Raw genomic sequence first — 59,601 nt, 5'->3', positions numbered from 1 at the left:
CTCCAAAACCCCAAACAACACATAAAAAACCCTATCGCGATTACTGTAATAATAAAAATTAGGGTTTCGACAACATACTTTTCGATTCGACTGCAGCAACAAACAAACAAACTTCGCTTTAGAAACGCCTTCTGAAATGCAGCAACAATTACTCTTCGATTTCAAAACTCGTCCGTTCTATCTATTTTCAGAGGATATTTAGCTTATATTTTCATCGGATATGTTATTTATATTTAATCGATACAAATACAAAAGTGTCGATACTTTTATGTCAGGTGTCGATACTTTCGAAAGGATAATTACCTATTTCTTTGAAAGTGTCGATAATTTATTACACGTACTTACGAAAGTATCGACACTTTCAATATATCCGGTATCATTTTACCGTTTTTTATCATTTTGATACCGGTTTTATCATATTTTTACCTGTTATATCGTTGTGGATCGATATTTTTTTTAAAGTATCGACACATTATAGGCGCTATAACTGCTTCTCTTTTAAATTCACAAAGTGTCGATCCTTATATAACGTATCGACACTTTTAATTTTACCGGTTTTATCATTTTGTTACCGGTTTTATCATATTTTTACCTGGTATATCGTTTTGGATCGATATATTTCTTAAAAGTATCGACACTTTTTAGGATTTAAAACTGCTTTTAAAGTTATGTAATTTATGTTTCAATTTATTTAATAGTGTTTTATGTTTTCCACCTACAATATTAATTTAATAATTTAATTTACACAAAATTTTATTTGATTGTTTTGATATTTTATAAAATATTATTTAGAATTTAAATTTAACAATATTAACCAAATATAATAATAAATATGTTTTCAACAGTGAAATAAGTATGGACACTTTTATAAAAATGATATATACTTTTTTGAAAGTTATGTAATTTATGTTTCAATTTTTTTAATAGTGTTTCATGTTTTCCACCTACAATATTAATTTAATAATTTCATTTACACAAAAAATTATTTGATTGTTTTGATATTTATAAAATATTATTTAGATTTTAAATTTAACAATATTAAAGATAATAATAAATATATTTTCACAGTGAAATAAGTATGGACACTTTTATAAAAAGGATAGATAATTTACAATATAACAGGTAAAAATATGACAAAACCAGATTCATTATGACAAAACCGGTAAAATTTACTTGATATGTTAAAAGTATGGACACTTTTATAAAAAGGATAGATACTTACCGATAACCAAAGTTTACCGGTTACCAAATTTTTTAATAGTTTTTCATATTTTCTACCTAAAACATTATTAGTTGTCAACATAATAGGTACCGCTAAACCGAATTTATTAAATACATTTTAATGTATCCGGTAATGCTGTATATTAGCCGTATATTAACCCGCCTTTCCTGAGACATTCCCGTGTGCTTTACTTTTTTTTTTTTTTTGAGTTTGCTCGTTGTTTGGTTGCGTTTGCTAGGGCAACTTTCTTGTAACGACCAAGGAATTATGTAATAAGAAAATCTGATTAACCCTTTGTGTTTATAGCTGCAGGGTAATTTGATAAGAGATCTAGTAATATATTTTATTATTTAAATAAAAGATATATGATTATACTTTATCTTTTTAGTAAAAGATTTAAAATAAGTTATGAAAGGCTCAAATGTATAAAAGATTTAAATTAAAGGATTATTAAAATAAATATTTAAATTATATCGTTTTTATTAATAGGTGCTTAAAATATTTTTACATATCTTAGTACTTAACTTATAAATGTTATTATTTTAAGTGTTGAGATCATCAGTGACATTAATTTCTTTCGTTAAATGATATATGTCACAATTTATTAATTTTAAAATTATTTTTAAAAAACTATTAAAATTATTATTATATTATAAAAAATACTATATTTTATTAAATTATAAAAGAAGATCTCAAAATCTTTAAAATTTTAAATCTTAACCTTAATCTGTTGTCATTGTTTTTTTCGACCATGATCACCACTGCCAATGAAGTTTCTGTCATCCTCTTAATTATATATAGTCGTAGTTGTCGTCTATTAGTCTTCAGAATCGTTTGAGATCGTGATTTTTATCTTAGGGTTTGTCGCATATAAAACATCGATTCGTCGTTAATCGATCACGAGTTCATAGGAATTTTGGTCACCGAAAAGAGGTGAGGTCGAACGAAGTTTCGTCGACGGCAAAAAACGACGATCGGCGTGGGACGTGGGTTTAATGGTTGAAATGAATATTTTTAAAGTTTTTGGGTTACTTTAAATATTTATATTTTTTAAAATATATATAAATTTAATTTTTTAATTTTAAATAAAATTTTAAAATTATCAGATTGTGACACGTGTTATTTACTGGGGAAAATTAACATCATTGACGATCTTGACATCTAAAATAATAACGTTTGTAATTTTAAGCAATAGAATGAGTCCAAAAAATACTTTAGACATTTATTCGTAAAAAATAATATAATTTAAATACTTATTTTATATTTGAGCCTAAATTAAATTATGGAAGGTTCAAAAGATGAAACATATTTTAATTTTTTTTATGTATTAAGGTGAATTCAATAAAATTTATTGTGAAAAAGAATGATTTCAAGTGTTTGTGTTCCCTGATTTTGAGAAATTTTGTTTCTCATCAATCTTTTCAGAATAAAATAAATAAATTTTTGTTTGAGTAAAACTAATGAATATTTTTTTAGATTTATAATAACTTTTAGAATAAACTATATATATAGTATCAAATTTTAGACGTTATATCATTTATATTATTGAATTTTTAATTTTATCAATTATAACTTTAAAATTTTATTTTTTAATTATATTATTGGGGTGTTAAATTGTTAATAGGTTGATCAAAGCGATGTCGCTTGGTGAGATGTGTATGACAGTAACTGCCAGTCATGTCAACAGTCGTTAGTCAAGTTATTGTGTCGTTAATAATTTAGCTATTTAGTGATATAATTGAAAAGAAAATTAAAATTTAATATTATAATTGATAAACTTAAAAGTTCAATGGTATAAAAAGATATGACGTTAACGTTCAGTTGTATATGATATAATTACTTTAAATTTTAATAATCTAAATTTTATGTTCAAATCTCGTATGAAGGGTTCGCTTTTTTTAAAAAATATATTGTTTTATTTAATGCATTTTTATTATAAAATAAAAAGTTACATTTTAAAAATTTGATTTTATTTTTATATATTTTTTATTAATTTAATATCACTATTCAATTCAATATTAATTCGATTCAAAAGATACCAACAAGTTGTGAAAAATTTTACCTATGGGACAACAAATATTGTTTTATGAGTGTTATTATCTTTTAGATTTAGCGGTTGGTATAGTTATTTTTTTTGTTTCAATTTTGTTTATCTTTTGTTATTAATTTTAAAAAAAGAGTTGTGTTTCAGTTGTTTTAAAAAAATATTATGTTAGTAATTTATATTATCTATTTATTAAATTTTGTTCACTAACTTTATTAATTATTACATTTTAATTATTGAATTGTTAACCTTTATTAGTTTGATGATATGTTAATAAAAAAAGATTAAATATTAATTTATCATTCACCATTGTTATTATTGTTTGGTATCATCGATCACCTCTGGATCTTAACATTATTAGTTTATTCCGTTTTTTAAATCTTAAACACCAATCTGATTTATGTTTCATCGAAAAAAATTCAAACGTAACAAATTCAATATAGAATCTTTTAAAATCGAATTATGATAATAAATTTATTATTAATTATAAAATTTTAATATATAAATGAAGACATCAGATTTTATCCTGCCAACCGAGGAGTCTTCACGTAACCAACAAAGAAGAGTTGGATTAGGACTTAAATATTAGTATAAAATAGGATTTTTAGTACTATAAATAAGCCTTGTAATTACCACACCAGAAGACACACGAGTTACACAAAAGGAACGCCAGAAAAATACGAGCAAAGAAAAAGTGATTTCGAGGCTATTGTAAACAATTCGAAGTAATAAAGGTGAAAGCTTTTTACCTTTCGTTTGTTTCTCTTTACTCTTCACTTGCATGCGTTGTTAATCGCGTTTTCTTTGCTTGAGAATCCCAAAGACAAATGTTTTAGCCGATGACCCGGAGGGAGTTTTTCGAAACTTTGATTTCAGATCTACGCTCCCTAGAGGCTATTTCACAAAAACAAATTACATTTTTGGAATGAAGGTACGAAAATCTATTAACAAAATGAAAACTTTTTTATTTTTGTCGGTTTTAATCTTAAATGTTCTTTGATATTTGTCCACTGATTTAGCTTTTATTTAATCCCTTACTAATATCATATATTATTACTTATATTTCCATTATTATTATTTTTTATTTCATTTATACTTTATATATATATATATATATATATATATATATATATATATATTACTTTGATTTTCATATTCTTTATAATTTCTTTTATTTTTGGTTTTTTATTCATTACTATTATTATTATTTTTTATTTTAATACTTATTATTATTATTATTATTATATTTTATACCTTCTTATAAGTTATTACATATATATATATATATTCATATAACTAGTATTATTATTATTATTTATTTTTGCTATTAACGTATATATTTATATTTTTATGATTATCATTATAATTGTTATTACTATTTTACTTTTAACTTACATTTTTTTATTTTTTTCTTTATTTTATGTGATTGTATTTTCATTCATTTATTTTCTATTTTCTTTGTATTTTTCTTCATTATTTTTATTGTTGTTTTATTATTATTAGATTCGTTACTTCATTCTTTTTTCTTGTTTATTTTTATTTTTATTTTTACTTCTTTTATTTTCTTATTTTTTATCTCATTTTGTTTATTCGTGTTATTTATGTGTTTTCTTTATTTTATTTATTTACTTTCATTGTCTTTTTCCTCTAAAGTGTTTCTCGTCTTTTTTTAAAAGGGATATTTTCAAATCGAATTAGGGTAAGTAATTTTGGATCGTAATTTTACCTTTTGAGTTAAACTTTCAATTTTCTTACTTAATGACAACTGGAAATTACGTAGTACCGAAAGGGCATTTCAAGGGTGCTAACCCTTCCTTGACTGTAACTGACTCCCAAATCTGACATATCTCTGGTAAGACGCAGATCAGATAAGAAATAAGGTATCCGATCAACCCACTTTTCGTAAAGTAAATGATCGGTGGCGACTCCCAATTCATTTAGTCCACGTCGAAGCCCAATTTCGGGGCCCAATCGAAAGACGGTTACGACAACTTGGTGACTCCGCTGGGGACAGGTAAGTGAGTCAGGCTAAAGTAATTTTCAATTGTATTTTAACGAAAATGGTAAGTTTAAATTTTAAGGTAATATTTCGATCCTTTTTTACTTACTTTTGATTATATTTTCGGGTAAATAGTTGTACTAATCATTTTCTCATGATTTCAGCCCTTAAAGATTTTTTCATCTAAGGCTCTAAACCCGAGCTTCAAACCCATTTTAAGTGGGGGTGAAAGCGACGGCTTCGTGTGAATTTATTCACCGTATGGGCCTAGCAAGTAGCCTTCGGGATTCATATACCTTATGCATTCGTGTGAATTTATTCTCCGTATAAGCATAAGGAAATGTGTCCTCTCGAGTTTAACTTAGTCCACACAAGCCTATGATGGGTTTAGGACTAAGGGTCTGGCAAGCCCAAGGGGGCACCGGCAATGAGAACTCGGGTACTATTTTTAGAACCTAAACGGGAGACTATGGAGAAATAGAACTTACCCCGAAACCCTATTTTAAACCCTAAGACATTTTTACCCTAACCATGTTTTTTTCCTTCTTACTCTTCTTATTTTTCTTTCCTCATTTCTTATTTATTTATGTATTTTCATTTTACTGACCTGTTTGCCTTTGTGTTTGTTTTCTTAGCATTTGCATCATAACAAGAGGCCATTGATCCCTAAAAATGTGTTTGTTATATACAAAATAATCTGAACAAATGGACAAAGGTGTTGTAATGCAAGAGATTAAAAACCCTGAGGTACGACTATGGTCCGAAAAGACTCAGAAGGAAAATGGAGACAGTCTTCAAGGGAGCTATGTGTCAGAGTTGGTTAGCTACGCCTCTATCAGCCTAAAACAGAACAATTTGCAAGAGCTTCAAGACATCTGGGACAGTTGGAAGAATGATCGGAAACAAAAGTCCAGCCAACGGTATGGTGACATTGCGCTTTTACTCCAAGTTAATACTGATGAGCCTTTAATCAGAGCCCTGGTTCAATTCTGGAACCCAAGATATAATTGCTTCACTTTTAATCTGGAGGACATGGTGCCCACCATTGAAGAATACACTACACTGTTGCACTGTGAAAGTATCAGACTAGAGAAGGATTACCTTAAACACATCAAGAGCCAACCTTTCAAGAATGCACTAGCCAAGGTTGCCGGGGTTGACGAAAAATGGGTAATTGACCAGACTCAGCGCAGAGGCAGTGGGGAAGGAATTGAGTGAATCCACATACGACAATTAATGAAGAACCACCATGATGAGTGGAAGACTATAGACCTTTTTGCACTAGGTCTGTACGGGTTGATTATCATTCCAAAGGCTTTGGGTTGCATTGACGCAGCCATGGTGGAATTGTTCGAGCAACTTCCGAAACGGGTTAACCTAGCACCGGCCATCTTAGCCGAAACCTTTCGATCTCTCAACCATTGTCGAAGATCTAGCGGAGGAAGGTTCATTGGGTGTGTTCAGCTCCTTCAAGTTTGGATTCACAACCACTTCTGGAAGACTCACGGGGTTGCCTACCACCGATTTAGCACCACATATTCACCTTTGGGAGAGTTCATCATAATGAAATGGCATGAAGGTGCTTCAAAGGAAAAGTGGATGAAAGTTTTTACACATCTTTAGGATAAGGATATTACCTGGAGAGCCCCCTGGTTGTTCCTCGTTGACATTTTTTTTCGGTGTGGGGATTCTGATACTATGACCTTGCTTGGACTTTGGGGTGCAGTTAAGTATGCTCTGTTGTTGGCACTGAGACAGTATGGGGCATGTCAGTTTTCCCCACAACATACGAAATAATTAAATCAGAGTTTGTGTATAGCGGTGACAGTTATAAGAAGATGATCAAAGATGTAGCCGAGTCATGGAAGAAAGTATCCCGGATGGATGTCGTGGCTGCTAGAGATATGCTTACTCCGGATTATATGGAGTGGTGAAGATTGAGAAAGAATGATAACATCCAGGTGCCAGACTGTGAAGACACCCGGACCATGGAGGAACATCTCAGGCTTGTCCCTTCTGAACTTGAGATAGTCAAGACAGAGTTTGAAGCTGTGAATAACGAGCTGAAGCAGAGGATTAAGGAACTTAAAGCTGAATGTTATCAATGGAAGCTAGATGCCAACTCTCAGAAAGATGGAGCAGACAAACTGGAAAGAGAACATAAAAGAGTTCGTTTTAAGCTCGAAGATTTGAGAAAGGGGTATCAAGATAAAGTCAAGGATAACTCCAAGTTGAAAGTAACCTCTGAATACTGGAAAGACGAAGTTCATAGCCTGAAAAAAAAGTTTGAGGGGTCTAATGAAAGAGCTTGGAAGGAACAGTTGAAAACTGCTCAGAGAAGCTTAGCAGACAGTCAACATCAAAACCAATGCTTGAGAATCCAGATGGCTGACCTAGAAAAACATCATGAGAGAGATGGAAAAGCAATAGCCGAGTTAGAAGTTATTGTGGATGGATTCAAGAAGCAAGTAGCCGAGCTTCAGATAGTGCCATTTGATGGGGGTTTACAGTGGCGTTTCCGTTGGGAGCAAGCACAACAAAGGGTAAAAGCTAGAGACGCAGTCATCCGAGATTTCCTAGATCAAGTACAGAAGGCATCACGTCATCTTCATGGCCTAGAAAGGGAAGCCAGAGTCGTTCGACAAGGCATTCAACCAGTGACAGATGAAGGCAAAAGACTTGTTAATCTACTAGAAGCTATTCGGGGTCTAGAGGATTTAGTCCACACATATATTTGATTGTTTTTATGTCTCTTACAAGATAAAACATTTTTGTCTAAAATAAGGATTATTTATAGTAATGGACACTTTTCTGGATCAATGCATCTAAATTGCATACATCATGCACTCTATACTTTGCATTTTATATTTCATGTTTGTTTTTTATATTTTCCATGTTTTTACATTCGTATTAACAAACATAAAATGTCTCAGAAAGAGAAAGAGCAAACACCAAGTCTACCACCGCAAGCATTAAATACGCATCACCCGCATAATACTCGAGCAAAGAAAAGACAAATGGAGGCAGAATGGAAAAACTCGAGGAGAACATGGCAGGACTGCAAAAAGAACTGGAAGATAAGATGGCTCAAAATAGTCAGAGCACTCTGGAGTCCATCAAGAAAAACCAGGAGTCCTTGGTCGATCAAATCGTGGCCAAGTTATCGGGTTTACAGTAAGCTAGTGCAGTAGGGGGAAGTCCCTCCGAAGGGGTAATCATGTCACCAACCCCACAGGTGGTTATTTCACCCGGGATCTTACCCAAGCCACGAGAAAATTCTTCTGTTGTCAAAGGAAAATCATTATCTGCTATGAAGGTGCAAACTTCCACAACTAATCCTGATAACCATCCAGATGATTACAACATCCCATATTTCAATCAAGATGACAAAGTAATAAAGATAGAAGAGAAAATCAGGATGTTAGAAGATCAAATGAAGATGGTCTAGGGAGACCATGATTATTATGGAGTGGACGCAAGGGAGCTAAACCCGGTTCCAGATTTGGTGCTTCCACCAAAGTTTAAACCTCATGAGTTTGAGAAGTTCGATGGGAACAGCTGCCCATCAGCCCATATTATTATGTTCTGTCGGAAGATGACAGGATATGGGGAGAATGACCAACTCTTGATCCACTCTTTCAGGAGAGCCTGTCCGGTTCAGCTATCCGGTGGTATAACCAGCTCAGCCGAACTCATATCAAGACATGGAAAGACTTAGCTAAGTCTTTCCTGGTGCAATACAAGCATATCAACGATATGAGACCAGACCTGATTATGTTACAAAGCCTGGAGAAGAAGAACAACGAGAGTTTCCGACAATACGCACATCGTTGGAGGGATTTTTCTGTGCAGGTTCATCCACCCTTGGATGAAAATGAGACTAGAAAGTTATTTGTACAAACCCTGAAGATACCTTACTTCAGGCACCTGGTGGCAAATACGTCGGGAGGTTTTTCAGATCTAGTCATGGCCGGTGAAATGATCGAGTTGGCCATTAAACAAGGAAAAATCGAGGGAGGAGACTCTAGTAAAAAGCCTCCCACGAAGAACAAAGACCGAGAGATCAACAATGTCAACACTTACAACGTCAACAAGGGTGTTACAGTCTCAAGCTCAAAAACCACTGCAGCTGTACCATCTGGTACTTCAAACCAGGCTTAGAGAGAACCAAGGAAAGAAAGGTAAAGGGAGCAGATCGATCCCATTCCCATGACATATAAAGAGTTATATCAACAACTCTTCGACACTCATGTAGTGTCGTTTTACCAATGGATCTGATGAAGCCCCCGTATCTGAGATGGTATGATGAGAACGCTCACTGCGAATATCATGGTGGTGTGTAGGGGCATTCAATCGAAGGTTGTCTCGCATTCAAGAGGCTTGTACAAAAAATACGGAACAAGAATTGGATCACTTTTTACTCTGAAACACCAAACGTCGCCCAAAATCCCTTGCGTAATCATCCGGAGATCGGAATTAATGCAATCACCACCGAAAATGATAGGAGAATTAAAACTAGTGTTTTAAAAGTCAAAGCTCCTTTGGCTTGGGTATGGAGCCAAATGGTAAAAGCAGGGCTTCTTACACCGTAATAAGCTGCAGCAAAGAGTGAAGGGGGTAACTATTGTTGTTATCACAACGAAGAGGGGCATAAAGTGCAAGAATGCTCTGAATTTAGGACATTAGTCCAGCTCATGATGGACCAGAAAGAGTTGGAGTTTTACGAAGAAGTTCAGGATTCCCTGGAAGCAGATGTTTACGCTACCAGAGAATCATCAGACAAAAGACTCAGTAGGGGTAGTCCTTTGGTTATTACCCCTAAAGCAAAGATGATAACAGCAACTCTGCAAGCAAAAGTGGTGATCACGGAACCTCGACCTTTTCAATATAAGGATAGTCGGCAAGTGCCTTGGAAGTACGAATGCCAGGTGAGCACTTCCAAAGAATGTGACAACAAGGTGGGGCAAAGATCACTAGAGCCCTTCAAGGAAGATGTGTTGGCTATCAATCAACCTATAAAAGAGGAAGAAGCTAAAAAATTCTTTAAATTTTTGAAGCATAGCAAGTACAATATTGTAGAATAGCTCCACAGCTTACCAACGCGCACTTCAATGTTGGCACTTTTACTAAGCTTCGAAGCATATAGGGAGGCACTGTTGAAGGTCCTGAATCAAACGTTCGTGCCACAAGACATACCAGTCAGCAAGATGGATCGACTGGTAAATAATACTGATAATCTCATCTCATTCTCAAATGATGAGATTCCATCCAGAGGAAGAGGCCGAACTAAGTCATTACACATCACTACCTATTGTAAGGGGCATGCTCTACCGAGTGTGTTGATCGATAACGGATCAGCCTTGAATGTGATACCTTTGGTGAAATTGAAGAGGTTGCCAATAGATACCTCTCATATGAGAGCCTGTCAGAATATGGTCTGAGCATTTGATGGGACCAAGAGAGAGGTTATTGGCAAGATCGAGGTGCCCTTAACCATCGGACCTGCCATCTATGATATCGAGTTTCTGGTGATGGATATCATGCCTTCTTATAATTGTCTTTTGGGAAGGCCATGGATTCATCAAGCTGGTGCAATACCATCCACACTGCACCAAAAAGTTAAATTTGTTATTTACGGGGCCTTAATAATTATCAATACTGATGAAGATATTGTGGTAAGTGTGACCACGAAGGCCCTATACATCAAAGTGGACGAGGAAGCAGTGGAGTGTTCATTCCGTTCCCTAGAATTTGTGAATGCCACCTTTGTGGTAGAATGAAGAACGATCCCCATACCCCGGCTTTCCAAGTGTACTAGAATAGAGATCATGCAAACATTAGGACGAGGTGCCAAGATTGGAAGATGGTTCGAGAGATTTCTGCAAGGAAGGATTGCTCCAGTCCTTCATATTTCAAAGCCAGACCGATTTGGGCTCGGCTTTCAGCCCAATTACCATGAAAAGAGAAAGGAAGTTCAGAATAACCGAGAGAAAAGACTGGCCAGACTGATTGGAAGTGAACTTCAATGGGAACTCATGACATTCCCGCCTCTTTGCCACACATTCAAATTGGGTGGTTACGTGTTTGAGACCACCTCATCCGATTTAAGAGCGTCTCTGGAAGATCTGAGCATCAATTCCATAACCACTAGAAATGCTGACGACACAGTTAGATCTGGGATATACCCTCTACCACCTGGGTTCGTGCCTAGCCGTTGGTCGGTCTAAGAACTACCTGTGGTTTACAAGAGTCTTTCAGAGTAATATTCAAACTATCCCTATTTGCCTATACCTAGGCCAATAGGTGATCTTTTGTAAGGGTTAATAAACATTATGTTTAAGTTCAATAAAAGATGCACCTTCTTTTCTCTTCTCATGGCAAATAAATTTTTCCTTTATTTCCTTTTTGAATTCATTGTCTATCTTCTACATTTCGGTACTTCATTTCCACTTTCTCTAGAATTTAATTCTTGACTATTTCATGTGGGATATATTCCTCTCACACATGCACATTTTACCTTCTTTCAGATCCCCAGATAACAATAATATAGGCACTAATGATCCTGATTCGGAGGTGGATTTTTGAATCAGCCATTTATCTCGGGGAATTTGATGAATGCGACACTGAAGAGGAGTGCAACTTGCCTACCGAATTATTGAGAATGGTAAAAAGAGAAGATAAACAAATACTGCCCCATAAAGAGACGATCAAAATCTTGAATCTGGGTACTGAGGAAGATCGAAAGGAGGTTAAAATTGGCGTAACTCTTTCGACTGAAGCAAGACAAAACCTGATAGCCTTACTTCAGGAGTACAGATAGGTGTTCGTCTGGTCGTATCAAGATATGCCAGGATTAGACACAGATATGGTAGTCCACAAACTGTCTATCAAACTAGAATGCAAACCCGTGCAGCAGAAACTAAGAAGAATGCGACCAGAAATGCTCCTTAAGATCAAGGAAGAAGTCAAGAAATAATTTGATGTCGGTTTTCTTCAAGTGGCCAAATATTCGGAGTGGGTGGCCAACATAATGCCTGTGCTGAAGAAGGACAGGAAAGTAAGCATGTGTGTCGATTACCTGGACCTTAACAAGGCAAGTCCTAAAGACAACTTTACTCTGCCACACATAGACACTCTGGTGGACAATACAATTGGGAACAACTATTTTTTCATTAATGGATGGATTTTTGGGGTACAATCAGATCAATATGCATACTAAAGACATGAAGAAGACCACTTTTGTCACAATGTGGGGAACTTTCTGTTATAAAGTGATGCCTTTCGGATTAAAGAATGCTGGGGCAACATACCAGAGAGCTATGGTGACCATGTTCCACTACATGATGCACAAAGAAATCGAGGTTTATGTCGACGATATGATTGTCAAGGCACTGACCGAGAATGAAGATATTGAACATTTGAGAAAGCTCTTCCAGAGATTGAAGAAGTTCCAGCTACGACTGAACCCTAGCAAGTGCAATTTTGGGGTGACATCCAGGAAACTGTTAGGCTTCGTGGTTAGCCAAAAAGGCATTGAGGTTGATCCTGACAAAGTTAAGGCTATCCAGAATCTACCTCCACCTCGAACACAAAAAGAAGTCCGAGGTTTTCTGGGCAGATTGAATTACATAGCTCATTTCATATCTCAGTTAACCGACAAGTGTGATCCAATCTTTCGCCTTCTCCGAAAGAATAGCCTTGGAGCGTGGGATGAAAACTGTCAGATTGCATTTGAGAAGGTGAAAGAGTACATGTCTCATACTCCTATCTTAATGTCCCCCATCCCGGGAAAACCTCTGTTCTTGTATCTATCCATATTTGAGAACTCAATGGGGTGTGTCCTGGGTCAACATGACGAATCTGGAAGAAAAGAAAGAGCCATCTACTATTTGAGCAAGAAGTTCATCGATTGCGAGGCCAGATATCCTCCTATTGAGAAGGTTTGTTGTGCTTTAGTCTGGGCTACAAAAAGACTCCAATAATATATGTTGTATCATACCACTTGGCTGATTTCCAAGCTAGATCCACTAAATGGGGCATCCAATGCATTAGGACATGGTATCGGGGCAATACTGATCTCTCCAGAAGGGAGTCACTACCCATTTACCAGAAGACTGAACTTCGATTGTACTAATAACATGGCAGAATATGAAGCCTGTGTCTTGGGAATTCGAGCTGCACTGGGGCAAAATATAAAGACCTTGTGGATATACAGAGATTCAACATTAGTAATCTATCAGCTCCGTGGAGAATGGGAAACCAAAGATACAAAACTGATAGAATACTGGAAGTTAATATTGAACCTGCTCGAAGAATTCGACGAAGTTACCTTCCACTATATGCCAAGAGAAGAAAATCAAATGGCTGATGCTTTGGCTACCTTGGCAACCACATTCAAATTTGGCACAGAGTCTGAAATGATGTCAATTGACATGCAGTCGTATGAGTACCCGGCTCATTGCTACCAAATTGAAGAAGTAAAAGACACTAAGCCTTGGTACTACGACATTTTGCAGTATATCAAGCATCGAAGTTATCTATAGAAAACCACTGAAACTGATAAAAGAACCATTAGAATGATGTCAGCTGGATACGTCCTTGATGGGGAGGTCTTGTACAAGAAAATCCATAATCAAGTTCTGTTAAGGTGCGTCGATATTGAAGAGACAAAAATGATAATGGAAGAAGTACATGATGGAGTTTGTGGAGCACATGCAAATGGACATATAATGTCGAGACAAATAATGAGATGCAGATATTTCTGGTCCACACTAGAAAGTGATTGCATAAACTATGCTAGAAAATCTCATAAATGTCAGATTTACGGAGATAAAATAAATGTTCCACCTCATCCACTTCATGTCATGACGTCACCATGGCCTTTCTCTATGTGGGGCATGGATGTTATTAGGCAAATCCATCCAAAGGCTTCGAATGGTCATCGTTTCATCCTTGTAGCCATCGATTATTTCACCAAGTGGGTAGAGGTTGATTCCTATGTCAGTGTCACTCAATCCGTTATTTGTAAGTTTTTGAAAAAAGAGATCATATGTCGGTATGGTTTACCTGAAAGGATCATTACCGATAATGCTACAAACTTGAACAATAAAATGATGAAAGCTGCTTGTGAGCAATTCAACATTGTTGAGTTAATCGATTGATTGAATCGGCCAAGTGGGGGGTGAATTGGCAATAAAAATTTTGGTGGAAGCTTTTGTAAAAAATTGAAACAAATTGCACAGCGATTTAGAGTGGTTCGACTTTATCAACCAAAGTCTACGTCCACTACCTTAGCTATCCATACTAAGGATTTTCCAACAAATTCACTCATTTGTTCTTTCTTTTGAGGCCAAAGAGATAACCTTACAACTCCCTCAAGAATATACCCCAATTCTTGAGAAAACTCTTTTCTCAAAGAGAAATACAAATTTGCAAACTTACAAGAAAAATCTCACAAGGCAAATATGTTTGCACAATTCTAGAACAAAGAAAGAACACTCAAGAATAAATTCAATTGAGCACAATAAGTGTTCTTGAAAGCAAAATGAATATTGAATGAAAAATAGGCTTGAAATGCTCAAACTTGAGGTTTGATGCTTTCTCTTTTGTTTCTCTATGATTTCTTTGTTGATCAAGGGCTTCAGAACTTGTTTAAATACACCTTGAATCACTTCTGAACGTTGGGGATGATTAGTGAAGATCATATAGCCGTTTTAGTGTGAAAACAATTAATAAAACAGTTTGGAGCGTGGGGGGAATCGGTACCCCCTATGGGGAATCGGTTTCCTAAGTGTAAAATTCAAATATCGACCGTTTCGGTACCCCGATCGGTTCCCTCCGAGCATTCTGGAAATCTCAGGGGGGAATCGGTACCCCCTTGGGGGGGAATCGGTTCCCTCTGAGCAATCTGGAATTTTTGCCTTTGAAATGGTTCGAAATACTTTGAAAGATTATTTTGAAATTGTTTTAAGATTAAAACTTAATTTTACACTTAAGTAAGGATTAAAAATGTTTTTTGAAATATTTTGAGTAATGTTTTGATATTCGAATAATTATATCGAATATACTTAGAAAATCATTTTGGAAAATCTTAAAATTAATTTAACTTAATTTGTTATATCGAAATATCAAAAAGTTTTCAACAATCTCCCCCTTTTTGATATAACAAAACATTTTAGTAATTTTAAGATTTTGAAATCAAGTTTTGAAATTGCTCCCCCTTACTTTAACACTTCTCCCATTTATCATTTAAAAACGCTTTAAAACTTCTCCCCCTTTTTGTTAAATCAAAAAGACATTTTAAAGAATTTAAACAAGGTTTTGAAATCAGTTAGCCAATTGATTATATATAATATAAGCTGCTAAGATCACTAGCAAGAGAAACGTTAGCCATTAGTTTCATAATCAATATTCATAATTAATGTGAAATGACAAAAATTGGTCATAATGCAACTAATATGTAAATGATGCAAAAATACACATTAAGCTTAAAATGAAAGTGATAATCAAACCAAATATATAAGCATATAAGTTCAAATATCCATTTATCCAACAAATTCAAACACGCAAAATAAAACAATCCATGAACATCAAAATGTTTCACAATTAAAAGTCCTGAGTTCGGGACGATAAACCCATTGACCCAAAGACCGAGTTTGATAAACAAATTACTAAGGAGACAACCATAAACCAAGATTTCTATATTCTTGGAAGGATCAATGTTTATGGAAACTCACTAAAAATGATCTGTGGCAGATAAATCTTCTTTTTATGTTGGATACAATATATCCACCATATATCTATGTTCCTAAGGGAGGAGTACCTACCTCCGGATGGTCTAAACCACCAAGAGATCAAATAATGAAGGAATCTATCACGATGAGTTCTTAGGGTACTCTCACTATCCTTAGACTTATAGGGTGAATCCACAGTCCCTTTTTCATTAAACTGAGGTATCTAGTCCAAAATGGGTAGCGATTGTGCCGGAGTCAATAAAAATGAATTGTCCTAAAAGATAGGATCAAATTCCTATAGTTTCAGATCGGAGCTCGTTTTGGACACATACCACATTGGAATAGAAAAATACGGACTAATTGATGATAAACCAAAGGATTGAGTTAAAAGAGTTTATAAAACTTCTAGGATTTAAGAGTAGGAAGATATTGGAAGTCCATATCTTCTATAGCTTGGATCGTAGGGATACACTCTTCCCAGATTTTATATGACTCAAAACAAGTATGGTACATATGGTATAGATCTTGTCCATAACCAGGTACATTGAAACAAGAGTTCATAATGGTCATATTTGGGTTATTTGGATTGGGTGGAGGAATAAGAGGTCGGTTTTGACTTGAGCGACTAGACAATGTCCTAGGTCGTTTAAGATTTGACAAGGTTTAAGAATCGGAATAGAATATGTAACCTGCAAATTTAAAAAAAAACATGTATGTAATTCAATCAATCCCAAAACTCAATTGAGTCCTCAATATTTCAAGGTTCTCTAAATCAATCCTAATGGGCAAAGTTTTTGAAAACTTTTTAAAAAATACGGTTTTGAGAAACAATATAGTTTTCATAACAACAACATAATTCAATCAAAACACAATTAATGCCCGATCTAAAGTTCATCCTAGAACTAATTAAAACTAGTTCTATGTTTATAAATTGATGAAATAGAAGTTTTGGAAAAAATACCTTGAAGGATTTCGGATTTGAGTGAGATTAGATGAAGTTTGCACATTTTTTTGATGATTCCAACAGGTTTAGAGGATGATATTTGAAGTGAATTCCGATTAAAAACGTTGATTTGAGGCAAGAATGGATATTTGAGAGAGTAGAGGTAAGAAACGGCGTGAAGGAATAAAAGGGTTTTGAATAAAAATAAGGGTTCTGCCCGTGTTTAACAGAACCCCAGGCGGGTATCGATTCCCCTGTGGGGGGAATCGGTTCCCCTTCAAAGGGGGAATCAGTTCCCTCATGGGGGGATCGATTCCCTCTGCACCAAAATGCTAAAATCCGATTTTAAACACCCAAAATGCTAAATTAATTTTCTCTAGTGGTATTGGCAACTCATATATTGAAAAATAATTATGTTCAAACAATTAAATTAATCTTTAATTGATATTTGAACATAAAATTAATTTTTCATCAAGAATCATAAACTCCCCCTAACTAATAGCAATGAATGCAATAAAAAAATTACTATTATGAGCATTTTTCAGTATTTATTAAAAGTGTTAAAAAAATATTTCTAAACACTAAGTGAAGATAGGTTGGTCAAACCTAATTCTCTCCTAAGTGTCCAAAATCTTTCCTTATCTAAGGGTTTTGTAAAGATATCCGCTAATTGATGCAAAGTATCAACATATTCTAGAACTACATCTTCCTTAGTGACATGGTCTCTAATGAAGTGATGTCTTATTTCAATGTGCTTAGTTCTAGAGTGTTGGATGGGATTTTTAGTGAGACAAATAGCACTAGTATTGTCACACTTGATAGGAATGATACCTACTTCAATTCCATAATCAAAAAGTTGTTGTTTCATCCATAAAATTTGTGCACAACAACTACCAGCTGAAATGTATTCCGCTTCAGTGGTAGATAATGCAACACAATTTTGCTTCTTTGAAAACCAAGAAATCAACATATTTCCAAGGAATTGACAAGTACCGGAGGTGCTTTTCCTATCTAATTTGCATCCTCCATAATCCGCATTAGAAAAGGCATGCAAGCTAAAGCTAGAGTCTCTAGGATACCAAAGTCCTAAACTAGGAGTGTCCTTAAGGTATCTAAAGATTCTCTTAACAGCTAGTAAATGTGATTCCTTAGGACATGATTGAAATCTAGCACATAAGCAAACACTAAACATAATGTCCGGTCTACTTGCAGTTAGATAAAGCAAAGAGCCAATCATTGACCTATATAATTTAACATCTACACATTTACCTCCTTCATCTAAGTCAAGCTTTGTTGAAGAGCTCATTGGAGTGTCATGAGGTTTCCCATTTTCCAGTCCAAACTTCTTGAGCATATCTTTGACGTACTTAGCTTGATTAATGAAGATGTCATCTTTTCTTTACTTGATTTGGAGTCCCAAGAAAAATGAGAGCTCCCCCATCATGCTCATCTCAAACTCACTTTGCATTAGCTTAGAAAATTCTTGGCAAAGAACATCATTAGTAGAACCAAATATTATATCAACAACATAAATTTGAACTACTAATAAATCTTTACCTTTATGCTTCAAAAACAATGTAGTGTCAACCTTCCCTTTTGAAAAACCTTTTTCAATTAAAAAATTTGACAATCTTTCATACCAAGCTCTAGGAGCTTGCTTTAAACCATAAAGAGCTTTTGTCAATTTTAAAACATGATCCGAAAAATTTGAATCTTCAAAACGTGGAGGTTGTTCCACATACACTTCTTCTTTTATAAAACCATTTAAAAATGCACTTTTAACATCCATTTGATATAATTTAAATTCATTGAAACATGCAAATGCTAATAACATTCTAATTGCTTTCATCCTAGCTACGGGAGCGTATGTTTCATCATAGTCTATGCCCTCTTCTTGAGTATACCCTTGAGCAACAAGTCTAGCCTTGTTTCTCACTATATTACCACTCTCATCAAGCTTATTCCTAAATACCCATCTAGTACCTACAACAGATTTATTACTAGGCCTTTCAACTAATGTTCATACTTTACTTCTCTCAAATTGATTTAACTCTTCTTGCATAGCCATAATCCAATGTTCATCATTTAATGCTTCTTTAATATTCTTAGGCTCTATGCATGAGATAAATGCAACATAATTACAAATATTTCTAAGAGAAGATCGATTTATTACCCCTTTTGATGGACCACCTCTAATTTTACCATCCTTGACATAGTTGTACTCTCTTGGATAAGATACTTCCCTTTCTTCAATGGTTGGATTCTTAAGAGGATCATGAGTTTCCTCATTTTTCGTTTCTTCCTTTGATGATGGTTCTCCAACGTCATGTCTAACGTCATTTGTATTTATAACACCTACATCATCATTCACACAAGAATCCTTCCTCGAAAGGGGATTATTATCGAAAACAACATGTATAGACTCTTCTACAACCAAAGTTCTTTTATTAAATACACGATAGGCTTTAGAATTTAAGAAATAACCCAGAAAAATTCCTTCATCACTTTTAGCATCAAATTTGCCAAGGTTTTCTTTACCGTTGTTTAAAACAAAACATTTACATCCAAAAGGATGAAAATAACTAATGTTAGGCTTTTTTTTATTTTATTTTTTTTGAAAATTTCATATGGAGTTTTCTTTAAAATTGGCCTAATCATTACTCGATTTACAACATAACAAGCGGTATTTGTGGTTTCCGCCCAAAAATATGTTGGCAAATTATTTTTACAAAGCATGGTTCTAGCCATTTGTTCTAAAGTTCGATTTTTCCTCTCAACAACTCCATTTTGTTGAGGGGTTCTAGGTGCTGAAAAATTATGGCTAATACCGTTAGAGTTACAAAATTCAGTAAATCCAAGATTTTCAAATTCAGTTCCATGATCACTCCTAACACTAGTTATAGAGTAACCTTTTTCATTTTGGATTACTTTTGAAAACGTGATGAATTGTTCTAATGCTTCATCTTTAGTATTTAAAAATAGAACCCAAGTATATCTAGAATAGTCATCTACCAAGACAAATGCATATTGTTTTCCACCCAAGCTAGTAGTTCTAGTTGGCCCAAAAAGATCTAAATGGATCAATTGTAAAACTCTACTAGTTGATACATCATTAATGGATTTAAAAGAAACTCGCTTTTGTTTTCCTTTAGCACAAGCATCACAGATTTTATCATTATCAAATTTAAGCTTAGGCAACCCTCTTACTAGGTCTGCTTGAATTAACCGTTGCAAAACACTCATACTAGCATGTCCTAGTCTCCTATGCCATAACCAACTATCATGTTCATCCTTAGCAACTAGGCATAAATTAGTCATATCAAAAGAATCTAAATGCACCATGTATATATCCCTATTTTATGACCAATAAGCATAATCGAAAGTAGATGCAATGTCAATCAATTTTGTAATCATTTAAAATAAAACATTGTATCTTTTATCAAATTTATTTTTCAAAAGATTATGCTTTTAACCCATTCACATATAAAACATTATGCAATGTTGATTATAGAGAGTAAGAGCACATGCATAAAGTTTTTGAAAATGTTATGCATTAAAACTTTATAATATTTAAACAAAAATCTATGCATAAACATTAAAAATTTCAGATCAAAATTTTGCAAAACCAAAGTTCTTGAAAAATCAATATCAATTATTAAAGAGATATCAATTACATTTTAAAAAATAATTTTGACCAAAAATTAATATGATGAACTAGAGTTTAAAAAAAATTACCATGTTCATCATACAATATTTTTCAACATACATGAGACAAAACATAATCATTTAGAATTATTTAACATTTAAAACCTCATGCATGCATAGAATAAATGAGCAACCAAATAAAAAAATTAAGTTTAGAGGTTACCCATTACTTTTTCATGTGTGGCTAGAGCATCTTGAATATCATCAACTTCATCACTATTGCTCCCACACACCTACAAGAGACATTTAAGTAGATTTTGGTATCCAAATTGCTTTGGATCCTTGAACATTAGTTTCAATGCCTCTTGTTCCTTTTGGAATCCATACTTGTCTAATTTTAAATCGTTTTCCTTTCTTTAAAGGACAAGTATGTTCCTTATGACCATGATAATGACAATGTGAACATATTGCCATTATTGAACTAGATGAATTATTTAGAATGATATCTTTTTCTTTTGTTAAACATTCAAGCTTATCTTTTAAATTGAAAATTTCTTTTTCAATACTTTCAAATTTCATTTTTGAGAGTTCTAAATCCTTCTTCAAGATTTCATTTTGATTTTCAAAATCCATTTTCATTTCTAGAAGAAGTTTGTTTAATTTTTGAAAATTTCTTTTTCAAAGTTTTCAGATTTTATTTTTGAAAGCTCTAACTCCTTTCTCAACATTTCATTTTGATTTTCCAAATCTGTTTTAGCTTTCAAAAGAAGATTATTTTTAGCAATAAATTTAGAAATAAATTTATTGTATTTGGAGTTCATGGTCTCAAACTTCGAAAATAATTTATCATAAGCATCTTGTAACTCATTAAAAGATTTTGAATTTGATATATTTGAGTTAGAAGATACCTTTGGCTCTGTGAGAGCTAATAGAGACATCACTTTTATTGGTTCTTCTTCTTCCTTGTCTCTATAGATCTCCTCAAGCTTATCCCACATTTGCTTGGCACTTGAACAAGAAGAAACTCCTTTATATACATTAGTATCAATTGCACAACACAACATGTGCATAGCCTTTGAGTTTTGTTGAGCTTCATTCCGTTCTTGAATACTCCACTTCTTTGCCTTCTTAGTAGGAGAGGAATATCCTTTCTTGATTATCATCCAAGCTTCCATATCAAATGCTTTGATGAATATCATCATACACCTCTTCCAATGACGATAATTTGTTCCATTGAAGTGTGGAGGCACGTCAATTGGTCTGGATTCTTCCATGGAGAATGAACCGGAAGTGGACGCCATCTTTATCGATTTAACTCTTCCCGGATCGACTCAAGAGGCGATTAAACCTTCAAATGAGTTAGGCTCTGATACCAATTGTTGAGTTAATCGATTGACTGAATCGGCCAAGAGGGGGTGAATTGGCAATAAAAAATTTTGGTGGAAGCTTTTGCAGAAAATTGAAAGAAATTGCACAGCGATTTAGAGTGATTCGACTTTATCAACCAAAGTCTACGTCCACTACCTTAGCTATCCACACTAAGGATTTTCCAACAAATTCACTAATTTGTTCTTTCTTTTGAGGCCAAAGAGATAACCTTACAACTCCATCAAGAATATACCCCAATTCTTGAGAACACTCTTTTCTCAAAGAGAAATACAAATTTGCAAACTTACAAGAAAAACCTCACAAGGCAAATATGTTTGCACAATTCTAGAACAAAGAAAGAACACTCAAGAATAAATACAATTGAGCACAATAAGTGTTCTTGAAAGCAAAATGAATATTGAATGAAAAATAGGCTTGAAATGCTCAAACTTGAGGTTTGATGCTTTCTCTTTTGTTTCTCTATGATTTTCTTTGTTAATCAAGGGCTTCAGAACTTGTTTAAATACACCTTGAATCACTTCTGAACGTTGGGGATGATTAGTGAAGATCATATAGCCGTTTTAGTGTGAAAACAATTAATAAAACAGTTTGGAGTGTGGGGGGAATCGGTACCCCCTATGGGGAATCGGTTCCCTAAGTGTAAAATTCAAATATTTCGACCGTTGAACAGGGGGAATCGGTACCCCCTATGGGGGAATCGGTTCCCTCCGAGCATTCTGGAAATCTCGGAGCCAAACCATTCAGGGGGAATCGGTACCCCCTTGGGGGGGAATCAGTTCCCTCTGAGCAATCTGGAATTTTTGGCTTTGAAATGGTTCGAAATACTTTGAAAGATTATTTTGAAATTGTTTTAAGATTAAAACTTAATTTTACACTTAAGTAAGGATTAAAAATGATTTTTGAAATATTTTGAGTAATGTTTTGATATTCGAATAATTATATCGAATATACTTAGAAAATCATTTTGGAAAATCTTAAAATTAATTTAACTTAATTTGTTATATCGAAATATCAAAAAGTTTTCAACAAACATAAAGCATCACAATTCTACTACCTACAGACCAAAGATGAACGGCGCAGTAGAAGCAGCAAACAAAAACATTAAAAAGATAGTGGAGAAGACGACCGAGACCTACAAACACTGGCATGAGAAGTTGCCTTTCACTTTGTTCGCTTACCGAACCTCAGTATGAACCTCGACTGGGGCAACTCCATTCTCATTAGCTTATGGAATGGAATCAGTGCTGCCCATTGAAATAGAAATTCCGTCATTACGGGTCTTGACAGAAGTTAAACTGGATGACGCAGAATGGGTGCAATCTAGATATGATCAACTTAACCTGATAGATAAAAAGAGACTGAAAGCCATTCACCATGGTCAAATCTATCAGAAACGAATGATTCGAGCACATGACAATAAGGTACACCCGAGAATATTCCGTGAAGGAAATCTGGTGCTAAGGAGAATTTTTCCAGTCCAGAAAGATTTCCGAGGAAAATGGACGCCAAATTGGGAAGGACCTTATGTCGTGAAAAAGGCCTTCTTCAGAGGAGCCCTTGTCCTGGCTAAAATGGACGGACCCGAATTGCCGCATCCTATCAATTCAGATGTAGTCAAGAAATACTTCACTTAGGATGAAAACCCGAAATGGCGTCCTAAGTCAAAAAAAGGAAAAAGAAAAAATGAAAAAAAAAGTTTAGGCTGAAAACCTGAAAGGGCGCCCTAAATTGAAAAAATTAAAAAAAAAAAAGAAAAAAAGAAAAAAGAGAAAGAACAAAAAATAAGGTGGGTTTAAGATGAAAACCCGCAAAGGGCGTCTTGTAACCAAGGATAGGTCTAAGTTGAAAACCCGAAAAGGCGATTTGGATAATTCAAGAAATCCAGACAGTTGAAACTCCCTGGCATCTGGATTTTCCACAGACTCAACGAGTCGGAGAAAGGTTGCACTCTCCTGAATGTTGTCGCATTCTCGAAGATCCTTTGGAAAAGGTTGTATTCAAGGTCACCTAACGGCTTTTCAGCTCAAAAGTGCCCACATTATTGAAATCTAAGACATTCATTTTCACCTCATCATGTCTTCATCTTCCAAAATGTTTGTCATGTATTATTTGTTCTTTTTCCCTCATGAATAAAAGACAATCTTTTTTCCTTACACCAATTCCTTTTGAGCATCTTGGATTGAGCTTAAACTTAATGATTTATTTACTTATACAAAAGATATTCACAGATTACTGTACAAAGATTCATTGAAAAGTACAGGTACTCGGAAGCAAATCAAGGCTCATACTTGAGATTGGTTGAGAAGCATTTCCCAAATCAAGAAACAAATAGAATGTGCACATCAGATTTAAATTTTGAAGAATTCGAGATCAGGGATCAGAACTTCAAGATTCCAGAATCAAGATTCCAGACATGCAATCGGAGATCGAGTTTTTCTCCATAACCCAAAATAACATATGTTGCATATGCATTTTAGGCATACCTAAAGGCATTGCATCCATCGCATATATGCATCACTTTGCAGGTTTTAGCTAGATCCAATTTCAACTTCACAGGTTTTAGCTAGAGCCAATTTCAACTTCGCAGCGAAGGATATTGAACTCAAAGCGACACAATTTGTTCGAGAGTATATTTCAACTTCACGACGAAGGATATCTAGCTCGAAGCCAAACTTCACAATAAAGGGGTCATCCATGTTTTCAACTTCACGACGAAGGAAATCGTGTCCACCCGCAACGTTCAATACATGGATTTCAACTTCACGACGAATGATATTCAAGTCAAGGCTCAACTTCACGACGAAGAGGCATCCGCGATTTCAACTCCACGACGGAGGATATCGTACCCACACATCCACGATTTCAACTCCACGACAGAGGATATCGTGCCAATTTCAACTTCACAGCGAAGGATACTGGACTCGAGACAACACAAGTTCAACTTCACAGCGAATGGACGACTGATTGTCAACAAACAACTTTCAGAGTCAATTTCAACTTCACAATGAAGGATATTAGACTCAAGATAGCACAAGCTCAACTTCACGGTGAAGGGGCGGGTGACTGTCAACAAATAATTTCCCAGTTTCAGAGACAATTTCAACTTCACGACGGAGGATATTGGACTCGGAGCAATACAACTTACTTGGATTTCAAATTCACGACGAAGGATATCCAATTACCAGGCTCAACACTCAAGATAACACAAGTTCAACTTCACAACGAAGAGACGGCTGGTTGTCAACAAACAACTTCCCAATTTCAGAGTCAATTTCAACTTCAAAGCGAAGGATATTAGACTCGAGACAGTACAAGCTCAACTTCACGATGAAGGGGCGACTGACTGTCAACAAACAATTTCCCAGTTCCAGAGCCAATTTCAACTTCACGACGGAGGATATTGGACTCGGAGCAGTACAACTTTCTTGGATTTCAACTTCACGACGAAGGATATCCAATTACCAGGCTCAACTTCACGACGGAGGGACCACTCGCGGTTTCAACTTCACGACGAAGGGAATCGTGCACACAAGCAACAACGCAACTTACATTGGATTTCAATTTCACGATGAAGGATATCCAATTCTAAGGACCAACTTCACGATGAAGGGGCCATATACATATACAACTTCACAACGAAGGGTATCATACCCCAACGGATTGACTCGACTTCACGACGAAGGGGCCTTCTGTAACATCACAACACCAAAGTCTCCAGGTCAAGTTCCACCTTCACGACGAAATATCTTGAGCCAGAAGACGATTCAGAGGCCACTTTTCAAAAGCTTTGAGCTCGTTTTCAACTTCACGACGAAGGATTTCATGCTCAGAATTTTTCCAATTTTAACTTAACCTCACAATGATGGAGTCAATTTGTGATTGACAAATCATTTTCAATATCAGATTTCAACTCTACGACAGTGGATATTCGATATGGACAAAATTTGTGTCTTGTAATATTTGCTCCATTTTCGTTACACGATAATGAGCAAAGAGGGGCAGCTGAAGACACTAGATTTTGTCCTGCCAAACGAGGAGTCTTCACGTAACCAACAAAGAAGAGTTGGATTAGGACTCAAATACTAGTCCAAAATAGGGATTTTTAGGACTATAAATAAGCCTTATAATTACCACACCAGAAGACACACGAGTTACACAAAAGGAATGCCAGAAAAATACGAGCAAAGGAAAAGTGATTTCGAGGCTATTGTAAACGATTCGAAGTAATAAAGGTGAAAGCTTTTTACCTTTCGTTTGTTTCTCTTTACTCTTCACTTGCATGCGTTGTTAATCGCGTTTTCTTTGCTTGAGAATCCCAAAGACAAATGTTTTAGCCGATGACCCGGAGGGAGTTTTTCGAAACTTTGATTTCAGATCTACGCTCCCTAGAAGCTATTTCACAAAAACAAATTACATTTTTGGAATGAGGGTGTCGGAAATATATTAAAAAATGAAAACTTTTTTATTTTTGTCGGTTTTAATCTTAAATGTTCTTTGACATTTGCCCACTGATTTAGCTTTTATTTCAATTTAATCCCCTACTAATATCATATATGTTTACTTATATTTCCATTATTATTATTTTTTATTTCATTTATACTTTATTTATATATATATATATATATTTATTTTGATTTTCATATTCTTTATAATTTCTTTTATTTTTGTTTTTTTATTCATTACTATTATTATTATTTTTATTTTAATACTTATTATTACTATTATTTTTTATACCTTGTTTATAAGTTATTATATATATATATTCATATAACTAGTATTATTACTATTTATTTTTGCTATTAACGTATATATTTATATTTTTATGATTATCATTATCATTATCATTATAATTGTTATTACTATTTTACTTTTAACTTATATTTTTTTTATTTTTTTCTTTATTTTATGTGATTGTATTTTTTTCATTTTTTTTCTATTTTCTTTGTATTTTCCTCATTATTTTTATTGTTGTTTTATTATTATTAGATTCGTTACTTCATTCTTTTTTCTTGTTTATTTTTACTTTTACTTCTTTTATTTTCTTATTTTTTTTATCTCATTTTGTTTATTCGTGTTATTTGTGTGTTTTCTTTGTTTTATTTATTTATTTTCATTGTCTTTTTCCTCTAACGTGTTTCTCGTCTTATTTTAAAAGGGATATTTTCAAATCGAATTAGGGTAAGTAATTTTTTATCGTAATTTTACCTTTTGAGTTAAACTTTCAATTTTCTTACTTAATGACAACTGGAAATTACGTAGTACCGAAAGGGCAGTTTAAGGGTGCTAACCCTTCTTTGACTGTAACCGACTCCCAAATCTGATATATCTCTGGTAAGACGCAGATCATATAAGAAATAAGGTATCCGATCAACCCACTATATATTACTTTTTAATTAAATCACTATTTTTATTATTTTTTACTTTATATATTTAGGAATAATTACAATAATACCCCTCTATATATTATTTTTTAATTAAATCACTATTTTTATTGAATAAAAATAATATTTTTATTATTATTTCGGGTCGAGTCTGATCGGGTTCAAATTTTATCTAAAAAATTGGGTCGGATCCCTAATTAAAATTGTCAAATATATTTTTATGATTGAATTAATTTATTTTATGTTATATTTAGATTGAAATTTTATCAATTTATTACAGTTTTAGTGATTAAAATGTAACAATCAATTATAAAAATGATAAAAATCTAATAGATCGATAACGTAAGTGATTGAAATATATTTATTTTTGAATAAATGATTAAAGATGAACAAAACTAAAATAAAAATGATTATGATAATTTATCCTAAAAATACATGCATCTTGATAATAGTTTTTGAATATTTAACTTTAGATGTGAGCTCTTTAGAATTTAGATTTAATCCATTCGAATTCATAACTATTTTTTTTATTATTAATCGAATTCATAACTATTAAACAATTTATTTGGTTAGGTATAATAATATGTTAAATTACTCAAATCATAAATTAATACGTTGATTTAGAATCGGTTAAAAATCCGTTTTTAGCGAAGTTCATAATTTTATTTTTTATGAGCAAACTACACAAATGGTCACTGATATTTGAATAAGTTTTTCTTTCTCCAATGAAGTTTCAAAAGTAATAAATTGGTCACTAATATTTTCAATTTGTTACAAATCAGTCACTCATTGTTAACGGTCGTTACTGTAATAATAGAATAATGATGTGACACGTTAAACAAGCAGACTAAGCATGTTTCACCTACCGTTTGACTTTTCTTCTTCTTCTTCGTCTTTTTTCAGTTTTAGACGAGATGATTCTAGTTTCTGCAAGGTTGAGAAGCTAATGATGTCTAGTATGATTGATGAATTGTGCTTGAAACTTTTAAAATAATACAATTTGCCAAAACAAAAAACAGTATTTCACGTCCTTATTTAAGTTACAAACAGTAGAATTGCCTCTGCTCTACAAGTGTTTAAGCTTGGGTTTAAATTAGCTTCATACTTGTTCAGTTCTGTCATAGTTAATCTTGTCAATTATAATAGACGTTACCTCAATCTTATCCCTGCAAACATTGAAAATTAAAACATGCAACCTCTATCACATGCCCAGCAGTTTAGCCATTTCATTAAGCCTTTAAACCAACTTCACTATTTCTATTATGTTATTCTTAAGCAAGCATGCGATCTACATGTTAGATCTGAAACCATTTTGCATTCCTTTTTGGGTTCTAAAACCAACTAATATATTTTTACACTTCATATTTGTACGGCCGGGCATTGTATTGGATCTAATTCCTTTTTATTCTTGAATGTTGATGCTTATAAGAATAACAATTACATTGTAAATCTTCAAACAATCATCATATAAAGCATTGTGGGGTTTGTCCCTCGCTAAACAATTTTGTCTACCTTTTTTCCTATTAGCACCTCACCTCACATGCTGATAAACCTTTTAAATTGATTAAAAGCTTATTCTTAGTTACTACTATCATATATTAGAACAACATAAAGAAAAAAGATTTACATGGAAAGAAATTTTTTACTTCCTAATGAACCCATGAAAGAAATGAAGAAACCCTTTTAAACTTCAAATGCATAAAACTCGTTAATAAGGTTAGATGAGATATTAAGACAACATGAATGCAGTGGAGCGAAAGAAGATTACCCAAAATAGTGGTTGATGGTGGACAATAACCATGATCAGTGGAGGTGAAGGAACAATTGCTCTACTAATTAGAGTCTGTTGAGGAGGAGGAGGAGGAGGAGGAGGAGGAGGAGGAGGAGGAGGAGGAGGAGGAGGAGGAGGAGAAAAAGAAAAGTCAAACAGTTAGTCAAACATTCTGAGTCAGTTGGTTTAGCGTGCCACGTCAACATTATGTTACTGTAACGATTGTTAATGGTGAATGACTGATTTGTAACAAATCGATAAAGTTAGTGACCAATTTATTACTTTCGAAACTTCAGTGGAAAATATAAAAACTTAATCAAACATTAGTGACCATTTGTGTAGTTTGCACTATTTTTATTAATGTTGACATCATTCCTCACTAAACTTTATTATCTCCTATTTCACTCACTAAACTTTATTATCTCCTATTTCAGTTACTATACTTTTAATTTTTACTGACTAAACTTTCGAATTATTTATGTTTTGATCACTCTGAATTATTTTCTTATTATTATTCTATGATGTGACTTCTTTATTATTTAATATTGAAATAATTTAAAATAAATAATAAAATAATATCTCTAACCTTAATCACTTTATCTTCTTCATTCCAACTACAGTTGCCCTTTCTCGTCATTGTCAGCCTTCGGAACCAAAAACTGTTTGATCTCAAATTGCACCAAGAGACTTTTTTTGACAGGTTGAGTTCGAATCTAGTGGTTCTTTCACTGAAAAATATCCCAAAACCGTTGAATCATGATATAAACATTTTAGTTTTCTCACTTTCGATCTTCTATTCGTGGACTTCGAAACATATTTTGATAAAATAGAGGTTAAATTCAAACTCAGGGGGTCGAGGTGAACTAATCCATGAAAGTTGGGACTGAACAGTTACCATCTACAACAGTCGACAATGAACGACACTTTAGTTTTCTCACTTTTGATCGAATTTGAAACATGTTCCAAGAAAATGGAGGTCCGATTCAGACTCAGGGGGTCAAGATGAATCGACCGATGAAATTTGAGACCAAATAGCCACCATCTACGACCGTTGATGGTGGCATCCAACCACAACAAATAGTGGTCAGACACCATTTGTTTTAATTTTATATTTTAAATTATTTTCATATTAAATAAAAAAAATGTAATATCGTATCAAAATAATAGTAAAATAATTTAGAGTGACCAAAACAAGAGTAATTCGAAACTTCAGAGAGCAAATTTGAAAAATTAGAAGATATAGTAAAGTGCAGTGAGGAATGACACATTTTACCCTTTATTTAAATAATTTGCATATTTTTAAGGAAAGATGTTTTAGTGTTTTTTCTCATAAGTTTTAGGGAGAACTACTTCAGATACCACTAAACTTTGAGTACTGACTTGTGTATACCATTAAACTTTTAATTTTATCAATTTTAATACCAACGTTTAGTTTTGCATTCTTTTATGTCATTACGTTGTTAATGACTTAACAAGATGATGATATGGAATCGACGCATCGTGATATGACTAACAATTGTTGACATGAATGCTTCACTAAAATGATGTCACTTTAACACAACTACTTTGTTAAGTCAATCAAGAGGATAAAACAGCCAAGGGGTGAATTGGCAATCAAAAGAATGATGGGAACTTTTTGTGAGAAAGTGAAAATTTTGACACAAACAATTTTAGAGTTGTTCAACTTCTTCAATGAAGTCTACACCCACTATCTTAGCTTCTATACTAACGATTGTAACAACTTCACTAATTTGTTCAAACCTTTTAAGCTAAGGTGTAACCTTACAACACACTTAGATTTATACCCCAAAGTCTTAAGTGTACAACCCTTCCTAAGAAGAAATTACAAATAGAAAACTTTTGAAAAACCCTTACAAGGTATGTGTTTGCACAATTCAAAACAACTAGAACACTTGAAAGAATGAGAAAAAAAGAAGTACAAAAGTGTTCTTGAAATAAAAAAGAATATTAACTTGAATTTTTTACTATTTGTGATTGCTTTGGCTTTCTTTATATTCTCTTGTTTTCACATATGACTTGTAATCTTGTTTTTATACCCCTTCATTCAATTCTAGCCATTTGGATTGTTGTGGGAGTTAATAAAGCCATTGGGATGAAATTCCCTGCAATAAATGCTACCCAGACGCCTTGAGCACTGGTACTCGGGCTTGGATTGTCAGTACTACATGAATTAAATACAAAAATCTAGTATTTGGTACGATGGGAGTATTGGTACTCCAACATGAGTATCGATATTGGTATCGATACTTGAGAAATATCGGTATGAAATTTGCTATTGGAATTTACATTTGCCAAAATCACAAAGGGAGTGTACCAGTATTGCTACAACATGAACAATATCGATATTGTTCTTGCAGTATTGGTACTACATGGTAAAAAATTTGTTTTACTCGATTAAAATCTAAAACCATTTGTAAAAATGTTTGAAAATTAATTCCAGTATATGACTTGAATTTTTAAAAGAGTAAGTAGTAAAAATGGAGTTTTTGACCTAAAGAAGAATTTTTATATTCGAATGGTTGAATCGAATATAAGCTTGAAAACTGAATTAAAAGTAATCTTAAAATTTCTTTAAAAATAATTACTTTTGGTATATCAAAATATCAAAGCATGGTTAAAGAATCTCCCCTATTTGATGTAGCAAAACTTATGAAAATTTTTAATATTTTTTTAAGATTTTCTTGAAAATATATACTTCCCCTTACTCTAACATTTCTCCCCCTTTTGGTTAAATAAAAAGGTTTAAACAAGATACAAATACAAGTTGTGAAGATCAAATTTTCCAAAAAGGGTTACTCAACATAAATAATATTCTTAAGCAATAAAAATGGTCATAAAGAAAATCATGGCTCAAATATCAAATATTATAAACCATAACAAGCATCTAAAAAACATAAATATCAAATAAAGACATCCATGTGCATAAAATATCCAAATCCACAACCAAAGTATGAAAATTAACATCCAAATCTGAAAGATAAAAATATCCAACAAAGTCTAAAGGCAAGATCAAACATGAGCAAGTAACAAGTTGTCAACAAGGAAAGGCAATCAGGCGTCCGACGGAGGAGGATCACGATCTGAAGCCGGAGCACGGATAGAAGCAAACTTTCAAGAAATAGCATTGATTCTATCAGTCAAATCACATTGAGAGTCCATATACATCGCCTTCAATAACAAATATTGAGCAGCATTCCCAGAAATTTGAGTCCCCGAAATTGTGAAGTGAGACTCTATGGTAGCAAATCATATTTTCATCGTCTCTATGAAAGCCTGAAAGTAAGGTGGAGTCATACTTGCATCCTCACCTGACTCAAGGAGGATCAAAAGTGACGTGATTCACCATAACATCGACATCGTGTACTAGATCATCGTCTTGAGGTAGGGATGCACTAGAGGTAGAGCCAATAGCTTGCTTCCCTTTTCTTGTCCACGCAGTCTTAAGATTTTCCCATCCCGATTTACAAAGAAATTTAAGATCAATGTATGAGGATAAGGGAATAGCGGGATCTAGATCGATATTGATACCGAATTTGACAAAGATATGGCTAATAAGACAACCATAAACTAGGGTATCAAATTTCTTATATTGAAAATTATTGATGACATCGACAATCTCACCAAAAACTATTTGGAGAAAATTGATTTGTTTATTATTTTAAAGATAATGAATCCACCAAATGTCAACGGTATGAAGGGTAGAGAACTTAGATCTGGATGGTCGAAACCACCAAGAGATAATAAGATACAAGAAACGTTCATGAATATCTAAAGTGTTAACATTATGGCTGACTGCATAAGGGGATTCAACAATATCTTTCTCGTTATCTATACCCTTAACCTCTAGACCTAAGTCTCAGGTTATGGAAACGGAATTGATGTGAATGTATTGTCCTATGAGATAGGAACGAATAATAATGGTGTCATTTTGAGCTTCATCAACAACACAAACATCATTTGAGTAGAAGATAAAAACAAGTTGTTGAAAAAGAATGGGTTTGATTTTGAAAGTGTTGTCTAATTTTCATGATATAAGAATCGGAAAATACTTAAATTTAAGTTAATTCATGGAGAAAATGGAGGGCATACGTTTACCCCTAGGAGCTAAAGTCTTAAAGAATTGAGTGTACCTATGCTAAAGGTTTTGGCGGCTGGATTCATTAAAGCACTAGTTTTGGATTGTGAGCTCGTTTGGATTTTGAACGAGGTTAGGAAAAAGGTTTGAAGGTGGATTTTAAGGAGGATATTCTCGGGTAGTACGGGGTCTTTTAGACATTTTTGGGATAAATATTGGGATATGATAATATGCACAAAGAAACAATATATATGTATGCTAAGATCAATCGCAAAACTCAATATGAGTCTGCAATATTCAAGGTTTTTAAGTTAAAATGAAAAACAAAAGCAATGGGCTTAACAAAACAAATATATATATAAATATGTGTGTGTGTAGGCGCGCGCGCGTGTGTATATATATATAAAGGTATGTAAAGTATATATGAACATGTAAAAAAATTGTTCAAAATATAAGTTCAAATATAAATGTATGTGTAAATTTTATAAATATACTAAAAACAAAACGAATATTATATATATATATATACACACACATATACAAAGTAAAATTCAAATATTTTTTTAATTCAAAACTTATAAAATATAATAAAAAATATATAAATTAGTAGTAAAAATCTGTAGATAATGATGCAAAAATGTTGTGTTTGTCTAGCCCATACATTAATTTGAAGTAATCTAGCATAAAAATCATCCTAATTTCGAAAATAAAAAATAGGTTTTTGAGAAATTTTACCTTGATTTGTTGATTTGAGGAGGGAATGGGGTATAAATAGTACTATTTGATTATGAATGTGGGATATGGATGAGAAATCCAGTTGAAATCGACCCAAAATGATGGAAAACGACAATGATTTAAGAGAGAGAAAAGAGGATATCTTTTATGGTTGTCGTTTTAGGGTTTGAAAAAAATAAAATTTTTGAGAATTTTGACCTTTAAAATGAAAATATGACCCTGAGTATCGGGACTCTTACGTTAAAGGAGATGATATCGATATAGAGTATTAATACTCTTAACGATGCTATAAGAACAATATCGGTACTTGACTAACAATATCAATTATGAGGAAGAACAATATCAATACTATAAAAATAATATCGATACTAAATGCAAAAAATGGTTCAAAAAATTAGCAAATGAGTCTTAAAAAATCATCTTTATAAAAAAATTAAGCACATACAACACATATGACCATATGAGACATAAAATTATTACCAATATACAAGCATCCATTTATTCATTCATATAAGGTTTAAAAACAAAAACACTTATGAACGCTAAAGTTGCATGAATTTCAAGTTAAAGTGCACCAAAAGGTTAAAAGTCATAATGCATACTTTAGGGCATCAATAATGGTATGGGTAACTCTAAATTGACAAGGAAAACATGTTCAAACAAATAGATACACATTCAAGCATACTTTGAACACATCATCAATTTTAATGAAAAATCCTAAACTCCTCCTAACTAATTTCATAGTAGGCATCAAAGAAGTCATTTAACAAGCTTTTTCATAAAATCATAAAAGTGCACAAAATATTTAAACACAAAGTCATGGTATGTTCGTTAAACCTAATTCACTTCTAAGTGACCAAAATCTTCCTTATCTAAAGGTTTTGTAAAGGTATCCACTACTTGTGCAAAGTGTTTACATACTCCATAACTATATCTTCCTTTGAGACATTATCTCTAATACAATGATGTCTAATTTCAATATTCTTACTTCTAGAATGTTGGATGAGATTTTTTATGAGATAAATAGACAAGTATTATCACGCTTGATAGGAATAGTACCTACATCAATTCCATAGTCTATTGTTGTTGTTTCATCCATAAAACTTGAGCACAAAAACTATCGGCCGAAATGTATTATGCATCAGTGGTTGATAATGCTACACTATGTTGTTTCTTTGAAAACCATGAAATCAATATACTACCTAGGAATTGGCAAGTATCAGAGGTGTTTTTCTTATCTAATTTACAACCTCCATAATTCTCATCCAAGAAGGCATGTAAACTAAAGTTAGAGTTTCTAAGATACCAAAGTCTTATACTAGGAGTGTCTTTAATGTATCTAAAGATTCTCTTAATGGCTTGTAAATGTGATTCCTTATGACATGATTGAAATTTAGCATATCAACAAACACTAAACGTAATGTCATGTCTACTTGCGGTAAGATAAAGCAATGATCCAATCATAGACCTATAAAGTTTAACATCTAAACACTTACCTTTCCCATCCTTACCAAACTTTGTAGATGAGCTCATAAGAGTGACTTGGGGTTTCACATCCTCCAATCCAAACTTCTTGAACATATCTTTGATGTATTTTGCTTGATTGATGAAGATGTTATCTTTTCTTTGCTTGATTTGGAGTCCCAAGAAAAATGAGAGCTCCCCCATCATGCTCATCTCAAACTCACCTTGCATTAACTTAGCAAACTTTGGCAAAGATTATCATTAAGATCTAAAAATAATGTCATCTTTTAAAATAATGTCATCAACATAAACTTGGACTACTAACAAAACTTTACCTTTATTTTTTTATAAATAAGGTAGTGCCAACTTTCCCTTTTAAAAACCTTTTTCAACAAGAAAATTTGACAATCTTTCATACCTAGCTCTAGGAGCTTATTTTAAACCATATAAAGCTTTTGTCAATTTAAAAACACGATTTGAAAATTTTGAATTCTTAAAATCGGGAGGTTATTCCACATATACTACTTCTTTTATAAAACCATTTAGGAAAGTACTTTTATCATCCATTTGAAATAAAGTAAAACCATGATAACATGCAAATGCTAATAACATTCTAATTGCCTCCATCATAGCTACGGGAGCATAAGTTTAATCAAAATCTATTGCTTCTTCTTAAGTATACCCTTGAGCAACAAGTTTATCCTTATTCCTCACTATGTTACCACTTTCATCTAATTTATTCCTAAATACTAATTTAGTACCTATAGTAGATTTGTTACTAGGCTTTTCAACTAATGTCCAAACATTACTTCTCTCAAATTGATTTAACTCTTCTTGTATAGCCATAATTCATTGTTCATCATTTAAAGATTCTTTGACATTCTTAGGCTTTATGCATGAGATAAATGCAACATAATTATAAATATTTTTAAGAGAATATCTAGTGGTTATTTAGATGAATCACCCAAAATTACAACATCTTTGACATAGTTGTACTCCCTTAGGCATGAGATATCCCTTTCCTTTAGAGTTAGATTCTTGAGAGCATCTCGAGTTTCCTCATTCTTTATTTCTTTCAATGATTCACTAATTTCTTTTCCATTATTTAAAACAAAATACTTGCACCCAAAAGGGTGAAAATAACTAATGTTAGGCTTTTATTTTTGAAAAGTTCACATGGAGTTTTCTTTAAAATAGGCATAATCATTACTCTATTAATCACATAACAAGTTTGTGGCTTCCGTCCAAAAATACTTTGGCAAATTGTTTTCACAAAGCATGGTCCTAGCCATTTCTTCTAAAGTTTTATTTTTCCTCTCAACAACTCCATTTTGTTGAGGGATCCTAGGGGTTGAAAAATTATGGTTAATTCTATTAGAGTTACAAAATTCATCAAAACCAAGATTTTAAAACTCGGTTCCATGGTCACTCATAACACTTGAAATTGAGTAATCTTTTTCATTTTGGTTTATTTTAGAGAATGTGATGAAATTTTCTAAAACTTCATCTTTGTACTTAAGAAAAGAACCCAAGTAAATCTAGGATAGTCATATACTAAAACAAATGCATATTGTTATCCACCTAAGCTAGTAGTTCTAATAGCCCCAAAAAATATATATGGATCAATTGCAATACTCTACTAGATGATACATCATTAATAGGTTTAAAAGAAGTTTTTTTTTGTTTGCCCTTAGTACAAGCATCATAAATCTTATCAAGATCAAATTTTATCTTAGGCAAATCTCTTACTAGATTACCTTGAACAATTTTTTTGTAAAACACACATGCTAGCACATCCTAGTTTCTTATGCCAAAACCAACAATCATACTTATCTTTAGCAACCAAACATACTTTTGAAATATCAATATTATCTAAATGCACCGTGTAGATATTTCCTATCCTATTACCAACAAGCACAATCATTTTAGAAGTAATAGCAACAATTTTGCAATCATTAGACTCAAATAAGACATTGTATTTCTTATCACATAATTGGATAATATTAAGTAGATTATGCTTTAACCCATCACATACAAAACATTCTCAATAAGTATGTAAGAGTTGTTACCAATAGAACCAATTCATTCAATGTGACCTTTTAAGTTGTCATCAAAAGTTATCACTCCTCCACTTTTAGATTTAAGTTCCAAAAATCGCCTTTTATTATCGGTCATGTGTCTTGAGCATCCACTATCAAGGTACCATGAGTTTGAACTTTTACTTTGTACCTTTTAGCAATGCTCTACGTACAAACATAAATTAAGTTTTGATTTTTGGTACCCAAATTCCTTTTGGTCCATTAATATTAGTTCCCAATAATATTGTCCCCTTGGGTATCCATTTTTCAAGTATATCCTTGTCATTAGTGGCAATGAGTCCTTTGGGGACCCATATGTTTTTAATAAATTTTCTAAATAATGTTCTTTGGAGACCTCTATGTTTGTAATAATTAAAGTTATTTTTAACATAGTTGGGTTTTAAATGTTCACATTTTTCAAATCTTTTTGTCCCAATATGGTTAAAAGAAGCTTTAAGATCATCAAGTTTCTTTTGATGACCATCATGAACTTTTGAAAGGAAGTTATGCAAGTATTATTTTTCTTTTCAAACTCTTCAAGTTTGACTTGCATATTTTTTTTACTTGACTTTCAAGTTCAAGATTAGTCTTAGAAATAAGAACATTTTTATCTTTCAATTTTGAAGTATATTTATTATGCTTGGAAATCATGTTCTCAAATTTTTCGGCTAATTCATCATAAGCCTTTTGAAATTCATCAAAAGAATTCTCATTTGAAATAGATGAATTAGAGGTTACCTTAGAATCATCTTCTATGGCCATGAGACACAAGTTGTCTACTTCTTTCTCCTCTTCATTGGAGGACTCATCATCACTCCATGTAGCTACATGTGTCTTGTGTTTCTTCTTGGAGGATCCCTTTTTCTTCAGTTGTAGACAATCAAATTTGACATGTTCGAGCTTTTTGCACTCATAGCAAATAATAAGATCATTCTTCTTAGACTCATTCTTAAAGCCCTCTTTTCTTTAAAATCTTCTTCCCTTGTTGGACCTCATGAATCTTTTGGAAAACATAGTCATTTCTTCATCTTCATCATATTCATTTGAGTCACTCTATTCTTTTGTTGACTTGAGAACAACACCAACCTTTTTCTTCTTTTCCATTTCCTTATTTTCTTCATATTTATTCTCTTGTTCATCTTCTTCCTTCATCATCATCTCATGAGTAAGAAATGACCCAATTAACTCTTCAAGAGTGAGAGTCTTGAGATTTTTTGCTTATATTATAGTGTTCTTCTTGGATTACCATGAATTAGGAAGACTATAGATCATCTTTCTCTTTAATTTCTCATTTGGGATGGCTTCACCAAAACCTTTAAGACCATTGACAATAACCGAAAATCTATTGATCATAGATTTAATATCCTCATCTGATCTCATCTTGAAGTTTTTATAATTATGTTTAAGAAGACTAATCTTAGTTTCTCTTACATCATTAGTTCCTTCATGAGTGACTTCAAGTTTGTCCCAAATCTCCTTGGCATTGGAACAAGATGAAACTCTCCCATATTCATCGGATCCAAGTGCACAAAATAGAATGTGCATTGTCTTTGCATTAAGTTGGAACAAACTTCTTTCTTCTTCACTTCATTCCACCATAGCTCTAGTTGGAGTAGAATGTCCACTCATCATAATGCTCCATGCTCTCGAATCACTTACTTGAATGAAGAGCATCATCCTATTTTTCTAATAGGTATAGTTGGCTCCATTAAAGTATGGAGGCTTATTGATGGGATGAAAATCATTAACGATGTTGAAACTTGATGTAGAGGCCATGAATGACAAGAATGATGACTTGCCTCTTTTAGGATATTCTCAAGAGGTTGTAAAATCTTTCAATGAGTCTAGCTCTGATATCATTTATTGAGTCAATCAAGAGGATAAAATAGCCAAGAGGGGTGAATTGACAATTAATATAATATGGAAGCTTTTTGCAATAAAATGAAAATTTTGACACAAGCAATTTTATAGTGGTTCAACTTCTTCAGTGAAGTCCACATCCACTACCTTAGCTTCCACACTAAGGATTTCAATAAATTCACTAATTTGTTCAAACCTTTTAGGACAAGGTGTAACCTTACAACACACTTAGACTTATACCCCAAAGTCTCAAGTGTACACCTTTCCTAAGAAGAAATTACAAATTGAAAACTTTGAAAAACCCTTACAAGGTATGTGCTTGCACAATTCAGAACAACTAGAACACTAGAAAGAATGAAAAAAAGAAGTACAAAAGTGTTCTTGAAAGCAAAAAAGAACGTTTAAGAATATTGACTTGAATGTTTAACTCTTCGTGATTGCTTTGGCTTTCTCTATATTCTTTTATCTTCACATATGACTTGGAATCTTGTTTTTATACCCCCTTCATTTAATTGGGTTGTGGTGGGAGTTCATAAAGTTGTTGGGATGAATTTTTTTGCAATAAATGTTGCCCAGACGCCTTGAGTATCGAAACTCGGGCTTGGAGTATCGATACTGCTTGCATTAAATACAAAAAAATCTAGTTGTTGGTGAGAGGGTAGTATCAGTACTCCAACATGAGTATCGATATTGGTATCGATACTTGAGCAGTATCGGTACAAAATTTACTATTAGAATTTTCATTTGCCAAAATCACAAAGGGAGTATCAGTACCACATGAACAATATCGATATTGTTCTTGCAGTATCGGTACTGCAAGGCAAAAAATTGATTTTTGACTTTATTAAATTCCAAAACCCTTTGTAAAAATGTTTGAAAAATTAATTACGGTATATGACTTGAAAATTCAAAAGAGTAAGGAGTAAAAATGGAGTTTTTGACCTTAAGAAGAATTTCTATATTCGAACGGTTAAATTGAATATAAGCATGAAAACCAAATTAAAAGTAATCTTAAAATTTCTTTAAAAATATTTACTTTTGATATATCAAAATCTCAAAGCGTGGTTCAACACATTTTGTTGTCCGAAAGACCCGGAACTGATGAGATCACTACCAGGAACGATCCAGGAAAACTCCCTAAAGGACCTATCACTCGACCTAGAACAAGAAAATTTCGACAAGTAACGGGGAACATGTTCTATGAAAATTGGAATATTAATAACAAGGCTTTAAGCGCCCAATTGAGCCATGCAACTTGCTTTACGTGCATGAGTTTGCATGAAAGAATATTGTTTGCATCTTAGAACACATGTTAGATTATTTGCATGTTAATGTTATCTAGATTTTTTACATATTTGTTGTGCATATAATTTGTACTAATATATACTTAGTACAAGTTTATTTGCGCATTTACTTGGTAATTAATGGCACTAACACGTGTTTTGTGTTGTTTATAGGTGAAATTCGACCAACAAAGGAAGAGGTGAAAGAACTTGCAAATCTGATTTGCGATGTAAATGAGGATTCGGAGAAGGCTTTATATAGGCTTGAGGAGACTAATGAGAAGCAATTAATTCATGCATTTGACCATTCTAGAAGAAAAATGAATTCATTTACAATTAAATGTTATGGATTCATGAACTTCATTTAAAGACTTTGGAAGCACAAAATCCATCCCCTTGGAAAATGGATTCATTTACTTCATGTTCCACCGTACAAACCTTAAATCCCATCACTAATTTATCATCCTTTTACCATCTATTTTCATTCAAAATTATTCTATCAACTAACACTACATTTCCACCCAATTAAAATTGTCCATTTTGAATTTCACTCCCAACTAGATAAGCACCTTAATTGAATACGATGCGTCTTGACAACTCACATGATTGAGATCATATAAAAATATTGTTTTACTTAAAAAAATTGCTATGTTTAGAGGGTTTAAACTCCATACATAGAGATTAGAGCTTAAACACTTGATCAACTTTAGTCCTTGTTTCACTTATGTGCAAGATCAAAGACCAACAAGTTAATTGAAGCAATTAAAATGGGTGTCCCTTGTTCCCATATGTAATAGGGTAAGGAGGAGGTAAGATAGTAGGCTGCCCCCAACACCAGATTGAGAGCAGCTTCCGTAGATAAGCACCTTAATTGAATACGATGCGTCTTGACAACTCACATGATTGAGATCATATAAAAATATTGTTTTACTTAAAAAAATTGCTATGTTTAGAGGGTTTAAACTCCATACATAGAGATTAGAGCTTAAACACTTGATCAACTTTAGTCCTTGTTTCACTTATGCGCAAGATCAAAGACCAACAAGTTAATTGAAGCAATTAAAATGGGTGTCCTTTGTTCCCATATGTAATAGGATAAGGGGGAGGTAAGATAGTAGGCTGCCCCCAACACCAGGTTGAGAGCAGCTTCCGTAGAAGACCTCCGAATTATGAAATGTCCTCCGTGGGACTCGATCCCACGACCTTAAGGTTAAGAACCTTATGCTCTACCAACTGAGTTTGATAGTCATCTCTTAATTGAAGCAATTAGTTGAACACAAACTAATCTAACACAAAAATAATATCTCCTATTATAAAATGTTAAAACTATTGTCAAACCTAAGAATAAAAGACCCATTCCTCTCTCTTTTTTCCAAGAAAAAAATTCATTAAAGAAAAAACAGTAAGAACAACCTAATTCACAACTCTAAATTAAAAATACAAAATCATGGCTTAAAAAAATACAAAATATATAAAATAGAATATGAAATTCTGAAACAGATACAAATATTTAATGCTTTAGTCATAAATCACTACAAAAAAAATTGCAATATCAGGTGGGAAAATCGAAATATATGAGCCGAAGTCGCCGGTGGAATACCATTAGGAAACTAAAGGAAATGCAATCCCCCGATCCTCTCCTTTACCCGTTGACTTCGTCTACATCAGCACATTTTGTGGTTGGAAACAAAACCTCATAAAAATAGAAATAAAAAATAACGAGACGAAGAGCTTATAAAAGGCATCGTTCTCTCTCCAATCATCACTCACTCTTCAACTTTTTTTGGCTCATTCGAGTACTCGTTTCAAGTATTCTGTTTCTGTTCTTCTCCAAGATAACAGAAGCAGGAAAAAGAGACGTATTCTCTTTTTTGCAAACAATGCTTTATAGTACATAAGTAGATCTAGCGTTTTTGACTTTTGTTCCATCATCCTGTTTACAGCACAATTTCACCTCTTGCTCTTGGCTTCGCATTCGGTCTATAACTAGTAAATGGATCGTTTTTCTGCGACGACACTTCTTCCTGATGGATTGATCCAGGGAACTGCAGATGATATCTCCATGCAAATGGTATTGATTTGGGGTCAAATCAAAAAGCCGTTGATCGTACCGTTGTTGAGAATCGCTGTTGTCGTTTGTTTGATCATGTCTTTGATGCTTTTCATGGAGAGGGTTTACATGGGAATCGTGATAATGTTCATGAAGCTACTTGGTCGAAAGCCGGAGGTAAGGTACAAATGGGAGCCCTTGAAAGACGATACGGAGTTAGGACACTCGGCTTATCCCATGATTCTGGTTCAAATTCCGATGTACAATGAAAGAGAAGTACTTTTCAATTTTCATTCCCGGAAATCGTTTTTCTTTTTTTCCCAGTGGTTAATTTTGATTACAACAATGCAGGTTTATAAACTCTCCATTGGAGCTGTTTGTGACCTCTCATGGCCTGCTGATCGGATCTTTATTCAAGTGCTTGATGATTCAACTGACTATACAATTAAGGTGAGTTTCGTGGTTTTGGGTTATCTTGTTTTCGTGCAAGGAGATTGACATTACTGAAAAAACAAAAATGAAGCAAATGGTGGAGTTGGAAGTCCAAAGATGGGCAAACAAAGGCATCAACATCAGGTACGAGATCCGAGGGAATAGGACCGGGTACAAAGCAGGGGCTCTAAAAGAAGGCCTGAAACACGAGTACGCTAAACGTTGTGATTATGTGGTCATTTTCGACGCCGATTTCCAGCCGGAATCCGATTTCCTTAGACGCACCATTCCTTTCCTTATGTATAATCCTGAACTTGCTTTGGTTCAAGCTCGCTGGATATTCGGTAATCCTCTACTAATATCAATATTAACAAAAGATTTCAAACGTTAGTGTTGTAGGACATTGATTTCATCATTATGATAAACAAGAGATCTTTCATTAATGAATTACAGTGAATGCTGATGAGTGCCTGCTGACAAGAATGCAAGAAATGTCACTGGACTATCATTTCACTGTCGAACAAGAAGTGGGCTCTTCCAGCCATGCTTTCTTTGGCTTCAATGGTAATGAAAAATATGAACAACGTTAACAAAAAAATAGAGACTATGGAAATTAATATAGATTATACTTGTATAGGAACTGCTGGAGTGTGGAGAATTGCTTCTATAAATGAAGCAGGAGGATGGAAAGATAGAACTACAGTGGAAGACATGGATTTATCAATTCGAGCTAGTCTGAAAGGCTGGAAATTTCTTTACCTTGGAACCGCACAGGTATTCTAAAATCGAGTTTCAAACGCATTAAGATATCTATACATGATAAAATCGGGTCAAGATCGAGATCAAATTCGACATTTTAACAGCTAAACAATCCAATTTATGCTGTGACTATAGGTGAAAAATGAATTGCCTAGTACCTTGAATGCCTTTCGCCACCAACAGCATCGATGGTCTTGTGGTCCTGCTAATCTTTTCAGGAAAATGTTTAAGGAGATTATTACAAACAAGGTTAGACTGGTAGATTTAAGGAGTTAAAACTTTAAGAAATTTGTTGGCTTACTGGATTTTAACCCATTCTCTGGTTAAACTTACCGCAGAAAGTTGCCATATGGAAGAAGATATATGTGATCTACAACTTCTTCGTGGTCAGAAAGATTGTTGGCCACATTGTTACTTTCATATTTTACTGCGTTGTTTTACCTTTAAGTGTTCTTGTACCTGAAGTTGAGGTTCCAAAGTGGGGAGCCGTTTATGTTCCTTGTATTATTACGATTCTCAATGCTGTCGGAACTCCAAGGTCTCAGTTCTTCCCAAATCAATGTTAGAAGAAGACATTGCAGCATTTACCTTAACCATGTTTCTCTTTTCAGGTCAGTTCACTTGTTGTTTTATTGGATCCTCTTTGAAAACGTGATGTCATTGCATCGGACCAAGGCTACCTTCATCGGCTTATTCGAAGCCGGCAGATCAGTAAACGAATGGATCGTCACTGAGAAACTCGGAGATGCCCTCAAGGCTAAAGCAACCACTAAAGCACCAAGGAAACCTCGTTTCAGGTTTGGGGACAGGTAAAACAAAGAACCCTTAAGCTCTCTTTAAAATCAGCAAACATGTATACTAATTCTGTTTTCCTGTTGGCAGACTCCACTTGTTAGAGCTTTTTATTGGAGCATTCCTCTTCTTCTGCGGGTGCTATGATTATATGTATGGGAGAAACTACTACTTCATATATCTTATAATTCAATCAATCGCTTTCTTCATCGTCGGAATCGGATACGTCGGCACCATCGTCCCCAACACTTAAAAGCCAAGAGGTTAAGGGAAACGCACTAAATTTTCATGCTGTTACAGGGATGATAAGGAGCAAATGGAGGCAGTTTCATGGTTTAGACACCAAGTAGGGTACTATAGGAATGGTTTTGAAGTGAATTGTTTGCAATCGCCGTTTTTTTAATAATAAAAGTATTATCTTCAGTGTTTACTGCAGCAAACAATGACCATTTTCAAAACTCAAACCTTCTAACAGCCTTATACAATCTAATGGTTGAAGAAGTACACAGGTCAAGAAAAAGGTTAACAAAAAATTCCTAGTTATTAATTTTTCGATTTCGAATCAAATTCATTATTACAATTCCAATGACAAACTAGTTTCGAAAATGTGAATGTTGGTCCTTTAATCAATAATTAAAAATAAAATATATATTATTTTATTTTAATTACATTATATAATTTATATCATGTAAAAAATTAAATTTATAATAATACATGATACTATAATTTAAGTGTTAAAAATATATCGATTTATTTATATATAAAAGAGTAAAATAATTTTAATAAATATGATATTTATATATATATATATAATTATTAAATATAAAATTAAAAATAGAATATATATATATATATGTATATTAAAAATATTATCAAGGATCAAGTAATTTGAGTGACTAATGATTCCATCGTACCAATAGCAAAAATCAGTCAGCCTTCTTCAACCTCAAATTCAAGACCTCTAGTTCTTCTTCTAACATTGATTTACCAATGATAATAATATTTCTTCTGAATTTTCCCCCTAAATTTTGTGTTGTGAAAGATTTATAAACTGAAACAGGCCAGTGACAGAATCTAAAAATTAAAAAATGAGTTCAAAATTTTAATATTTCATTTTAAAAAAGTTTGGGTGTGTAAATTTTCTTATTTTTTTCGTTTCCTATTAGTAAACTAAAATAAAGTTAACAGTTTTCTCAAAATAATAGGTGTACAATGGCTCGAGTACGGTTATACTTTGTTTGAAAAATCTTCAAAATATATTCCGAGAACGATTAATCATTCTGAAAACTCTAGCTACTTTGATCATTCTACTAGTGTTGCTAAGAATCTACGTGTTTTCTTCTTCTGTAATTAGTGATAGAGAAATATGGCAAAGGCGTTTCAGTCAACCTTCAGATAACACACCCTACTAGTATGTTTGTTTTATTGGTGCTTACTTTAGTTATACTTAAATTTATTTTATAGCTAAAAAATCAGAAACTTTTAATATTGTAATTGCATTTCATAAAATGATGGAGAGACGATAAACAATCGGTTGGTCCAGTTGGATGAGGTATTAGATCTCTTAATTAAGGTTAGAGATTTGAATATTGACAATAGTAAATTGAGCAAATTGGGTTAGGAGGGTCGCCCTTACTTATGCAATAGCCGATCCAAATTAATCGATTAATAGATCAGATATCACCGATTGATAGATAGATATACACGCCTCTATAAAAGATATATGATTTTTTTTGAAAAAAATTAAAAATTATTTATTATTATTATAGATGGACTTAATATTTTTTTTGATAAAATATAATAAAGAACTTATTTTAAATTTGATAGTGATGGAGAGCAAACTCAAAAGCAAATTATGGAGAAAAAATAAATTATTTTTAACAAACCATACAATTATGAATATTTATCAAGCGAGTCGATCGCGAGACGAGCAATACTCGAGTTTAGTTAAAAGAATTTGTTGCTAGACTCGACTCGTTACTTGTTAAGCTTGTTAAAATTTTTGTATGACTTGTTCTCGTTAAGAAAATTTATTGCTCGATTCATTGTTCGTTAAGCTCATTAACCTCGATGCTCGTCCCGTTGCTCGTTAAGCTCACCAAAATTTTTATTTTATTTTTTATCTATAAGTAAAATCTACTAATACTATATAGAACTTAATATGAATATAAATTAATAAATTTAACTAAAAAAAGAGTGTATGATGCTATTTTACTACAACAAAAATCAAACTCTAATTACTATTTTAATGTATTATGAATTATATTTTGGAGTTTAGACTTTAAATTTGTTTAATTACTAATTAATATTTTAAATTATTGATTAAAAATTAATAGATTAATAATTTGTCATATTTTTATTATCTATTTTTAAATTAGTAATATTTTGAATGAAATAATTATTTTAAGATAACTACTAAAAATTATTAAAAAATTAACGAATTGCTTGTGAACTCATCAAATAAAATTAGATTTTTCTCGATTCAGTTCGTTAAGATCTTGAGTCGAGCTCGAATTCAAATCAAATTATATTTTAATCGAATTAAATTCAAACTACTCATAAGTGTTAAACTCCTTAATCATCCTAAATATGATTGAATGACAAATCAGTGCAAATCGTGTGCCATCACGTGACAAAAAATATAAACAACGGCCCAAAGAAAGACGGGGAAAATCCGTGCTCATCACGTGATAGAAAAGCGCATGGTTTAATTTTCCTGAAAGATTATTATTTTTTCTTCTAAACCTAATAAACTCAAAATCCAACGGCTACAGTTTCTTTTCGAAGTCAAGGGCTATCGTTAGCTTACTACCCTCCTAATAAATACCTAACTCCGATTGTTCGCCATAAAACTCTCGTGACTAATCTTAAAAGAAGCACCCTTTCTCGTTCTCAAACACTCCCCTTGCTTTAGATCTCAGAAAAAAAAGCTCTAATCTAATGGCTGCTACAATCGTTTCCGTCAAAGCTAGGCAGATCTTTGACAGCCGTGGTAATCCAACGGTCGAGGTTCGCCTCTTCATCATATCTTCTCTCTTAATTTCCGTTCACTTTTTATGCCTTGTTATTGTCACCGATCTCTGTGTATATGTATTTATCGTCGTCACTTATTTCCCGATTAAAAAATTTGTTTTCGATCATTTTGCTTTTGGGTTGAACGATATAACGAGTTGAATCGGTCGATTTTTCTAATCATTTACCGCTGCTTGCATAGAATAAACGTTTTCGGTACTTATTCAGTTGTTTTAGTATTCTAATCGAATTTAATGGGGAGCTTTTTTAAATATGATAGGTTGATGTGGAAACATCGAACGGTAAAAAGGCTAGAGCCGCAGTTCCTAGCGGTGCATCCACTGGTACGTTAATTTATCCAGTAATCATCTAAATAATTAATTTCAAAAACTTTTATTAAAATTATTTACCTGTTTTTTGTTTTTTGTTTTAGGAATTTACGAGGCTCTGGAATTGAGAGATGGAGGTTCCGATTACCTTGGTAAAGGTGTATCAAAGGTCAGTTATTATTTCATTTTAGCTTCTATTTTTACTGGCATTTTTTTTCAAAAGTATAGCTTATTCACTCTCTGTTCTTCTCGAAATATATAGGCTGTTGCTAATGTTAACGCGATTATCGGCCCTGCATTGATCGGAAAGGTTTGTCTCTTACTTGTTTTCTTTTTCTTTTTGGATCAGTTGTAGCTGACTTGTTTTTGCTTTTGATTTGATTGTGGTATTGTTTTATCTACCGATGAATAATGGTATTGTTTGAATGAACTTTTAAACTTGACGTTAGAACTCCTTTTGGTTGTAATGATTATTTGCGTTTTGATTCCTTAAAAGATATTATCATATATGAAGAATGAGCTGATGTAAAAAAAATATCATAAAAAGTTGAGAATAGTTGTTTTATATGTAAGTAAAGCCTCGTCTTAGTTACTAAACTAAACAGGGCATTACACATTAGTTATTGTGGTGAACTTAAGGAAATAAGTCTGAGATTACTTTGTTCTGAAGTGTCTGTTGTCAACTGATTTCTACAGGACCCAACTAAGCAGACTGAAATTGATGATTTCATGGTTCAACAACTAGACGGAACTCAAAACGAGTGGGGTTGGTGCAAACAAAAGGTAGCTTAGCTGGTTGAGTCATTTATTTTCTAAAACAATTTTTGTTTTGAGTCTTAATGTTAATCTTTGTTCAGCTCGGTGCAAATGCCATTCTTGCGGTGTCCCTTGCAGTTTGCAAAGCTGGAGCTGAAGTTCTGAATATTCCCCTTTATAAGGTACACTCTGGCTCATTGGTTTTCCTTACTTGTTTTCTCCCATTCTATAGACTTATGTAAGTTTTTGAATATTAATGAATTCTATTATCTTCATGTCATGAAAGAATGATTTCCACTTAATTTGGTTGGGTGATTTATTGCAATTTCTATGAAAAGTGAAAACCATTTAAGTTCATGTCATTTGAACCTTATAAACCTGCCTTTTGGATGCAGCACATTGCGAACCTAGCTGGTAACAAGAAGTTGGTTCTTCCAGTCCCTGCTTTCAATGTGATCAATGGTGGCTCACATGCAGGAAACAAACTTGCTATGCAGGTATGTATAGATTTCAATATTTCTTTGGACCGTTTTGGGTCATTTGTTGATGTTAATGTTCTTTTTCTTGTGTGTCTGCAGGAGTTCATGATCCTCCCTACAGGAGCATCTTCTTTTAAGGAGGCCATGAAGATGGGTGTTGAAGTCTACCATCACTTGAAGTCTGTGATTAAGAAGAAGTATGGGCAAGATGCAACCAATGTTGGTGATGAAGGTGGTTTTGCTCCTAACATTCAGGTCAATCTCATGGTTTTACCCTGTCTTATATGTATTAGTTTATCTTTCAGTTAATTGACGTCATCTTTGTGCAAGTTCAGGAGAACAAGGAAGGGCTTGAATTGTTAAAGACTGCCATTGATAAAGCTGGTTACACAGGCAAAGTTAGTGCACCTTATAAGCAATACTCTTGCATTCTCTGTTCTTTCGATGTTAGAAGATGGCTAATTGAACATTTCTATTATTCTAGGTGGTTATTGGAATGGATGTTGCTGCATCTGAGTTTTATGGGTCTGATAAAAAAACCTATGATCTGAACTTCAAGGAAGAGGTGAACTCTGTCACAGCCACAAGTTACTCTCAATCATTTCGCCTTTAAGAGATCTGTTTATTTATTATTACTCTATCCTTTTTGTTATTCTGTATTTTCCTGTTTCCCTATTTATGTTATGCTAACTTTGTTTGCTCCTTTTATTTCCTCTGTTTGGCAGAATAATGATGGTTCACAAAAGATATCAGGAGATGCTCTCAAAGATTTATATAAGACATTCGTTTCCGAGTATCCTATTGAGTCAATCGAGGATCCATTTGACCAAGATGATTGGGAGCACTACGCCAAACTTACCAATGAAATCGGAACAAAAGTTCAGATTGTCGGAGATGATCTTTTGGTCACCAATCCAAAGGTAGAATTACGTTTCTTTCTGAATTTTCTTACAGGAGATCGTGCATTGATTCCTGATTGTTCTTTCCGTAGGAGCACAACATCACTCATTTGGTTTTTTATTTTTGCAGAGGGTTGAGAAGGCTATCAAAGAAAATACTTGCAATGCCCTTCTTCTCAAGGTGCTTCTGTTTTTAGATCATTTATGCTTTATGATCATGCCATTTATGCTTTATGATCATGCCATGTGAATTAATATATACTCTTTGTATAACTGAGTAAACAGGTTAATCAAATTGGATCTGTTACTGAAAGCATTGAAGCTGTCAAAATGTCCAAGAAAGCTGGATGGGGGGTTATGGCCAGCCATCGCAGGTTTGAATGAAAAACCTTTAAATGGTACAATTGTTTGTTTTGGTTTAAAAAAAAATAAAAATAAAAATTCTGGTTACTCAAGGAATGTTTAAAATATTTGCTTGCAGTGGTGAAACTGAGGATACGTTTATTGCTGATCTTTCGGTCGGTTTGGCCACGGTAACACACACTGAAATCTAAGGATACTTTTATTTCTGTATCTTCTTTGCTGTGAATTTAGATGTTGCGATCTTAATTCTAGTTCTTAACATGTTTTTTTTGTCCTCTAAAAAATAGGGTCAAATTAAGACCGGAGCTCCATGCAGGTCGGAGCGTCTAGCTAAGTACAACCAGGTTAACATCCTCACCTAAAAACATTCATATAAGTATATATGTCAAGCATTGTTTGATTATGTCAATGTTATTTTATACTCTGCAGCTTCTGCGTATCGAGGAGGAGCTTGGTGCGGATGCAGTCTATGCCGGAGCAAGCTTCCGTGCTCCTGTTGAACCCTATTAGGAGTTGGGTTCTGTTGGCAAGGATTGCTGAGGCGGGATGTGTGCGAGTTTCATTTCCGCTGAATAAGTTAAAATAGCGCATAGTGGGTTCGCTAGGACCCTAAAACTTTTCTTTTGTGTTCCTCCAATAATTTTGATAAGTTTTGTTCCAGAGAACAAAAAATGTCTCATACTTCGGCTTTTCTTTTGTACTTCCGGAATGTGAGCTACATCTGACAATTTTAAAATTCATGCGTTGGTTATATTATATTATGATACTGGTTTTCTTACCCGTCCTTATTAGTAAGGGTAAACTATGATGACTATTTCTTATGCTTCTGGCTTCGATTCGTTCAGTTTTAGTCTATCATTTGTTAAAGAAAGTTAAAATCTTTTAACGAAGGGTTTGCAATTAAAAAAAATCACATTTCTTCATCATCCTTTCAACGGAGACCTCTTCTTAAACGAAGGCCTAAGCTACAGTAAACTCGGGTGGGTTGCGGTATGTAAAATGGTGTTGGGTCAAAAGCCTCTCAATTGTGTGAACAAGAGCTTAAGTTGCGGGCCTCGCATGATTCTCGTCTACTCCCATCATTCCTTCACACAAATGGAAGAACAACTTCAAAAATACAACATATCGCGACGATGAAGATGATAGTTATTATCTCCTGACATGGAAATACAAACGTGGAGACAAGCTCTTTCAACCTTGATCGTATGGCCACGATACACAGCTCTTTCAAGTTAAATATGTACTATAACATATTGAGCCCTTATATATGCTTAATATATACTTTATATATTCTACTATTAGTGTATATGCTAAGGTAATATTTAGTTCTTGTAATTACTATTTGTGGTAAATAGTTGAGATTAGTTGAGGGAAGATGGTGATGGTTTATGAAATTTTCAGTTTGTTAAAGCAGAATCTATCGGTAAAAATATAATTTTGTGAGATTTTTTTTATTTTTTTAAATAATATTGCTTTCAGATTATTTATTCGAATAAGATGAATACTACTGTTGAAACCGGAGTCGGTTATGGGAGTCGCGATGCACTCCCCGCAACTCATGGGATGATTAAATCGCTGAACCATTTGCTTCAAACGACTCATGGGATAATTAAATACTGCTTTCATTCGGGCAATATACAAACTATGGAATCTTTGTTTGTCTTTTTCCCTTAGAAGTAGAATTTCACTGAGTATACAAACCACCAAGATTTTGCTGCAATATGCAAACTTTGTTGTGGAAACATATACGAAAGAGTTGCGGAGACGCATTGTAATCCATAGGTCTCTCCTATTCAAATTTGAAGACACATTGTCTTCATGAGATCTCTCAGAATTACTATAGCAGATACCCCATTCAAACAAATAATTTCATAATTACATTATTTTATGAATTCTTTTTTCCATTAACGTTATTAAAAAAACTTGCCTCTATCAATCATAGCATTTCTAGACTAGTACTTTCAAATTCTGAAAATATCTCCAGTGACATTTGCATGGAGTTGCCTAGCTCATGTTTTTCACAAGGGATGCATTGCTCAATGGATTTGCATAAACTTGCCCTACGTGAGGAGGAAGATGAGACAAAAATCACTCTTTTTTAAACTGATCATGTAATACCCCAAATTCTGAGCTAATAGTTTCAAATTTATCCGAAAGACATGTGGATCTTATGAATTTCATAATTTAAGTTGTCGGGCTCAATTGTGTTGGAACTGAGCTCAATTAATCGTAAAAAGGAAACTTTTAAATGGTAGGAAGATGAGAATGAACCAAAAGCATAATTACATCATTTTCAAGGATGAGAGCTTTTATCTCTCTCATTTCATCTTCATTCCTTTATTTCTCTTCATTTATTCTTCTTCCTTTCCCACCTTTTCTTTTTCATTCTTCCACCCAAGTACCATAGCTCAATGGTAAATTCTTGAGTTTCTTTCATACTTCAATTTCGTTCCTAATCCCTACAGAAACCTCATTTTAATGATTCAAAGCCATAGGTTTTTTGTTTGCAAGAAAAGTGAGAGTTTTATCATCCAAATCTTGGTGGAGAGTGATTGCTAGCTAAAGGAGCTCATTTCAGGATTCCTTAACCAAGATAGTGTATTTTTAATCCTTTGGTATATTAAGGCTTTTATAAGAAATATGATTTGTTAAGATTTGGGTATTTAAGCAGTTTCATACTTGATTCAAGCCATAAATGATTTGATGTAAAACATGTGTTTAATGACACCTTAAGACCCTAAGTGACTTCCTAAAGCTTTAGCACATGATTAGGAAAAACTAAGAACTTTAGGGTGATTTTTGAGTGTTTCCCGAGCTTAACTAAGACATTTCTGGGTTCGAGTATCAATTTTGGGCATTTTTATCTAGGAGTATCGATATTGCTCGGGAGAGTATCGATACTGCCCCTATAATATTGATACTCAAGGTATAGAGTATCAATACTGGGGCACATTTTCAACAATAGAAGCCATTGTTTCTTAATACTCATAGGGGTATTGATACTGCAAGTAGATTATCGATACTACCCACTTTGTATGGTTAGATTTGAGCTCGTTAAGACCCGTAAGAGCTAAGAATAATTTGTAATGGTAGAACTTAGTCTGTAAAGGAAGTAAATGGCCGAAAGTGGCCAAAAAATCTTGTAAGATTGGGTTACAACCGAAGTGACCATACTAAGTGTGATACATCCAAGTATCTTCAGTCGAGCACATATCGAATAATTAAGAACGATGATCGTTACAGAGGATGTACCGACAAATAATACGATAAGTAAATCAGATTAGGTAATAGTGAAAAACATGTACTTCGAGAACATCAGTGAATCGAGCCAATTCAAAGGGTATCGAGGAAAAGTACGATAAGGCGACTAGAGTGTCATTATCAAATAATGAACCCAAGTCAGGTATCTGGCTAGCTAGTCTTATAGACAAAGAACAATAAACACAGTAATCGTCGTAAAATCACGAAACATATAGAGAATTCTCTAGGGACAGAGAATGAATAAAACGCCCTTAAGTAACGAATGACCAGAATATAATCGCTTAATAAATTAACAGTAGTAATGGACTAATAAACCCCTCATAACTTTATAGGTAAGAGAATGAGTGAGATAGCAACTAGTGAGAGAATGACCTTACCTCAGTGTGTCTAGCTATGCTAGAGTGTAGTCAGACTACCTTAGATCCCCTAGAGAGGCATTGCTAGTGCGTGAGGCACTTCAGTGGTTAACTAGGGTGCGAGGCCTAAACACTTACGAAGAGTGAGTTAGTGATGTCAGTGTTGTGTGGTGATATGTAACACCCCCAACCCGTACCTAACCTGGATACGAGTCTGAGGTGTCACATTGACTTCTCAAAACATTGACTTTTACAAAATACCCAAGATTCAGTTTGATATTTCTAATAAAACCATATACTTTCTATGATATAAAACATATGGTTTTACAAAACTGATCAGAGCGTATCTAATACAAATCTTTTAACTACATGCCAACTAGATTATATATAACAAAATACATGTTATTCATTTATGTTCTGATCTGACCTTCAGTAAGGAGAAACTAACCTGTCTTGCTCCTCATAGCTCCTCTTCCTGTTTTCCTGAACCTACGTGTGAAACACTCACACGCTAAGTCATAGACTTAGTGAGACATAGAAATCCATATGTAAATTATTAAATGCATGTACATATCAAGTCATCATTTATATTTCCTCATACTCTTATATGATTATCCTTTCTATCTCTTATCTCTTGTTCATATGATCTTTTATTTTCATATTCTATATCTTATAACATGTTCTTACATCATCATATGAGTCATTGATATTCATTCATATATATATTAACATATATTCATGTATATCACATAACAAAAGCCATAACCCATAACATACATTCTTTCTTGCAACACATACTCACATTCACATATATCCTCATATAAAACATGTAACACTTTTCTCATTACAACTCACATTTTATTGTTATCCTTTTTTGTTAGCCCATGCACACTACTGAGAACTTAAGGTATGTGAGTACATAGAGGTTGTGCACAATGCTGTCACCACAGCTCATATAAATCCCATTAGGGGCGCATAGAATTTATCTCCTAGGACCACTATGTCCCGAAGGACCACTGTGTCCCGAAGGACCATTATGTCCCAAAGAACCACTATGTCCCGAAGGACCACTATGTCCCGAAGGACCATTATGTCCCGAAGGACCACTATGTCCCAAAGGACCACGTAGACCCTCGACTCTTGGCATGCCAACTATACCTATAGCTCTCTTATTATATAACATGGGCATTATTATTCATCTTTTTACATATTCACGTAGGCACATAGTTCACTTTCACATAACATATTTCCATGTAATTCACATTCACTTATCACATAACTTTTCACTTTTACTTGTATTCTTTTTCACATAGCTCATAGTTATGATTCTTATCTCATAACACATGTTCACATATACATATTCTTGCTTTCACATGGTCATGTATCTCATGTTAATTAATCATTTATATTCATATACCACCTTCATATCACATGATCTTATTTCATATAAACTTATATTCATATCTATTATCATCATAGAATCCTACATCTTATTATCACATAAATCATGGCTATCAAATTTATCACACAATATACATTCATATAAATCATATATACAAATGCAGTTAACTTTTAAATGCATATATGTATATCCATCTACTCATAAACATCCTATGCAACATGCTTGTATCTTTGTACTCATGTAATGTAATATCGGAATTACTCATCGCAAGTCTAAATTCCCTAACATAACATATACTTACTATCATGTACTCACCTGATCACCAATAACACTACCAAGCTCTTTCTCTTTCTTGCGTATCTTACTCTAACGACCTATCCGAACTTTGCTTTCGTTCGAATCTTAACTTGATAATCGTTCCGGAACTTGTTCGTGCTCGATATCTATATAATCGTACATTGATACATATCAGTATCCAATTGATATATTAGAATCTATCATTTCTTAAATCAAAAGAAATGTCTATTTCAATTTCCCCTTGAAGTGCATCGATGCATTCTACAGTGCATCGATGCATTCTTTAACATGTGCACCAATTGCATCGATGCACCAATTGCATCGATGCACCAATTGCATCGATGTTTCTTCTTTAAAGAGTGCATCGATGCACATTGAATGTGCATCGATACACCTTTCCCATAATTTACATTTTAAGCCTGAAAATCATCAATTATTCATTCAATTCTTCTATTTTAAGCCCATATTATGTCATTACATTAAACTACCATTACTTAAACCAACTTATATCCATATAAACCATCTTTATCTTCCATATCTCATCATGATTCTTAAAATTTAAGAATCTTACTAAACTTTCAACTTTGTTATTAATCATTTCTAACTTCATATATCTCTTATTCTTAGTGATGACAATTCAAATTCCTTATCAAATTACACTTATTAAATCTTTTCCAGAAATTCCTCTAAAAACTCATTTTCTTTAATCTCTTCTATATCTTTCATCTTGTTGTTTTAGAACAAATTAAGCTTTCCTTAAGCTTAATTATTATCTAATGATCATAACCCAACCTTAAAATTAATAATTAATCAACAAACAAAGAAACTCACCTTTGAGTCAAGCCTTCAAGTATGAAGAAGGAAGAAGAGAAGAGAACTCTGGAACCTTTTCTCTCTTCCCACGTGATTTCCTTATCTTATAAGGAAAATAAAAATCTTTCTTGTCAAATGACCATTTTTCCATTCAATTCATCTTATAATTACTATCAACTTTTATGATTTATTTTCAAATAAATCATTGAACTAATTCATGGTTCTACTCTAGTCACCAAATTCTGAAACTTTACAATTTGATCACTAACCCGGTATTGAGGATGTTACATGATATGATCTCGATTATGTGTTTCGAGTCATATACATTGTTGCCCGATCGTGATTCTAGTAAGAAACTCCGCAATGCTTGAAATGATTATGAAAGTGCAAAATTAACATTGTGAATATGAGATAAACAAATAAAGAATGAAATTGAAAAGGATGTGGATGAATCTGAAGTGGTTTGGAAATGAAAGAAGTGTGGTGGTGATAACGATTGAATGGATGTAACGAAAATGGTGAATGATGGTTGTAGTCGGCGAGGAGGATGATAGAAATTCAAAGGATGGATTGTGACCCGTTAGCTATATATAGCTAAGAACCGACAATATAATATGATGGAATCGAGGTGGAAGAGGATGGAACGTGACCTACTAGCTGTAGGTGAGCTAGGAACCAACGTTATAATAAAATGAAATGGAGGAAAGCTTCAAGACTGACAAGAAATCGATAGAGTTCTAATCCAAGAACTAAAATGAAAGCAACCTTTCAAAGAGTTTATTATGCAAAAAGTTCTAAGTAAAAATGCCATGGAGTACCTATTTATAGTGTTGATAGGCACCATATAAAGAGTTTTTACAATTAAAATAAAACAATCACCTAAATGCAATTGAATTCGATTAAATGACTTGTTATTCTTCTTATCCTTTGATGGCTGACCATGTATATTGAAAATGGATGAACAAAGCTTTAATTTGAGATAATTCTAGCCGTAAATTTGTCCAAAAAGGAGGGGTGACTCTTGGGCTACCTTTGCTTTGCTTGCAAATGGAAGAAAAGAGGATAAATGAAGTCATAGGATGAATGTGGACATCCTATATGTCCAAATCAACTTGTCTCTTCAAATTCATTGCTGATTTCATCACGTAATTTGGTGGTTAAATGAAATAAAATCACCCTTCATTGCTTGTTACCTTGTAGAATATGATCATCCTTCAAAAGATGATAAAGGCCTTGAATGCTAAGTTTTGAATATTGGTTATTGCATGTCCCCTTGCTTGAATGTGAATGGCCTTCAATGGCTGATAACACCAACCTTGAATGCCTTGAATTGGTGAATTAAGATGACCATCAATTGGTTGTCTCTTAGTAGAAGATGAAAGGACTCTTCCTTGGCTCAAACTCATCCAAATCATCCTTGTATAAAATTCCCGTAATGAAAATTCCAGCCTGCACTGTCTTCAGTAAATCGATCATATCTCAAGCTCCCGATATCATATTGAGGTGATTAAAAAGGTGTTGGAAAGCTAAGAGATAGAAGAATAATTTCCAATTGATTTATGGATCCAAAAAATCTGTATAGCATCCAGAATTAGAATACATTGTGACTGATATTCTTGCATCTGTTGAAACCGTTAAACTTCTCTCATGCACCTAGACAAAAAGGTGAACTTTATTCAATCTTTACTTGAAAACATGCATGAAACAATTAAGAGTTAGTTTAATAAATGAACTAGTTTAATTAATGAACTAACTTATTCAATGAACTAGATGCATGAATGAAGTAGCTTACTAAATGATCTAAATATGCATAAATTAACTACTTCCCTAAAAGAACTAGATGCTTTAAATGCAATGCATGCTTAAATGAACAACACACTTATTAAATGCAATGAATGTCATGAAACTAATAAAACTCATGCAAATTCATGCAATGAATGATATCATATGATAAACATATCTTAAGAGGTAAATACAAATATATGATAAAATATAGTGCATAAATGAGAAGATATAGGATGAAGTAAGGTAGAACTCTCTTTGAATCAGCCTTGGTGAACTTCAATGATTTAATCATATCAAGACAAAAGTTAGGGCTGATGGGGATCACATCATTCTCTCCCTCTTTAATGCGATTTGTCCCCAAATTGATGCTTGCTACAAAAAAAAAATAGTCTCGACTTCCTTCTAGCTAGGAACTTCTTCATTCTTGTTTTGCACAAACACCATTCTTTGGAATTAAGTTTTGATTGGTTGTCCACTTCATTTCTATGTTTTTCATTCGAACATGTATATGTTCTTTGTACTCATTCTTTGTGTTCCTTTGAATCATCATGAGGGTGGGTGGAGAGTTTTGACCTTTGAACTCCTTCAAGTAGGTAGGTTACACTATCTCCTTTAATCTTTGTGCCCTTCCATATGATGGCTTTTGAGTAGGTGGATGATGCTTCTTGCTTCATACTCTTGAATCGACTGATTTTGGGCAAAATATATACTTGTAGAGTAACCTTGTTTTTTTTTTGGGTAAGATAACTCCATGCACATGAATTATTTTGCTGTAAAATAAACCAAAATTAGGAAATGAAAAGTAATTGATAGAATGAATGGAAATAGCAAACCATGGTGGGTATTTAATGGGCGTTGGTTGCTGAATATTCTTGAAGCTTGGCATTGCTCTTGGAATGTCAACAAAATCAACTATTGCGACTTCAAGTGAAATATTCTTTAGAGCTTCAAATAGCTTAACTCTTGTAACATCAAGTGACTCATCTTGTGAGTATCCAAAAGTCATGTCTATTGGTGATTCAAATGACACATCCTTTAGTTCTCCAAAAGTCATGATTCTTGAATCATCTCCTTGAAAAGATATGTCTCTTAGATTATCCTACAAAACAAAAGAAAGAATAGGAGAAGAAGATTTTTTAGGTAAAATATGTTCTCCACTTTTCTTTTCTTTTC

At 33.4% G+C, this 59,601-nt stretch overlaps 2 protein-coding genes across 3 annotated transcripts; both read left to right on the top strand.

Moving 5' to 3' along the window:
- The first annotated feature begins 42,630 nt into the window (after nucleotides 1-42,630).
- LOC120181858 (glucomannan 4-beta-mannosyltransferase 9-like) lies at nucleotides 42,631-44,958 on the top strand. Its single transcript, XM_039186905.1, has 9 exons — nucleotides 42,631-42,969; nucleotides 43,045-43,143; nucleotides 43,217-43,469; nucleotides 43,579-43,689; nucleotides 43,763-43,899; nucleotides 44,020-44,133; nucleotides 44,223-44,422; nucleotides 44,496-44,693; nucleotides 44,767-44,958. Exons 1-9 carry the CDS (start codon nucleotides 42,637-42,639, stop codon nucleotides 44,927-44,929), a joined length of 1,608 nt encoding a protein of 535 aa, XP_039042836.1. The 5' UTR covers nucleotides 42,631-42,636; the 3' UTR covers nucleotides 44,930-44,958.
- Nucleotides 44,959-47,510: 2,552 nt separating this feature from the next.
- On the top strand, nucleotides 47,511-51,250 carry LOC120181844 (enolase-like). Of its 2 annotated transcripts, none has more exons than XM_039186897.1 (16): nucleotides 47,511-47,685; nucleotides 47,969-48,032; nucleotides 48,122-48,186; nucleotides 48,280-48,327; nucleotides 48,714-48,800; nucleotides 48,875-48,955; nucleotides 49,169-49,265; nucleotides 49,347-49,507; nucleotides 49,588-49,650; nucleotides 49,737-49,817; nucleotides 49,978-50,172; nucleotides 50,282-50,332; nucleotides 50,437-50,525; nucleotides 50,633-50,684; nucleotides 50,802-50,858; nucleotides 50,944-51,250. In XM_039186897.1, exons 1-16 carry the CDS (start codon nucleotides 47,617-47,619, stop codon nucleotides 51,022-51,024), a joined length of 1,341 nt encoding a protein of 446 aa, XP_039042828.1. In that variant the 5' UTR covers nucleotides 47,511-47,616; the 3' UTR covers nucleotides 51,025-51,250. The 2 variants fall into 2 exon arrangements, with proteins under 2 accessions (XP_039042828.1, XP_039042822.1); XM_039186891.1 differs by having other exon boundaries at nucleotides 47,512-47,685; nucleotides 49,169-49,270; nucleotides 49,352-49,507.
- Nucleotides 51,251-59,601: the final 8,351 nt, after the last annotated feature.

Source organism: Hibiscus syriacus, unplaced genomic scaffold, assembly GCF_006381635.1.
Source record: "Hibiscus syriacus cultivar Baekdansim isolate YM2019G1 unplaced genomic scaffold, ASM638163v2 tig00003721_pilon, whole genome shotgun sequence".
NCBI lineage: Eukaryota > Viridiplantae > Streptophyta > Magnoliopsida > Malvales > Malvaceae > Hibiscus > Hibiscus syriacus.
The sequence above is the reverse complement of the archived record's forward strand: the minus strand, read 5'-3'. Positions and strand labels throughout refer to the sequence as shown.

Excerpts from the sequence above, each read along its gene's own strand:
- LOC120181858 (XM_039186905.1), top strand. The coding sequence starts at position 42,637 with ATGGATCGTTTTTCTGCGACGACACTTCTTCCTGATGGATTGATCCAG. Across the intron at positions 43,470-43,578 it reads TCAAGCTCGCTGGATATTCG|TGAATGCTGATGAGTGCCTG; the intron begins GTAATCCTCTAC and ends AATGAATTACAG. Across the intron at positions 44,694-44,766 it reads CGTTTCAGGTTTGGGGACAG|ACTCCACTTGTTAGAGCTTT; the intron begins GTAAAACAAAGA and ends TCCTGTTGGCAG.
- LOC120181844 (XM_039186897.1), top strand. The coding sequence starts at position 47,617 with ATGGCTGCTACAATCGTTTCCGTCAAAGCTAGGCAGATCTTTGACAGC. Across the intron at positions 48,328-48,713 it reads GCCCTGCATTGATCGGAAAG|GACCCAACTAAGCAGACTGA; the intron begins GTTTGTCTCTTA and ends TGATTTCTACAG. Across the intron at positions 48,801-48,874 it reads GGGGTTGGTGCAAACAAAAG|CTCGGTGCAAATGCCATTCT; the intron begins GTAGCTTAGCTG and ends ATCTTTGTTCAG.